Below are 72089 nucleotides of genomic sequence, written 5' to 3' on the forward strand. Positions count from 1 at the left end.
TTCCACGAGTTTCCCCGTCATTTCTGTTTATGTAATTTAAATTGAAGTTGATATTGCTCAGATACAAGGGTAACATCAAACCCTAATACTGGCTCTGATATCATAATGTAGATGTAAACTCTGTTAGTATCAACCTGTTATGCAATTGTTTAACTTTGGTGTAGGCTTACTTGAGCTGCATGTCTTTCTGTAGGTTTGACTAAGCTCCAAGAGGGGTAACGGATATATACAATGCTTCCCATACTTCCAGGTCATTATGCATATGTCAAGATCCATGCATGACCTTGGTTAATATAAATTTTCCTAGGATTGACCATTTTTGCTGTATGAGGCAACCTCATACTTGCTATCCACTTATTAGTGCTCATGATTGGATGCCAATGATGAGTACTAGTAAGGTCCAGGAATCCCGACCTGTTTAAGGATTCTGAATACCTACAACAGCCTGCAATCTGAATACTAATCACATATTTGTTGAGCCCATAACAATGCTTAATCAAAACCACTGTTCCTTCCGAGGACCACTGAGATAGATACATTAGATTATCTCCCCATGTACTATGCAACAGATACAATAGAAGTCATAGCAAGACCTGAAAGTGTTTATTAGTATGATCCACCTGAAATTGCTATTACCCGCATACCTATACTTCATGGGATTTTGTAGATGAACTCATGGTTTTGTTCCAATCATAAAACCTCTCTCACTACAGGTTTGAGTACGCCTCAAGAGGGGTAACATCAAGATTAAGCCCAAGGGTTTGGGTAATATAAAGGAAATTCCATATGCCCAAAAATATACCACCTACGAATGAAGTTTTCTGTCTGGCATAATATCTGCTAGCAATGCATAAGAGCAAAACTCCCCCTCTCGTTTGATAGCTTGCCACCTTCTGGAATGGATGATGACGAGCTTGACGAGCTTTGTGTCACCCCTCTCCAGAGGGGGTGACAAGTGGGGAATGTATAATTATACTACAGCAAGAGGCCCTCACTGGATGCCCACCGGAAGGGTGGAAGGCCAGATTTTAGGACTCAGGCTGTAAAAATACCAGCTAGGTTTAAAAATCTATGACTGGCTGAGCAAGGACTTGCATTTCCTGTAAGTTAATATGTGTCCCCGCTTGGGATCCATCCACTGGAATAGTGGTGGGTCAATTTACATACCTTAAACAGCCTAAACTGCAAAAAAGTACTGAAATGATTTAATATTTGAGAATCTGCAAAAAGCAGGTCTGAACAATGAGTCCTGATACAAACTTGGTACAATTTTTAAATCAAATATAGCATCTGTAATGAAAGATCAGATGAATAAAATGGAGCTTATTAGTTTTGGTATACAATGATACAGAGGTAATACAGAGTTCATGAGAAAGGTATGAAAAGTATTGCAGCCGGAAGATGTGAAACTGTTATCTCAACGCTTCCCAAAACATGTTGATAATTAGCAGTAGCTGAGAACGGAAGGAGGTGGGCACATCCGACAGCAGATCGCATGGGAAAGTATGATCTCAGAAAGTGAGAAAGATTAGGAGCAAGGTTTCTCACCATTCACTTCTATGGAGAGGATAGAGTATAAAAGATGGCAGATTTTGGCTTAGTTTGAGAGTCCTCTCCAAAGCTTCTGTCAGACGGCGAAGCCCTGTGCGGCTGAAACCAGAATCTGATGTCTGTATTTGTATCAACTTGAAGACCTGTGTTTGGGTAAGAAATAAAATGTATCTACCTATCTAAACCTATCTCTGTCTTTATTTTTATTGATTCTATCTTCTCTTTACCTAACATTTAGCCTACAAGGTAGATCATATACAAGTGACACTCAGTCTTTGCAGAAACTTAGACAGATGTTTAATAAGATTTATGTGGGAATATAAATGGCCCAGAGTATATCTAGATCCAGAAAACAAACAGAAAGCAGTAATTATGGGAATTAGTTTTCAATTACGGCTCCTAATGCCACCCCAGAATAGACCTTGTGATTGGGTGACAATGGAGGTTAGAGAAACTATACAGAACCTGATATATGAAATAAGTACCTTTAGTCCCCCGTGTGACGGAGTCAGAAAGAGGTCTATAAGAGGAGGGAATTAAAAACAACACTGTGGCCTGAGTCATGAGGCTAGCTGATATTTTAACTGTCCTTTTTTTTTTTTTTTTTTGCATACAGTTTTGTTAAAGTTCCCAGAAGTCCTTGTTTGAGGGAATGTTGATCAATAGAAATCAAACAAAATAAAACATGGAAAAGAAAATAAGATGATACCCTTTTTATTGGACATAACTTAATACATTTCTTGATTAGCTTTCGAAGGTTGCCCTTCTTCGTCAGATCGGAAATAAGCAAATGTGGTAGCTGATAGTATATATAAGAGAAACATCAAAGCATTACTTTGACAGAGTGGGAGGGTGGGGGTATGCATGGGGACATCAAAGCATTTCATTGATATTCTAACAGGATGGGTGTTGGTAGGTGAGAGGAGGGTGATAAACAGAGAAATACAACTTTATGGTTTATAATGGGCTAGAAAACCCATATCCTTATAAAGTCCTGTCTGTTGGGTGTCAAAATATTCAATCATTCTTACTTCAAAGGTCTTACGTTCCTGTATTGTTTTAAAATTACCTTTCAGTATTCTTACTGTGAAATCACTGGTGCAGTGTTCTGGTCTTGTAAAGTGTTGGCCCACAGGGGTGGGGGCCTGACTGGCACCGGCTATTTGCATGTGATGTCTGTGCAGATTGAATCTTGTCTTAAGCATCTGGCCTGTTTCTCCAATATAGCATCCTTCGTTACATTTTTTACACTGAATGATATATACCACATTGGAAGATGAGCATGTAAAAGATTCCTTTATGTTGAATATTTTTCCCTTGTGAATGACTGTGGGGTCCTGTGAAATGTTTTGGCATAGCTTGCAGCTGGATATGTTACAGGGAAATGTGCCCTTTTCTTTTTCCGTCTGTGTTGGGAGTTTACTTCTGATCAGCTTGTGTTTTAAGTTTGGTGGCTGTCGGAAGGCCAGCACTGGTGGGGATGGGAATATCTCTTTCAATAATTCATCTTCCTGGAGTAGGGGCTGTAGGTCTCTTATGATTTTCCTCAGTTTCTCCAGCTCTGGGTTGTATGTCACTACAAGGGGAATTCTGTCTGTGGCTTTTTTTTCTTTGTACTGTAGCAGATTTTCCCTGGGTGTTTTGAGGGAGGAGGCAATATTCTTGGAGATTATTTTGGGGTTGTAGCCTTTCTGTTTGAAGGATGCAGTCAGGCTTTTAAGGTGTCTGTCTCTGTCCCCTGGATCAGAGCAGATACGGTGATATCTTGTGGCTTGGCTGTAAATAATGGATCTTTTTGTATGTGAAGGGTGTGGAAGCTGGAGTGTGGAGGTAGCTGCATCTAGATGTCTGTGGGTTTCTTGTATATAGATGTTTGTATACAGCCATCACTGATTGAGACCGTGGTGTCCAAAAAAGGGAATGTTGATGAAAGCATACTTTTCCAGAAAGCATTTGGAAAGTTGAGCTTATAGTGCCACAAAGAAAAATATGTTCTGTTCTATATAATTTCTTGTTTTCAAGGTATAGGTATTGCTGGTAAGTTTTGTCATGGTTTAGGTCCTTCTTGAAAGATGTAAAGCAGTGGTTCCCAATCCTGATTTCCTCCAGTGGTCATCTGGTCATTTAGGGCACCTTTTTGTGCCTTATTAGTTAGGTCTAGCGCAAAACATCTTATTTTTAATTTTGTTTTGTTCCATTATGGCTGAAAAAAAATCTCTTAGGAATGCCCAAATCCTGCCCTTAACGCGCCCCCTTGAGATATAGATGCACTGCAGGCAAACAGTATAGAAAAACATCTGAAAAATAGGTTTCAAAAAAATACTGGTTTGGATGTTTTTGTGAGAAAAATGCCCAAATGCTGCTTTATGCCACTTTTTAGATGTTTTTCTCTTTTGAACATGAGCCCCATAGGCATTTGCTGCTATTTTGAAATATAATTTTCGGTTGCTTATTAATGGAGTTTCTGTCTGGAATTGTAAGAGCGTCCTGCATGTTGTATCAAGTAGTTTGGTTTTCGTGTTAGTGTACTTGAACGTGTGGGAACAAAGGCCAACAACAACAAAAAAGGCAATACTACATTTCTCATCTAGTTTGTGGGAGTAAATGCGTCTTTTTTCCGGTCCATACAAAGTGAGGAAAAGGTGACATTGCCTAAAGATTTACTTGTGATTTCTGCCAATGTCATCTTTTATTTGTTCTGTTTGAACCAGAAAAAGGGTAACTCCTGAAAGCTAGTCAAGAAATATATTGTTAGCCCACTAAAATGGTATCACCTTCTGTGCTTGGGTTTTGTTTTTGTTTAGCCTTTATTTTCATGCAAATATTGTATAGAAGTGGAGGGCAGTGGCGTACCAAGGTGGGGGCGGTCCGCCCCGGGTGCATGCCGCTGGGGGGTGCCGCGGTGCGCGCCTGTCGGCTGCGAGTTCGAATCGCTATGCTAAATTCTCTCGTTCGCTGCAGCTCCCTCCCTCTGCCCCGGAACAGGTTACTTCCTGTTCCGGGGCAGAGGGAGGGAGCTGCAGCGAACTAGAGAATTTAGCATAGCGATTCGAACTCGCAGCCGACAGGCGCGCGCTGCGGCACCCCCCCCCCCTAGCGGTGTGCACCCAGGGGGGGGTGTCATTTCGCCGGGGGGGGGGGGGGCGCATCGGTGATCCGCCCCGGGTGTCGTTGAGGCTAGGAATGCCACTGGTAGAGGGAAAGGCTTGGTTTCTATACTCATTATTTCAGTGTCCCCCTCAGGACCTTTTGAATGGGCTGACTACCTACTAACGTAACAGAAAATATAATAATACCATATAGTACTCTCTCAACCCCACCCAGCTGGCAAAAAATTCTGGGGAGAACATTTGTTTCACATCTATTTACCAACTCCATTTCTGACTATGTGAAGCTGGTGTTAACCAAAAGTTATTTGAGAGCACTATCTTTGAATGTATATTTAAATTACTTCCTGGGAAACCCCTTCTCAGAAGCAGTAACCAGACTTGAGCAGAGCCTGTCTCCCTTCACTGGCCTGGAGAATCATTGTATAGTAAAATCTCCCAGAATCGAGCTATAAACAAGCCAGTATGTGTCACTAGACATATTTTGACTTAAATGGGGAAGTAGCAGTCATATTGGTTTTCAGCCTGCTGCTGCTTTACTAATCTTGCTTAAACTAGGGAAATAACCAAATTCAGCATGAAAGGTAAATAAATGTAAAATGCCAGTCCTGTTTTGATATGTATATACGTTGCTATAACTCAAAATTATCATCCTTAATTTTATTTGTCCGAAGACCTGCTGAAGTTTCAGAGATTGTTTGCAGACTCTGATCTTGATTTTCTGCCAGACTGGAATCTTGTTGGTCTGGTGCAATGTGCTCGCTTTTGTGAGGCCAGACTGTTATGCAGGGAGAAAGCCTTGCAGTATATTATGGGGATATGGGCATTGCTTAGTTTACTAACAGGAAAGCCCACAGGAGAAAAGACACGGGGAAAATCCCAGAGAGAAACTTCTCAAAAGAGAACCAAGCCAAGAAATGGAGGTTGACTCATAGCAGAGATTCCACGTTGTAGAGCTTGGCTTCAGTATTACCCATTTGCTCTAATCTCCCGCGGGAGGTGGTGGAGATGAAAACGGTAACGGAATTCAAACATGCGTGGGATAAACATAAAGGAATCCTGTTCAGAAGGAATGGATTCTCAGGAGCTTAACTGAGATTGGATAGCAGAGCCGGTAGTGGGAGGCGGGGCTGGAGGTTGGGAGGCGGGGATAGTGCGGGGCAGACTTATACGGTCTGTGCCAGAGCCAGTGGTGGGAGGCGGGACTGGAGGTTGGGAGGCAGGGATAGTGCTGGGCAGACTTATACAGTCTGTGCCAGAGCTGGTGGTGGGAGGCGGGGATAGTGCTGGGCAGACTTATACGGTCTGTGCCAGAGCCAGTGGTTGGGAGGCGGGGCTGGTGGTTGGGAGGCGGGGATAGTGCTGGGCAGACTTATACGGTCTGTGCCCTGAAGAGCATAGGTACAAATCAAAGTAGGGTATACACAAAAAGTAGCACACATGAGTTGTCTTGTTGGGCAGACTGGATGGACCGTGCAGGTCTTTTTCTGTCGTCATCTACTATGTTACTATCAAGCTCATTTTCAAAGCACTTAGCCTCCCAAAGTTCCATAGAAACCTATGGAACTTAGCCTCCCAAAGTGCTTTGAAAATATGCCTCTATGTCTTCAGTGGTTATTTCCCCTGACCTTTCTTAACTATTTTGGGCGTGTTGAAAGAAGAATGTATGCCAGTAAGCATATATGCTATATGGTACTTCAACTCTTTTTTGTTTTTTTTCCTTCAATTTTTAATCATTACAGCTGTCACCACAAAACTATAATTTTTGTGTGCCTGCACTTTTTTCTTTTTTTGTCTGTTTCAGTTCCTTTTACTCTGATTGCAGGCCATCACTTGCTGTGTTAGCCTGCCTGGAGTAATACAAGATAATAAACTGACAAAAGGCGCAAGGGAGATTTTGGGGATCCCAGGATCTAGATGGAACTTTGTAAGTCTAAGGGCCCCTTTTACAAAGGTACATAAGGCCCTACACACGTGAAGCGCGTGCCAAATCGGCATTACCGCCCAATTACCATGTGCCCTGGACAGTAATTCTGAATTTGGCACGTGTCGAAAACACACTGTAGAAGTGTACACGCACTGCACACCTACCGTCCAGGTAGCTCGTGAGATCTTGCTGCTAAGTCAGTGGGTGCCGGTAAGGTCTTGGGCCAAAAATGGACATTCGCTTGTTTTTCCGGCCCCTTAAAAAAATGGCCCTTTTTCCAGATTGTGGCAGAAACTGGCCTGATGCTTGCCCAAAAGATGTGCTCACACTACCGCAGGCCACTTTTTGCCATGGTTTAGTAAAAGAGCCCCTTAGTGCTTTGAAAATATGCCTCTAACTTTGAAAGCCTAAGTGCTCGGAAAATACGCCTCCAAGTAACTTTGTAAGTCTAAGTGTTTTGAAAATACACCTCTTTGTGTCTCATCTCCCACTGAATACTCACCTGGAATGTCTCTTTAAAATGCCAGTAATAGCTAGGTTTAAAAAAATATATCTGCTTTTCTATTTTAAAAATCTGAAGCCTTAGTTTTATTGCTGGGTTTTGTTTCGCCCTATAATACATTTTATATCGTAGGTTTGCACATTTAGCAGAAACTCTGAATAATTTTTTTTCATTATAAATTTGATTTGATTTTTTTTAAAGCCAATAATATCACATCATAATCAAACAAACTAAACAAATATTCCAGCATAAAATTGTTTTTATCCTTCCCCATTATCCCTCTAAAACAAACCACATCTGACCTCCCCTCCCCCCCCCCCCCAATTTAATTAAAACTAAAAAGAACTATCGGAAATCACCCTTGTTGACTCTTAATGGCAATTCCCAATTAAAATGAAAAAGTCTAAACCCCCACCCCAGTCACTTGGATTACAAGTTCAACAGATACTACAAATTCAACAGAAAGAGCCTATCCCAGACAGGGGACCATGTTGGGACCATGTCTGCAAAAACAATCTCCATTAATGGGGAGAATCCCACCCTGCATCCAGGCGCTCCATTTTCAAAAGATTATTGATAGAGTTCTTTTTTTCCAAGCAGTCACTGAAAAACATAACCTCAATTTCCTCATGCCAGCTGTTTGGTTTTGCAAGCCGTCTTTACTGCCTGCCTTGACGATTGCAGCATCTTACTGGCTGGTTTATCCAGTTTTGCTCTCTGCTCCTTCCAGTTTTTTTTTTAAATTCCAGATGCTTGTTTTCTCAACTAACTACAGAGTAGCCAAGTCCTGCATTTCCAGTGGGGAGGGGGGAGATCAGTTTTGCAAGAATAATGAAATATTCTCTCTTGATCATGTATGAGTTTCAAGTGACAGCTGGACATCCAAGCAGCCAGATCAGACAAGTAGGTTGAGAGTTGTGTGGCTTCCGGGTGAGAGTTACTGAAAAGTGAATATGGTAGTCATTAATATAAAGACAGTACTGGAAGCTATGAAAGGAGATACGCTCAATAAGGGATGAGAGAATAGACCAGCTAGTAGTGGTGAAGGCACCGCCAGAGAGAACTGAAAATGTGGAGCAGAGATATGAAAAATAAATAAGGCATACAAGAGAATTTTACAGGCAACCTATAAATCTTCCAGGAAGGTTCAAGGTTCAATTTATTCAATATACAGCAAACTTTCAAAAGGAAATCTAAATGGTCTACAGGCTCAAAAGTTTTGTAAGGGGGGAAGGGAAAAATAAAATAGGGTACATCTATATAAATAAATCCACCTTGAACATTCTGAAGCTCACTGCAAGGCAGTGAAGCACTCAACTCCTGTAGTCTTCTTAGGCTAGGCTATCAGGACCACTCACCCTAACTCATAGACCCGCCCTCAGCCACGCCCCATCTGGACATAAAACGCAACCTCAACGTTCTGAAGACAGCCTGCTGAAGTCATCCCTAAACAGTTCGTTAGTTCGTGGTGGTGAAGCCTTCCAAATCACCGTCTCTATGCCCCGCCCTCGCATCAAACGTCATGACGTCGAGGGCAGAACACAGAGAGTGAAGGGACTGCAACCCCCTCCAACAAACAACGAACCAGGCAGGGGGAGGACTCCTCCCCCTGACTAGGAATCGCTACACACCCTCCATTGCCCCAGGTAAAAATAAGTACCAGCCTGCCATGAGTGGGACACCGCGGGGTACAAGTGTAACAAAAATAAAAAAAAAAACCTTCCATAATGAAGGGCGGGGGGGGGGGGTGCCTGCGAGAGACCTGTAACTGCCCGCCCCTTCACCTGAACAACCCCCGCGCGACACAACATCACATATCACAAAGCCCCGCCCCTACCCCTTCCCTCCTCGCCGCATCACCCGACCCCTCCCCCGCCACATCACCAAGCCCCTCCCCCCCAGTCGACTGCCTCGCCACCCGCAACTGCTAATAGAAACTCTATCTTGCCGCTCCTCCTCTTCTACCCTCAACGTCACTGCCCCTGCAGGGAGACCCCGGAGGAACACACAGAGGTCAGAGGGGAGTGGAGGAGCGCCTGCAGAGATGTCTGCCAATCTGAGATGGTTCTCTACGGAGGTGCGTTTTGCGACAGAGGTTTTTTTTTTTCTTCTCTTTATCTACCGGCTCCTGCTGCTCAAAAGGAGAAGCAGCAGGGGCTAGCCACTGTTAGGATTCGCGGTTGCGGGTGGCGAGGGGTCCATGAAGGAACGGAGGGAGGGGCTTGGTGATGGTCAAGGGTAGGGGGGCCAGGTGATGGGCAAAGGGGGAGGGGAACCTTGCTAGCGCCCGTTTCATTTGTAACAGAAACGGGCTTTTTTTTACTAGTTATATATAAGGATATATATATAAGGATGTCTTGTTGGGCAGACTGGATGGACCGTGCAGGTCTTTTTCTGCCGTCATCTACTATGTTACTATGTTACTATGATAATGGAGAGAGGAAAGTTTACAATTTAAAACAAAGGTTAATAAAGGGAGGGGGAAATATAAACAGGGAGCTTGGTTAACTGTCTCATTTCTGTGCTAAGATCAGAAAGCATTTGGTGGGAAAACCAGAGAGAGATAATAGACTTTAACTATGCATTAAAGTACATGCTGCCAACGCATAGTGCATAGTTTAACATGGTTTACACACAGCCATTCCCAGGGGCAGAGTTGCAAGAAACACGTGTATGTTATAAAATACGCAAGTGTTGTTGCAAACGTTAGAAGAAAAGATACACCTGCCCCAGAGCAGATATAAATGTCTATGCCTGTTTCCTGTTGAAGTAATTTTATACAGACAGATGTGTATGTGTTGCTATTATAAAATGGAAGTGGCATATGTGTCTGCTCGTCTTCATAGCCTGTGCACCCCGTTTGTGAAATGACCCTTCGTGTGTCTGGGAATAAATGATGTTCAGTAGAGCCAAAGATAGGTTGAGAAGGATAAAGATTTAGCCTTGGCCATGAAGAGGTGAGAAGGGTAAAGATATCATATCAATATATATAAATGGCGAGTGTCGTACTCACTCGCAAATGCGCAGTAGAGACCCTCTCTGCCCCGCCCCCGCGTCAATACGTGATGACGGGGGCGGAACAGAGAGGGTCTGTACTGTGCATTTGCGAGGGACACCGCCGTCGCTAACGCTCCCCCCACCCGGAGTTGCCTCCGCCACCCACCTTCCACCCTGTCGGGCCTTCGCTCCGCTATTGACACAGCGAGGGCACGCAGCACACAGCTCTGCTGAGCTGCCGTCGGCCTTCCTTCTTCTTCTCTGCCTGTGTCCCGCCCTCGACGATGTTACGTCACACGAGGGCGGGACACAGGCAGAGAAGAAGAAGGAAGGCCACGGCAGCTCACCAGCAGAGCTGTGTGCTGCGTGCCCTCGCTGTTTCAATAGCGGAGCAAGGGCCCGACCGGGTGGAAGGTGGGTGGCGACGGCTCCGGGGGAGGGGAAGCGGCAGCGGTGAACTCGGCGGCAGAGGGGCCTTTCAACCCCCCCCCCCCCCCTTCCTATACTAGCCCGTTTTTACGGGCTCAACGGCTAGTTTGATATAAAGTTTGTGAAGTGTTCTGGCCAGGCTGCTTTCCTTTTTTTTTGTCCTTTTTTTTTTGTTGTTGTTGTTGTTGCTTAAATAGCTCTTCTTATGAGTTCACTTGGTCACTCCAGTTGCTTATCTAGTATTGATTCATCTGGATGTATCGTGGTGATACAAGATCTGTTGAATGAATAAAGAATAATTTCCCATCCTCGCATGCTTAGGTCCAAAACAGTGAGAGTGACAATGGGAGGAGCTATCAAAAATATAAACACTTGTGTTGTCCCAGGAATGAAACTGAAACAGCATGAAACAGTGAAATCCAGATGATTTTGTTCCTTAAAGTATTCTTATGCAATTGTAAAATAAAATCGTCAAATAACAACCCTGTGCTTATAAATCACTTCAGTCACACTTGTAAGGAGTAGGAAAATCCAATTAAATCGAAGCCTCAGCAGCAACTCGCCTCACACAGGAACACGTCCTGTGACTTGCCTGTGGGAATGAACGTAATGGAAGGAGAAATTAGGACTTACCTGATAATTTTCTTTCCATTAGTTCTTCACACTATTCCAGGAGCCCTCCCGTGGTTCAACACCCTGATTGGTGGCTCTATACATGGTCTTTGTATCCTGTTTTCCAGGGACCTTGTCTTCGGATGGTTCTTGGGGCTGGATGTGTTGGTTGCTGACCATGCTCCTGATTGGGCGTTCTTTCTTCCTTAATGGAGGACTGATACTGAGGAGCTGAGCTGCTAGCAGGGAGCTTATGTAGTGGTGTTCAGTTCTGCATTTTCTATCTCCACCTGCTGGTCGATGGACTGGCCTGGAATAGTGTGAAGAACTAATGGAAAGAAAATGATCAGGTAAGTCCTAATTTCTCCTTCTGATATTTACTTGTGACCTGGATTGGCCACTGCTGGAAGCAGGATACTGAGCTAGATGGACCATTGGCCTGACCCAGTATGGCTATTCTTATTTTCTTATGTACTTGTAGACTATATTTCATATGAACGTTTCTATGAAATATAGACAACAAGTAAAGTATTGTTATATGGAAGCTGATGATGATGACGCAGGCAAGTCATAAGATGTGTTCCTGTGTGAAACGAGTTGCTGCTGAGGCTTCTATTTAATTGGATTTGCCTACTCCTTACAAGTGTGATTGAAGTGATTTATAAGCATAGGGTTGTTATGTGCACTGTTGGACCATTTAACAGTGATTTATCATATTGGGGGGAAAAAAAGGTGCTTCTGCAAAATGGTAGAAAATGTTGTTTGTTTACTAATAATTGTTCAGGAATCTACTGGTGAAATCGGTCCGTGCTGATTTGTAAGAACATGCTGTTAAGAAATAATTGATCTCTTGTCTCTCTGATTACAGATCCTCTGCCAAAGCTGCCTGCTCCACAGAATGTAAAAATCCACTCCTACAACCTAAATAGGGTGTTGTCCTGGGACCCTGTCCTGGTGGAGAATGGCACGGGCAAAGTGACATACGAGGTGGAGTTTCAAGGGTAAGTTAACGTGAATCATTTACTGCATCTGGTACGCTCCAGTTTGAAGACCATTGGAACAACCTAATGAAATGCAATTCATGGCAAAGGCAGTGGCTAATCAAGTGGTGTCAACCTTGACCTTGTGGGTATTATCCAGCCAATGGGAGGGTGGTGGGGGGCAGGAGTACTGAAAGACAATTCTAGTCACAAGAAGAAAGGGAGTAAACCAGGGTGCTGTTCTGTGCAGGAGAAGCTTCTGCATGATGTGGGGGGACTGAACTCTGCAAGGGGCATTGGGCTGCTATTGGAGAGAACCAACAAATGTCCTGGGGGTGGTAAGAATGGGTGAGGGATGGAAGGGAAAATACGAGGGGGCTGCTGCTGGGCATACCTGGTTGGAGTGACCACTTAACGTGGTAAGCACAGGAGCATCAGGCAGCAGCACATACCAAAAGAGGGAGAGTGTGTATGTATGTTCCTGTCCTGAAGAGCGAGAGACAACTGGCCATAATCACTGGCTCCTTGTCCGCTTCCGCATTCAGTTTAAACTTCTCGTACTGACCTTTAAATGCATCCACTCTGCAGCCCCCATTACCTCTCCGCTGTCATCTCTCCCTACATTCCTCCCCGTGAACTCCGCTCCTGGACCTATACGTCTAGCTCCATCTCTATCTGTTTTCAAATCTATGCTGAAAACCCACCTTTTCACTGCTGCTTTTAGCTCCTAGCCACAATTGCCCTCCCCTTGTCCCTTCCTCCCTTCTTACCCATTACTTCCCTCACCCGTAACTGTCTTGTCTGTCTGTATTATTTAGATTGTAAGCTCTTTTGAGCAGGGACTGTCTCTTTGTATCAGGTGTTCAGCGCTGCGTGCATCTGGTAGCGCTATACAAATGCTAATAATAATAATAATCCAAAATGTTTTTGAGGCATGCATGATGTGTCATCAGGCCAGACCCTCAATTGTCCTGGTCCCCACTCCATTTGCTTTGATTGTGGCATCACATTCTTGGAAAAACTTTGTGGTGACTAGTTCACTCTCATGTTAAGATTCAATATATAGTGAGGTTTAGATACAACAGGACTGTCTACGTTCAATCAGCTGACTCTATTAATTAAATTTGGTCAGTTGGTTGATTAACTAAGGGGCAGTTACTTTTTCACATTTTGTTTAGAGATCAGAAACCATTCAGTGTGATATAGGTGCAATAATAGGGGAAATCATGAGCAGGGAAAAAGCTTTTTTTTTTTTTCACATTACTGTATATGGTGAACCTAAGTTAAAATTTGGAACCTATGGATTCAGCTTTATGGAAGATGCAATATTTTCCTTGAGAGTTCCGTTCCTTCAGTCTGGTTCTTCCTCCAGGGGTCAGAACTTGTACCTCTTATAGGTAATCGTCCAGGATGACTCATTTCCCAGCTAATTTACCACCACCACTGCCTCAGAGAATGAAACATCAGAGGAATAGACGGGTCACAGTAGGCTCTGGTAGACTAAGATCTGTGACACAGAAACACTCGCCCTTCCAAGCTTTGCCCCTGTCAAATTCTTTTGCAGCGTTGCATCATTATGATGGTGAAAAAAGAAGTACTGTGGTAGAACCAGAGGCAATGAAAATAGCACAACCCAAGAAGCATCCCCCCAAATAATGACAGATTGGTGAAAAGCAGATAATTCTTACTGCTTGGAGACTCCATTATCAGAGGCATTAACTTAGGAGCACAGTTTAGGGGTTCCAACGTCGTGAAATGGCTTCCAGGATCTTCAGCTACAAGATGTACAGACCAAATATTTATTTATTTATTGCATTTGTATCCCACATTTTCCCACCTATTTGCAGGCTTAATGTGGCTTACAATACATCATGGATAGTGGAAATATAATAGAAAATAGACATTTAGTGTTACAGAAAATTTTTGGCAACATGATAATGATAAGACATGATAGTATAACAAGCAAATATTATAAGACATTTCTAACTATGTGTGGAGGAGTTATGTATATTCACATTGATTGATCTTTGTGGTAAGCCTTGTTAAAGAGATGGGTCTGAAAGTGATCCGAGAAGAGAGCGAGGCTTCCAACGCTGATGATGTAATTCACCTGGGGACAAATGACCTGGCCAACAATGGCAAGTTTACAGCACAGAGAGCGTTCCAGAAGTTTGGGGAGGGACTGAAATCTTTGGTTTGGACTGTGGCTTTTTCTGAAGTAATTCCTACGTTGGGGAGGGGAGAGGAATTCAATAAGTGGCTTGAGTCTTGGTGTAAAGAAGAAGGTTTTAGATACATAGGATATCAATAGAAATCAAACAAAATTAAAACATGGAAAAGAAAATAAGATGATACCTTTTTTATTGGATATAACTTAATACATTTCTTGATTAGCTTTCGAAGGTTGCCCTTCTTCCTCAGATCGGAAATAAGCAAATGTGCTAGCTGACAGTGTATATAAGTGAAAACATTCAAGCATTACTATGACAGTAAAATAGATACCATTGGAGATTCTATATGGAATGTTGCTACTATTGGAGATTCTACATGGAATGTTGCTATTCCACTAGCAACATTCCATGTAGAAGGCTGCGCAGGCTTCTGTTTCTGTGAGTCTGACGTCCTGCACGTATGTGCAGGACGTCAGACTCACAGAAGCAGAAGCCTGCGCGGCCACATTGGTGATCTGCAAGGGCCGACTTCTACATGGAATGTTGCTAGTGGAATAGCAACATTCCATGTAGAATCTATAGAAATCAAACAAAATAAAACATGGAAAAGAAAATAAGATGATCCCTTTTTTATTGGACATAACTTAATACATTTCTTGATTAGCTTTCGAAGGTTGCCCTTCTTCGTCAGATCAGAAATAAGCAAATGTGGTAGCTGACAGTGTATATAACAGTCTCTCATAGACAGTCTAGCAGGGTGGAGAATGGGGTAATACGTGGAAAAATAACAGGCTGTACTGTAATGATGGGCTACATCTTTCTGTGATGGGAAAAAGGATCCCTGGTGAGAAATTCAGACAGTATGTTTCTAGACATTTAAACTAGAGGGTGGGGGTGACAAAAGGAAACAGGGGATTTCAGAAAGTCACCCCTAGAATAAACATGATGGCAGAGGAAAAGGTCATGTAAATATAAAAAAAACACCCAAACTCAATAAGCACATGGAAAGCTACGTGCACAAATGCTTGTAGTCTAAGTAAAAGGTTCAAGACTTGCAAGCCCTGATGTTTGAAGAAAATTTGGGTATTGTTGCTATTACGGAGACATGCAGCATGTTTCGCTTGCACTTCTTCAAGGAAAACACCTTCTCAACAAGCCTGACCCGTCTTGCCAGCCATCTTGACAATAGTAATACTATGGTTGGCAAGACAGGTCAGGCTTTTTGAGAGAGGGTTTTCCTTGAAGAAGCACAAGCGAAACATCCTGCATGTCAGAAGAGTATCCCCCAAGCCAACATTATTGCTAAACCTCTAAGATGAGTACAAGAATTAAAGTTTTATAAGATATATCATACAAAATTAAGATAAAAAGCACAAAATTGTTATTTGTTGAAGAGCCAATGACAAGATTGGTGAATTAAAGCCCGATGACATTTATTTATCTACTGAAAACTGACTTATTCAAGAAGGCATACAACAAACAACCGTCCTAATTACCAAACAATAAGAATGAAGATTAAGATTGGCCCGACCCAATCATGCGACCGAGCAAACTCAATGACCTTAATGAACAAATAGTACCACTTCTAATCTAATATCGTCTACTATGCAACCACAAAAGGCCGACTAACCTCACCGCCATACATTAATACTCTCACCCTAATGTCCTCACCTGAGCAATTACATAATGCTGACACCTACACAAGATCACAATGTATTCTTCTACCATGTATGTATGCACTTGATTGTAAAACCATGTACTAATATGTACGCAAGATCACAATGTATTCTTTCACCATGTTTGTACGCACTTGATTGCAAAACCATGTGCATATTTGTAGTCCGGAATGGTAATTGCCATTACGGCAAATGTAAACCACATTGAGCCTGCAAATAGGTGGGAAAATGTGGGATACAAATGCTACAAAATAAATCAAATAAATTGAGAGTCTCAAGTATCGCCACAAGTTCTGTTAAACAGCTTATTTAATTATTTTAATTTATATAGTGGTTACTTTGAGAATGATACATATCTGGTATAGCAAACTATTATGCTTCCATATTGACTACATTATCAGTCACATAGATGAGATTAATTCGGTGGAGATTATACTCTGCCAAAATGCTTGAAATAAATCAACAAATATTCTCACCAGTTTATCGGTGTTCTCTGTTGCCAAAATTACTGAACACATGCATCAGCTTTCATCAAAGTGAGCTCCTCTTTCAAAAAAAAATTTTTTTTTTAAGCTGAGGTGTTTGTGTCGAGTTTCCGAGTCAAGGTGTGCACGGGGACATAATCTTTCCCTCCCAGCCCCCATCCATTTCTAATCCATCCCCTCCTGTCCCCATGGTAGTAATGACTTTTTTTTGTCCCCATCCCTACGGATGTTTCGGATTTCTGCAGTTTTCTGTTGTCTCCGTCCCTTTGCGCACCTCTGTTCTGGAGGAGTCAAGAAGGTGATTCCCTCAGTGCATGTGATCAAGAGCCTGTAGGTCCATTCCATCTTAGATCTGAGTGTATTAGTTGTTATGTTTTGTCTGGCCTTACTTTTAAGGATATGTTGACAGGCGTACAGCAACAGCGTTGAAATTCACAAACTTTCTATCTTGTTTTGCAGGTGCAATTCAACAGACTGGACTCAAATAAACTGCTTAAAGATCACAGAAACGCAATGTGATTTTACAAACGCATTTCTTGAATTTTGGAGAGTTTTTCTGCGTGTTCGGACAGTAAACAACCAAAGTGAATCTGCTTGGGTGAGCACAACGGAGTTTCAAGCAACCCGAGACAGTAAGAACTCCTGCATTTTGTCCTTATCCTTTCTTTTCTTTTTGTTTGCTCTGTATCGCTTCACCTCCCACTCCTCATGCTTACAGTTGTACATGATGAAGTAAATGGAAGCCGCAGGAGAGGAAGCTTCACCTGGGTTAATGTGTGATAACTCAAGGTGATCAACTTTGGGCTGCACTAACACTTTTCCAAAGCATAATTAAGATAGAGGAAATAATATTGTATAAGTCAAGTTTTTGTAGACCACCTCCAGGAGAAGCTCGGGGCGGTTTACAAAAGTAAAAGTACAATAATAAACTTACTTTCTAGTCTTAATTCTAGAAGGAGAGAGTTCCAGCAGCCAGGAACAGTTTACGAATAGAAAGTTTAATGAAAACAGTAGCTGAAGGAGTTTGATTGTAAATAAGAAGACAAATTTCTATTTCAACGGTTTTTATTGATGATGTACCGCGTCAAACGAAACCAATAAAGTCAAACATTTTGTAAACATTCAGTCATGTCATAATTGTACATGTGCATCTAGTCTAACATCATCATCATTATTTTACATCCTTTCCTCCCCCTTCCCCCCCCCACCTTTATTTTACTCCTTTACCTTTATCTACTTATTTCATGGTAAGAAGACAAATTTAATATACAGGGCCAAGCTCGTGAAGAATTTCTAAACAAAAACCAGAGCAGTTTGAACTCAATCCTAGTGGAAACTGGGAGCCAATGCAGTACTAAAATAATAGTGTAGCTCTTTGAAATGTACTTTTAAGTAAATGTTTTGGCCAGTGCATTTTGAAGTTCCTGTAGTCTAGGGGTTATCTTTTTAGAGAGACCTAAGTAAAGAATATTATTATAATGTAATCCTAAGGATATAATAGCATGAACTGTTTTCTGAAGATCATTTAATTAAAAATCTTGAACCTGTTGTAGTTTAAATAACTGGTAAAACATAGATTTCAGAATTTATTTAAGACTAGTAAAAGAGGCCCGTTTCAGAGCAAATGAAACGGGCGCTAGCAAGGTGTTCGTCGCCCACACCCCTCCCTCCCTGGCCAACCCCTTCGTTGTTCTTCCATTGCTCCGCCCCCAACGTCATGACGTTTGATGCGAGGGCGGGGACTGGAGCGATTTCCCCCCCCCCCCCCCACCTCCCTGCCTCCCTCCCTGCCAACCCCTTCGTTGTTGTGCCATTGCTCCGCCTTTGAGGGCAGGGCCCGGAGCGATTTCCCACCTCCCCACGCCTCCCTGCCTCCCTCCCTGCCAACCCCTTCGTTGTTCTGCCATTGCTCCGCCCTCGAGGGCGGGGCCCGGAGCGATTCACCACCACGAACCTTCGAACCTTTTTGAAGGAAGTCAGGGCTTGGCTTCACTGACGTCAGTGTCCTCAGAACGTTGAGGGTGAGTTTTATTATAGTAGATGAGGTTCTGTCTCAAGAGAAGAATTGATAAATACTCCCAGACTCCTAATAATACTGCTCAAATGAGAAACCATTCCATCCATAACAAGCTGTTCAGAATGCATGGGGCAATTTTTGTCACTGGTTCAACCTTATTTGCTTATAATTTCAGTGAATAAGAGTTCATCTATAATGAGATTTTTGGCAGACTCTCAAAATAGTCATAGGGTGTGGTGGTATTACATGGCAAAATGATCTGGATATCATTCACATAAAGATATATGATAATCCTAGGTCCCTTATCTTACCCAGGGTACTTAGGTAAATATTAAAAAGAACAGAGGACAGCGGGGACCCCTGGGGCACCCCACAACCTGGTTCCCAAAACTTGATTAGGATCTGTTTCTCAGAAAAAGGGAGAATCATGTCCAAACATTTTTATAACTTATCACGGCAAACTAAATTAAATGCAGATAATAGATCTAATTGTATTAATAGTGTGCTACCATCTTTGTAAATTATCCCTCCTCATTGAACGAGGCTAGTAAGCAGCAATCTGTACTAATGGTTTTTTGTAAACCATGACTGCATAGGATCTCAGTGTTTCCCAAACCTGACCTGGGGGAAACCCCAGCTATCCAGGTTTTCAGAATATTCATAAATTGATTTGCATACACTACCTTGGAGGATGTGATAAAAGCAATTTGCTTAACTGAATTTAAAAAAAAAGAAAGGTTTGGACAAATTTTTGGAGGCAAAGCCCATAAATTATTCCTGGGAATAGGTACCGTCTTCCTACTTTTTGAGATCCTGACTTGGCCACTGTTGGAAACAAGATGCTGGGCTTGATGGAGCTTTGGTCTAACCCAATATGGCAATTCTTATGTTCTTATACCCCCTATTGTATGATTTTTTTTTCTTATAAATCACTTTATTTTAAAAATAATTTGTTTTTTTCACATATATTTATAGTGTGATAACTTTTATTTGAACAACAAAAAATGGCTTTTACTAGTCTGTATTACAGATTGTCGGCTTTTTCAATGAAATGTATTTGAAAACTTAAAAAAACAAACTAAAAATCAGTATAACCCTGGAAGGTAATTCAGAAACAAACTATTCTTTCACCTTTGTTCCAGGTGTATAATATTTTTATACATTTAATTATTCAAATCCATATATAATCTGCGAGGCTATGTACAATCTGCTCACATTGATACCTACACTTATTTCATGGAACTATGCTTGCAAAATCAATAGGATAAGCCTGATGGATTTTGTAGATGAACCCATAGGTCTGTCCCATTCATAAAACCTTTCTTACCACAGGTTTGAGCAAGTCTCAAGAGGGGTGACATCATGATTGAGGCCCAAGGGATTGGGTAATATAAAGGGAATTCCATACGCCCCAAATAATATATCACCTGAGAATGAAGTTTCCTATCTTGCACCATACCTTCTAGCAATTTGTAAGACCAAAACTCGCCCTCTCGTTTGATAGCTTGCCACCTTCTGGAATGGATGATGACAAGCTTGACGAGCTTTGTGTCACCCCCTCCCAGATGGGGTGACAAATGGGGAATGTATAATTATGGTACAGCCAGAGACCCCCTCCCCCCCCCCCCCCCCCCCACACTGGAATGGTGGCGGGCCCAGTCATAGAGCTCAGGCTATTACAGACCTTGGCTGAGTCAGAAATCTGATGGCTGACATAACTGGGAGCTTACTGGAAAAGTATGGCCTAGTTTGTAGCCCGGATTGAGGCCTAAATAAGCTAAATTAGGAAAAGTTAGGTCAATAGATATGGAAACAAAATGGAGGATTTCAGCACAAGATGGAAGCCGTATCTGTTACAAAGTGGAATTTTCTCTAATGTATGTTAGAAAAACAAGTTGAGAAATGAGTGAGTCATGCCAGGTGCAAAGAAAATAGGGAACTAGCTGTCCAAGAGGGGAGGGAGACTTTCCTGTGAGCAGGATTGTGGTCAGCCAGTTTGGAATTTACATTAGAGTCAATGGAATGCATTGGTTTTCTATGTACTCGAAATTGTATATATGAGAGGGCAAAAACTGAGCATTTTAGAAGACCTGATTGTTTTCCTTGCAAAAAAGTAGAATATGGTCTTTCCTGATTGACTTTGATTTTTTGCTGTGTTCATTTCTAGCAATTGTGGGACCTCCGACTTCAGTAAAAGTCACTTCAGATTATGGATTACTTACTGTCACTTTCTCTCCTCCCTTTGAGAAGATTTCTGAGCTAAAGTATTATGTGTATTACTGGAAAAACAATGCAGAAAAAAAGGTATGTATTGTAGGTCTAGCTATGGGAGACTGGCTTTGCTTTGTTTTGGGATGAGATTATTGTTGCCTGGGGTGACTTATTTCATCACATGTACACAGAAATGGAACCAGATTTCAAATACATCTCTATATATAAAAGGCACCACCAACGTTCTAAATGAAGCCTCCAGCCGGAAGTGTGAAGTGACAGAGATATCCGGTTTCCCCATGAATGTCTGCCCCGCCCTCACTCTCTCTGTAACACAAACAGTGAAGGAAAACACAGCACAGCACAAAATCGCTCTCTCTGTAACAGTGAAGGGGGGAGGGGAGAGAGAGCAGAGGCCCTCACTCTCTCTGTAACACAAACACAGCACAGCAGGAAACTTAACACTGAAGGACTCGACTGGGAGGGGGGAGGGGACAGACAGCACAGGGGAAGGGAGTGAGGGCAGAGGGCAGGGTCACACACACTCCCACATGCACACTCTGAAGAAAACCTTGCTAGCCCCCGTTTCATTTGCATCAGAAACGGGCTTTTTTTTACTAGTCTTAGTATAAATCCAAAAATAGTTCTGTATCAGCTTGTTGTAGAAACCACCCAAATGGATCTGATTTGTGTTGGATTTCCTTATATTTTCTTCTCCTTCAGCATAATTGTTGGATATGGCCACTAGCAGTCTGCCATGTTTATTTGGCCTGTAACATAGTAACATAGTAGATGACGGCAGAAAAAGACCTGCACGGTCCATCCGGTCTGCCCAACAAGATAACTCGTATGTCCTACTTTTTGTGTATACCTTACCTCGATTTGTATCTGTCTTTTTCAGGGCACAGACCGTATACTGTGTGCTATGAAAAGAGTCATGAAGCAAAAAGTGGTGGAATGTAATTGTGACAGTTTTTTTTTCTCTAATTTTTTTTTTTGTTTTGTTTTTAAGGTGAAAGGAACACAGTCCACATCCGTAACTCTTCGTGACCTGTATTCTTGGACGGAATACTGTCTGCAGGTGTTTGCAGAATACAGTGAAAGAAATGGGACACTTAGTGAACCTGTGTGTAACAAAACTACAGCCACAGGTGATGCTCTGTTCTTTGTAAAGTTTCTGAAAGCATGCTAACAGTTCAGAGAAGGCCTACCGTGACAATCAGTTATTTGCTTTTCTGGGCCACGACTACTAGGAGGCATGGGATAGGTTTAACCAATGCCTCGATAGCAGTATCAAAATAGATGCCAGTTAGTAAGCTTAAATCAAATCCCATAAGGGAGGAATATAAGCTTGTAATACCAGAACTGGACTCTATGTCCGGAGGACCCAGTCAGGGGGCTTGAGATTGATGCATATTTTAAAATTGGATTCATAGATTGTGAAAATAGTGCACAGCGGTCATTTCCTTCTCTGTCCCTTCTTTGATTAAAAAAAAAGAGCTTTGTAGCTATTGCTTGTGTAACCTTGGCATCCTAGTTGGACTGTTGCAGTCTGCTTTACCTGAGGAGACAACAGGTGATCCAGAACGCAGCAGTTTGGTTGCTCAGAGAGTATAGAACAGAAAAGGACAGGTACAAATCAAGGTAAGGTATACACAAAAAGTAGCACATGTGAGTTTATCTTGTTGGGCAGACTGGATGGACCGCGCATGTCTTTTTCTGCCGTCATCTACTATGTTACTATCAAATATATTTTCAAAGCACTTAGCCTTCCAAAGTTCCATAGGTTTCTATGGAACTTTGGAAGGCTAAGTGCTTTGAAAATATGCCTCATAGGTTACTATTTGTTTACAGAGGCTCATAAAATTTAAGATTTCAACCCAGCCAGGTAGGGAATTTTAGTGAATATACCCCGTGCTGATCATTACCTTCTCGATCTCCATCAAAGAGCGTGAGGACAGCTAAGAACTTTAAATTTGTTCTTTTTTTCTTGTGCCTATACCAAAGCTATAGAATATGATGCCAAATGATGTTTGTGCAGTGGACAACTTGTAAGGTTTTACGTGGATGTTGAAAAATTTAGCAGCTCTTGAGGGGAGTTTTCATTGCTCTTAACCACATGTGTAGCTAGTAATCTCTCAGGCTCGTGAACCCCAAAAGTTAATATCTGTTGATAACTCTAATCAGGATGACTTACCAAGCTAAGTTGATATTAGCAACTATTCTGTTGTCATATTGGGGCGAGAGTCCATTTGGCCCATTTTTTTAGAGGTGTAATCTGGAAACAAGAACCAGTCTACTACTACTACTTAACATTTCTAAAGCGCTACTAGGGTTACGTAGCGCTGTACAGTTTTAACATGGAAGGACAGTCCCTTGTCAAGGAGCTTACAATCTAAAAGACAGGTGTACAATCTAAAAGACAAGTGTACAATCTAAAAGACAGGTGTAGAGTCGATCTGATAGGGCATACTATATTTCTCGAAAGGTTAGGTGCCGAAAGCAGCATTGAAGAGGTGAGTTTTAAGCAGAGATTTAAAGATGGGTAGGGAGGGGGCTTGGCGTAGGGGTTGAGGAAGATTGTTCCAGGCATAGGGTGAGGCAAGGCACAATGAGCGGAGCCTGGAGTTGGCAGTGGTGGAGAAGGGAACTGGAAGGAGGGATTTGTCCTGTGAGCGGAGGTTACGGGCGGGAACATAGGGGGAGATGAGGGTAGAGAGGTAGTGAGGAGCCGCAGACCGGGTGCATTTGTAGGTAAGGAGGAGAAGCTTGAATTGTATGCGGTAACTGATCGGAAGCCAGTGAAGTGACTTGAGAAGAGGGGTGATATGAGTCTATTAAAGGCCCTGGATTATTATATCAGTAGGAAGAACAATATTCTCATAACTTAGTTTTATGTGGTCATTGAGGTTCACATACAATTGGGTCCTCTAATAAGGTTGAATGAGACAAAACATTGGCAGTTTAAATGAGTTAGTTATTTGGGGGGGGGGGGGGGGCTTAAACATTTTCGATTATCGTAATATAATTTGGAGTGAGAGGTTATTTTAGTAGGATGTATAACTCCGGCCTAATACTTGGGATCCTTAAGACCTGCTTTTTTCGTGGTCCAGGATTTTTATGTATTTGTAATTTTTGTGTTGCTGTTCGCTGTGTAACCTTGTAAGTGTCTTGGGTGTGAGTGAGACTAAAGAAAAGAATAAAGATAGTACAAACCCTGCACAGGCAGGATTGAGGAGCTTGAAGTGTGTAAGACTGTAGCAGAAAGACGGAAGGCATTCATATGTCTAGTGTTTTCCACAGAACAAGATGCTCGTGGGTAAGGGATCATGCTGTGAAGCTGGGAGGGAAGCTTGGAAGTGCGATCAGATCTCTCTTCAGTGACGGGGTTATGCATATCTGCACTTGCCTACCAGCAGAGGTAGTTAGCTGGCAAAATCACAGTACAATTCGAGCATGCTTTGGACTAGATTAGAGGACTGATGTCCGAGCAAGGGAGGGAGAAAACACAGCCAATCCTGAGTATATAGCAGTATCTTGAAAAAAAAAACAAACACACAAACAGAAAAAACCATGTAATGAAAGACTGAGGGAAACTACCAATTGTTGCCGTGTTCTTGGATATTGACTGATACTCGTGTGCAGTGCTAGGTAAAACAGTGGGTATTACTCAGATGCTGGCTATCTCAAAAAAGATATAGTAGAATTGGAAAAGGTACAGCGAAGGGCGACGAAAATGATAGTGGGGATGGGACGACTTTCCTATGAAGAGAGGCTGAGAAGGCTAGGGCTTTTTAGCTTGGAGAAGAGACGGCTGAGGGGAGATATGATAGAAGTGTATAAAATAATGAGTGGAATGGATCGGGTGGATGTGAAGCGACTGTTCACGCTATCCAAAAATACTAGGACTAGAGGGCATGAGTTGAAGCTACAGTGTGGTAAATTTAAAACGAATCGGAGAAAATTTTTCTTCACCCAACGTGTAATTAGACTCTGGAATTCGTTGCCGGAGAACGTGGTATGGGCGGTTAGCTTGACGGAGTTTAAAAAGGGGTTAGATAGATTCCTAAAGGACAAGTCCATAGACCCCTATTAAATGGACTTGGAAAAATTCCGCATTTTTAGGTATAACTTGTCTGGAATGTTTTTACGTTTGAGGAGCGTGCCAGGTGCCCTTGACCTGGATTGGCCACTGTCGGTGACAGGATGCTGGGCTAGATGGACCTTTGGTCTTTCCCAGTATGGCACTACTTATGTACTTATGTACTTATGTACCCAATACCCTTCTCCGCTGCACAGCTCAGTCATGACATTCATGACATGAGAAAAGCACCAGGGACAAGTACAGTAGGCTGAGAGAAAATAGGACTGATGCAAGGATATTAGGCACTCTAGGAAAACCTTCAGCCTTATGCTCTCCCTCCCAGCATAATACGAGTAAATGAATAGTAAAAAAAAAAAAAAAAAGCACCCTCTGTTATTTCTTTGATTTTTATATAGTTGTTAGAACCTTTTTGTTTTGCTCTGACTGTAGCAGCTGTTTAGTACATCTCCCCTTCCCCTTCCTGCCCAAAGCTGCTGCCTTACACAACTGTTTATTTCTTCCCGATGGCTAGGCTGGCCCTGAGAGAGAGAGGGTGCTTTTTTTAGATTTAAGAAACTTTATTGGCATGACAAATTTTGTATGTGTTGTCAAGCAAAATGGTTTAAAGGAGAAAAAAAATACATAATAAAACCAACAGTAATTCAAGTTACAGGGTAGAGAACTGTTAATAGTATGCACAATTATCAGGTTTTTAAACTAATCTTTGTTTTAAAAATGGAAAGGAAAGGGACAGAGATGGAGAAATCTGTTACTTTAAGCCTGTCGCAAGAAGTAGCCTACACTGATTTTTAATAAAATTTCTAGGCTTTTTTTTAAGGTGGGTAAAATGGGACTGGTTGATGTTTGTTTATAGCCAGGGCATAATAGCCAAACATGTTTAAATTGGAGGAACAGGCTTGGCTGCAACTTCTTGGAAATTGATTCTACAGGACAAAGTCATCCTGTTTTTGTAGTTTCTTTGCTGCTCAACCACAAAGTGAAGATTCCAGCAGAAACAACATGCATTCAAATTTAACACATTTGTGTAATTCAGAGTTTTGCAGTGATTCGTTTACTTTTGCAACGGTTTTCTATTCATCTTCTCTGTGATGGCAGCAGTAGTGATGTGCTGATTGATCTGTTCTTTATGAGCCAATCGACATTCTAAAAATGTAAACAGATGCCAGCTTATGCTACGTGACTCACACAGGCTGTAACACCTCTTGATTTGTATTCAAGATTATTGACAAACATGGCAAAAAGCTATATAAAAAAAACCCACATTTGTCAAGGTGGAATACAATGTGGTGTTCTAACACATTTAACACTGCAGGACCTGATATAATGCAGTGATCCATTAAACTTATACCACATAGGGTAGCGTTCCATCATGCCTGTGGATAATAAAGCAGTGTTCTATCATGTTTAGACAATAGGGCCTGTGGATAATGCATGATCTCTCATGTTTACGCTGTGGGGCTTGTGTATAAAGTGGTGTTCCTTTATGTTTAGGTGATGTCTTGTATCCGTCAGAGCTTCTCCCTAAAGTGATGATGCTTGTTCTCTTTTTCAGCTAGAGCTGCGGCAATCTATAAAGCAGCAAAAATTTTCACAGTACCAATCATTGTATTTATCTTGGTAGTCGGCTATTTCACATTGAAACAGAAGTTTTTTGAAGTTATTAAACGCTGGATTTCCCCTCCTTTTAGGATACCGTCACACATTGAGGAAGTAAGTAGCCGCTTGACCAATTCATGTTTATCATACAATTTCTTTTTCTAAAGGGTCTGTTTACTAAGCCGCACTAGCGGTTGTCCCGGCGCTAATGCTGGCAGAGCCCATTCTCTTTGAATGGGCTCTGTCGTCATTAGCGCTGGGACAGCCACTAGCACGGCTTAGTAAACAGGAGCACAAGTGTTTATATTATGAAAAGTTTTTATGGATCCCATTTGTCCATATTTATGATGTCATATTAGGGACATTGTTCTAAACATGGCTGCTCTTAAGTGCTTAGACAAACTTTCAGGAGAGCAGTTAAAAGAAGTTTAAAATAATGGTTAACCAATGTGGGTTCAGTATTCTACCAGCTGTGTGTGCTTTTGTAATACCATGCAGTGTAGAGCTTGCTGTTGTGATAAAATGAGCTCTTCATGCTTTGCATAGAAACATATTTTGTGGCAGATTTGAGGATTTATTTTGCTGAGAACATCAGTAATAGCAGGCACATGGGGTGGAGGCAGGGAGGAATTAATTCAGAAACCAAGGAAGGTTTCCTTATGACAACGGCTTATTCATATGTACTTTTTGAGAAGTACAGTTGTGGGGATTAGAGCCTGCTTTCATTCTTCACCTTTCTATAACCTGAATCAGTGACTTTGTTCCTGAGATTTCTTTATTGTGAATTTGTGATTCGTTTTTACTTGACGAAAAATCTGACAGTTTCCTGCACGATTTCTTGACGGCACCTTATACTGAAGGGTCACAAGCTGGATCCAAATTTGACCTGCAAAAGGAAGTTTCAGGCAGCCAGAACTCAGTTTCATTATATTACATGGATGAATCTCTTCATAAAGGCATTAAATGATCAAACATGAGTTGAAATCATCAATACCAGTTTTTATCCGTGACCAAGAATACATATAATCTGCAAAGAATCTTGTTCTCAGGATCAATGTAGGTACTAGAACTCTATATTGAGAAGGGTAATAATTAGCCACAGTTCAACCCTGTGACTGGACTTCTGCACCTCCATTCATCCTTAATCAACTTCTATTGCATAACACTTAGTGGATCCTCCCATTCAGCTTTACCCATAATGTCCATCAAAATATTTTGAAAAAAATTTAAAGGAGAGGTTTCATACGCTGTAAAGTATACATTACAACCCCCCCCCCCCCTCCTTTATCCCTTGGTGGTTTCTTCCAGGTCATGCCAGCCTGGAATCATTTTGAACTTGTTTCCTTCTCCTCAGTGCAGGTAGAGCTGTCAGCAGCACTCTATTTTTTTCTAGAAAATTATCCCTGCCCTTCTTTCCTGTTTTTTGAGCCTTCATATTTTTTATCATTTTTTAATACCTTTTTTTTTTTTCAAAACTATGAATTCTTTTATCCGAGGAATGAAAACGAGATTGAAGTGTGCCAGTGCTGGGGGAACCGTCTTAGTTATCAAGAATCTTGCATCAGACGTCACATAGCATGGTGTTGGAAAATTGAGAGTCTGCAAAGCTAGAAAATACTGTGATATTTCACAGATTCCTCTTTATATGTGGAGTAGTGGTTAGAGTGGTGGACTTTGGTCCTGGGGAACTGGGTTCAATTCCCACTGCAGGCACAGGCAGCTCCTTGTGACCCTGGGCAAGTCACTTAACCCTCCATTGCCCCAGGTACAAATAAGTACCTGTATATAATATGTAAGCCCCACAGAAAGTCCCATTCCCTTTTCCCTATTTGAGATTCTACATAGAATGTTGCTACTATTGGAGATTCTAGATGGAATGTTGCTACTATTGAGATTCTGTTGCTACTATTTGAGATTCTACATGGAATGTTAATGTTGCTATTCCACTAGCAACACTCCATGTAGAAGCCTGCCCTTGCAGCTCCGCAGGCTTCTGTTTCTGTGAGTCTGACGTCCTGCACATACGTGCAGGACGTCAGACTCACAGAAACAGAAGCCTGCGCGGCTGCAAGGGCAGGCTTCTACACGGAATGTTGCTAGTGGAGGAGTGGCCTAGTGGTTAGTGTGGTGGACTTTGGTCCTGGGGAACTGGGTTAGATTCCCATTGCAGGCACAGGCAGCTCCTTGCAACTCTGGGCAAGTCACTTAACCCTCCATTGCCCCTGGTACAAATAAGTACCTGTATATAATATGTAAGCCGCACTGAGCCTGCTATGAGTGGGAAAGCACGGGGTACAAATGTAATATATTTCTGTCAGTGATAGGAATGATTATAAGCTTTCTAGTTGTACGTCACCGTCAAACTGATCAAATTACTCTTGATGACCAAAGCATAAGAGTTCTGTCTGAAGTTGCGTTGTGTGTAATTTAGGAGACAAGCCAAATAGACTAAAATACGGCAGCAGTATGCAGGTTATGCAGTGATGGTTTTAGATATCACATAGTTCTAAAGTGTAAAATTGAGGAAAAATAAGTGAAAACTCCCTTTTCAGTATGGAAGAAGTGCTGAAGAGAACAGTGCTGTAATCTGTAACGGGTATATTTATTTATGTATTATTTTTATTTATTTGTACCCCGCGCTTTCCCACTCATGGCAGGCTCAATGCTGCCTTTCTGTGGGGTTTACATAGTATAAACAGAATTCAAACATGCGTGGGATATGCATAAAGGAATCCTGTGCAGTAGGAATGGATCCTCAGAAGCTTAGCCGAAATTGGGTGGCGGAGCAGGTGGGGGAAGAGGGGTTGGTGGTTGGGAGGTGAGGATAGTGGAGGGCAGACTTATACGGTCTGTGCCACAGCCAGTGATGGGAGGCGGGACTGGTGGTTGGGAGGCGGTAAATACTGCTGGGCAGACTTGTATGGTCTGTGCCCTGAAAAAGGCAGGTACAAATCAAGGTAAGGTATACACATATGAGTTTATCTTGTTGGGCAGACTGGATGGACCATGCAGGTCTTTTTCTGCCGTCATCTACTATGTTACAGGTACTTATTTGTACCTGGGGCAATGGAGAGTTAAGTGACTTGCCCAGAGTCACAAGGAGCTACCTGTGCCTGCAGTGGGAATCGAACCCAGTTCCCCAGGACCAAAGTCCACCACACTACCCACTAGGCCACTCCTCCACTAGCAGTATTCAATGTAGAAGCCTGCCCTTGCAGCCGCGCAGGCTTCTGTTTCTGTGAGTCTGACGTGCAGGACGTCAGACTCACAGAAACAGAAGCCTGCGCAGCTGCAAGGGCAGGCTTCTACATGGAATGTTGCTAGTGGAATAGCAACATTAACATTCCATGTAGAATCTCAAATAGTAGCAACAGAATCTCAATAGTAGCAACATTCCATCTAGAATCTCCAATAGTAGCAACATTCCATGTAGAATCTCAAATAGGGAAAAGGGAATGGGACTTGATATGCTGCCTTTCTGTGGGGTTTACATAGTATATACAGGTACTTATTTGTACCTGGGGCAATGGAGGGTTAAGTGACTTGCCCAGAGTCACAAGGAGCTGCCTGTGCCTGAAGTGGGAATCAAACTCAGTTCCCCAGGACCAAAGTCCACCACCCTAACCACTAGGCCACTCCTCCTCCACTGTTGCTACTATTTGAGATTCTACATGGAATGTTGCTATTCCACCAATGTGGCCGCGCAGGCTTCTGCTTCTGTGAGTCTGACGTCCTGCACGTACGTGCAGGACGTCAGACTCACAGAAACAGAAGCCTGCGCAGCCTTCTACATGGAATGTTGCTAGTGGAATAGCAACATTCCATGTAGAATCTCCAATAGTAGCAACATTCCATGTAGAATCTCCAATAGTAGCAACATTCCACGTAGAATCTCAAATAGTAGCAACAGAATCTCAATAGTAGCAACATTCCATCTAGAATCTCCAATAGTAGCAACATTCCATGTAGAATCTCAAATAGGGAAAAGGGAATGGGACTTGATATGCTGCCTTTCTGTGGGGTTTACATAGTATATACAGGTACTTATTTGTACCTGGGGCAATGGAGGGTTAAGTGACTTGCCCAGAGTCACAAGGAGCTGCCTGTGCCTGAAGTGGGAATCAAACTCAGTTCCCCAGGACCAAAGTCCACCACCCTAACCACTAGGCCGCTATGATGTAGTACTAGTATTATGAGTGCTGATGTCCACATTGACCTTCTCTTTTGCCTTTCATTTTTTTTTTTTTTTTGCAGTATTTAAATGAACCCAAAGAACATGTCCTTCTTGCAGTTCAGGAAAAGGGTAGTTTCACCGAAGATCACTATGACACGTTGTCAGTTGTTTCCAGGGATTGAGGCAGTGATAAAAAGAGGATTCTTCCGTCTCCGAGGCCATGGTGTCTGGCTCATGGAAACTTACTCCTGGAAGTTGCAAATGATCAGTGAAACACAGACATCAGTTTACAAAAGTGGTGACACCAACGGTAGTTTGAAGTATCTATTGGATCATTGAAGGAAGCAAATGGTTATGTTCAGGAAAAACTGAAAGACGTTACACTAATCCCCACCCCCCTCAAAAAAAAAAAAAGGTAGGTCTGGCACCTTTTCTCTTTGCTATTTATTCCTCTCTATTTTTATGGAGGGAGGGATATGGTTTGGTAGAGACAGTTCCTCCCACGGCTGTGCTAGGAGAGCTATTAATCCCATGCATATGAGCAAAGGAAACTGTTTTCTTCTGCAATAAAACCCCCAAGACCAATCCTGCAAATTTGCACATGGAGCAGAACAACAGCTGTGGTGGGAGATGGAAAGTGACCCCCCATGCTAAGCACTTTCTTCGTCAAGTATGTTAAATTCAGGAAGCAACGGTCTTGAACTGTGTATACACAAGCTCAGATGTTTTACCAAATAGCCTGAATATGAAAGAGCGTTTGAAATGTTTCTCTAGTTCATTAACAGCTGATTGTGCTCTTCTGGGAGATGACGATATGGAGGAATCATTATATCTGGAATGGGCTCTTGATGCGAGATGCTGTTTTTGAATACTGCGTTCCTTTCCACTGCTTGACAAGGCAAACTATAGAGTGTAATACCGGAAGACTGGAGGGTAGCCAATGTTACTCCGATTTTTAAGAAAGGTTCCAGAGGAGATCCGGGAAATTATAGACCGGTGAGTCTGACGTCGGTGCCGGGCAAGATGGTGGAGGCTATTATTAAGAATAAAATTGCAGAGCATATACAAAAACATGGACTGATGAGACAAAGTCAGCACGGATTTAGTGAAGGGAAGTCTTGCCTCACCAATCTAATGCATTTTTTTGAGGGGGTAAGCAAACATGTGGACAATGGGGAGCCGGTTGATATTGTATATCTGGATTTTCAGAAGGCGTTTGACAAAGTGCCGCACGAAAGACTCCTGAAGAAATTGCAGAGTCATGGAATCGGAGGTAGGGTATTATTATGGATTAAGAACTGGTTGAAAGATAGGAAGCAGAGAGTAGGATTGCGTGGCCAGTATTCTCAGTGGAGGAGGGTAGTTAGTGGGGTCCCGCAGGGGTCTGTGCTGGGTCCGTTGCTTTTTAATGTATTTATAAATGACCTAGAGATGGGAATAACTAGTGAGGTAATTAAATTCGCCGATGACACAAAATTATTCAGGGTCGTCAAGTCGCAGGAGGAATGTGAACGATTACAGGAGGACCTTGCGAGACTGGGAGAATGGGCGTGCAAGTGGCAGATGAAGTTCAATGTTGACAAGTGCAAAGTGATGCATGTGGGTAAGAGGAACCCGAATTATAGCTACGTCTTGCAAGGTTCCGCGTTAGGAGTTACGGATCAAGAAAGGGATCTGGGTGTCGTCGTCGATGATACGCTGAAACCTTCTGCTCAGTGTGCTGCTGCGGCTAGGAAAGCGAATAGAATGTTGGGTGTTATTAGGAAGGGTATGGAGTCCAGGTGTGCGGATGTTATAATGCCGTTGTATCGCTCCATGGTGCGACCGCACCTGGAGTATTGTGTTCAGTACTGGTCTCCGTATCTCAAAAAAGATATAGTAGAATTGGAAAAGGTACAGCGAAGGGCGACGAAAATGATAGTGGGGATGGGACAACTTTCCTATGAAGAGAGGCTGAGAAGGCTAGGGCTTTTCAGCTTGGAGAAGAGACGGCTGAGGGGAGATATGATAGAAGTGTATAAAATAATGAGTGGAATGGATCGGGTGGATGTGAAGCGACTGTTCACGCTATCCAAAAATACTAGGACTAGAGGGCATGAGTTGAAGCTACAGTGTGGTAAATTTAAAACGAATCGGAGAAAATTTTTCTTCACCCAACGTGTAATTAGACTCTGGAATTCATTGCCGGAGAACGTGGTACGGGCGGTTAGCTTGACGGAGTTTAAAAAGGGGTTAGATAGATTCCTAAAGGACAAGTCCATAGACCGCTATTAAATGGACTTGGAAAAATTCCGCATTTTTAGGTATAACTTGTCTGGAATGTTTTTACGTTTGGGGAGCGTGCCAGGTGCCCTTGACCTGGATTGGCCACTGTCGGTGACAGGATGCTGGGCTAGATGGACCTTTGGTCTTTCCCAGTATGGCACTACTTATGTACTTATGTACATATGTGAAACATTTTTAGGATTTCCTTCAGGAGCTTTTCTTTCATCTTTAATCATTGTTGCATTAAAAAAGATGTGGGTGCTTTGATTAAGTGGTTGAATAAGTTGTGGAATATCTGTGAAATGGAAAGATTGAGGGCTATTCGTTGTAAAACTTTATCTAAATGGGAGGTGGTTTGGGAGCCTTTTATTTCACATTGTTCGTTTTGAGTACAGAAACTTAAAGGGAGATGTGATGGTGTTTTTTTTTTTTTTTTTTTAAATAGGGTTGGGGTCTTGTTTCATAAAACTTGTTATAAATTATGGAAGTTACTAGTTTGTGTTATTTCAAGTATTTAAGAGACTTTTGAATTATTTTCTTGCTGTTTATTAATGCTTGCATATGTTGATGTAATTGTTTTACTCTCTGTTTATGTATTGTCTCTAATTGTTTAATAAAGACTTCTTTAAATTTCAAAAAAAAGTTGTGGGGGCTTGTTTGTTTTGGAGTATGATGGGGGAGGCGGGGATAGTGCTGGGCAGACTTATACTGTCTGTGCCAGAGCCGGTGGTTGGGAGGCGGGGATAGTGCTGGGCAGACTTATACTGTCTATGCCAGAGCCGGTGGTGGGAGGCGGGACTGGTGGTTGGGAGGCGGGGATAGTGCTGGGCAGACTTATACAGTCTGTGCCGGGGCTGGTGGTTGGGAGGCTGGGATAGTGCTGGGCAGACTTACACGGTCTGTGCCCTGAAAAGGACAGGTACAAATCAAGGTAAGGTATACACAAAAAGTGGCACATATGAGTTTATCTTGTTGGGCAGACTGGATGGACCGTGCAGGTCTTTTTCTGCCGTCATCTACTATGTTACTATGATACTGTATGACAAATAAGATGGACAATGCTGAGCCTAATCATAAATAATACAGTTGGTAGCCCCAGAGCTCAATAACTGTCCTCTTTTACAAATGATTTTAGTATGTAACAAAGTTATAAGAATTAAAAAAAAAAAACTTCTGTTCAGTGTAGAAAATAAAGAAGAGGAAAGGCTAAAGCGGCTAGGGCTCTTCAGCTTGGAGAAAAGGCGGCTGAGGGGAGATATGATAGAGGTCTATAAAATAATGAGTGGAGTTGAACGGGTAGATGTGAAGTGTCTCTGTTTACACTTTTCCAAAAATACTAGGACTAGGGGGCATTCGATGAAGCTACAATGTAGTAAATTTAAAACGAATCGGAGAAGATTTTTCTTCACTCAACGTGTAATTAAACTCTAGAATTTGTTGCCAGAGAATGTGGTAAAAGCGGTTAGCTTAGCGGAGTTTAAAAAAGGTTCGGACGGCTTCCTAAAGGAAAAGTCCATAGACCATTATTAAATGGACTTGGGGGAAAATCCACTATTTCTTGGATAAGCAGTATAAAATGTTTTGTATTTTTTGGGGATCTTGCCAGGTATTTGTGGCCTAGATTGGCCACTGTTGGAAACAGGATGCTAGGCTTGATGGAACTTTGGTCTTTCCCAGTATGGCAATACTTTTGTACTTACGAAGTTTGCTGTTATCATTCATGCTTCTTCTTTTAAATTGACAAGAGGCAGGTGCCACCTCATAAACTAACCAATTTATTGAGGCATGAACTTTCAAGGACCAGAGTACACTTTGTCATATTCAGTGAAGTGGAGTCTGGTCCTCATGCCTCAGTAAATTAGTTAGGCTGGAAGATGCCACACCAGACTAACACAATATCTTATTTAAATATATAGGGGGAAATATTCAGCTGGCGGCAGTGAATATTTTGCTGACCACTGCCAGTGTTATTCCTGGATATTTAAAACTAGACCATGTCTGGGCTTTGGCACAGAACCTTCAGTTTATGCGGTGCCAGCTAATACACAGCCGGTTAAGTCTATGTTTATAGGACTGAATAACTAGCCAAGTGGTGACTCCGCTCCCAGAAGACCCTCCAAATAACCAGTTTTCAGGTAGCCGCTAACTGCTAAGTTTTTGCGGCAATAACCGGTGAAGTGCTGCTGAAAATTAGCAGATAGGCCCAAAAAGGGAAATGAGACTTGATATACCGCCTTTCTGTGGTTTTTTGCAACTACATTCAAAGCGGTTTACATATATTCAGATACTTATTTTGTACCAGGGGCAATGGAGGGTTAAGTGACTTGCCCAGAGTCACAAGGAGCTGCAGTGGGAATCGAGCTTAGTTCCCCAGGATCAAAGTCCACTGCACTAACCACTAGGCCACTCCTCCACTAGTTAAAGCAATTTAACTAGTTTCTGGCCAGTTAAATCAATTTGAATATCGACCAGATCATTTCATCCCCAGGGTGAATGCCGCCTCTAGCTTAACCCCATCCCAGAAATGCATGCAGAAAATATGAATAGAGTTTTTTGTGGTGGAATTTTTACTTGCAGAGTTTGTTTTCAGTCAGCTTATTCACCCATAGAAGTAGCCAGTTCCATGGGTAAATGACAGTTGAAAATTGTCTACGTAGAGTTTATTTTTATGCATTAGGTAGATTTTGCTTGCAGATTGAAGCAGCAGATGACATCCCTGAACTTTGTGATGGGGGTAGTCTCGCTACATCCCATACTGCTTATAAGCTTTGTGAAATTAACAAATCTAAATGCTAACATTATTTGCTTGTTAAACTACTATCATGTTTCATTATTATAATGTTACCCAAGATCCTTCTATAGTACTAAATGTATATCTTCTTAAATATTTCCACTATTCATGATGTATTGTAAGCCACATTGAGCCTGCAAAGAGGTGGGAAAATGTGGGATACAAATGCAATAAATAGATAAACATTTTTCCAGCATTTCAAGGACATGGTTACTGAAAACGTGCTAATGTTGGTCAAGTCTGTCTGTTTTTAATTATTTGCTATTGTCATTTGAATGCATGAACCACACGAGCAGCATAGAATCCTAGTGCTTGTGTTTCTATCACGCTATAACTTGTTATAATTCAAAATGGTTGTCCACAGTTCTACTAAAAATCTATCAACTGTACCAATATATATTTCAAAGGTGTGAGACCTAGTGGCTTGCTCCAGGACCTATTTATTAAGGTGTATGGCCACCAATTGAAGGAATGTCACTACAGTAACCAAAATTTGTATATTGGGGGATTATAAAATTGGGGAAATATCCCAGGTTTTTTTTTTTTTTAACGTTTGTACCCCGCGCTTTCCCACTCATGGCAGGCTCAATGCGGCAGGCAATGGAGGGTTAAGTGACTTGCCCAGAGTCACAAGGAGCTGCCTGTGCTGAGAATCAAACTCAGTTCCCCAGGACCAAAGTCCACCACCCTAACCACTAGGCCACTCCTCCATTGTGAATGAAGGTTCATAGTACCAGCACCAATTTGAGCTAGAGGTTTACATACACAGGAGGAAAGTGCCAGGTAAGAAAAAAACACAACAGGTGCTCATAGATCTGCATAGTTAGGAAGAGAACCTTTCCCCTTATGTTGGTGGAGATGAAAACAGCAACGGAATTCAAACGTGTGGGATAAACATAAAGGAATCCTGCTCGGAAGAAAGGGATCCCCAGAAGCTTAGCCAAGATTGGGAGGCAGAGCCGGTGGTTGGGAGGCGGGGCTAGTGCTGGTCAGACTTATACGGTCTGTGCCCTGACAATGGCAGATAAAGGTCAAGGTAAGGTATACACAAAAAGTAGCACACGTGAAATTATCTTGTTGGGCAGACTGGATGGACCCTGCAGATCTTTTTCTGCCGTCATCTACTATGTTACTATGTATTAAATCCGCCCCTTTCTTTCCGAGCACTCTACCAAAACCCTCATCCACACCCTTGTCACCTCTCGTTTAGACTACTGCAATCTGCTTCTTGCTGGCCTCCCACTTAGTCACCTCTCCCCTCTCCAGTCGGTTCAAAACTCTGCTGCCCGTCTCGTCTTCCGCCAGGGTCGCTTTACTCATACTACCCCTCTCCTCAAGACCCTTCACTGGCTTCCTATCCGTTTTCGCATCCTGTTCAAACTTCTTCTACTAACCTACAAATGTACTCGCTCTGCTGCTCCCCAGTATCTCTCCACACTCGTCCTTCCCTACACCCCTTCCAGTGCACTCCGCTCCATGGATAAATCCTTCTTATCTGTTCCATTCTCCACTACTGCCAACTCCAGACTTCGCGCCTTCTGTCTCGCTGCACCCTACGCCTGGAATAAACTTCCTGAGCCCCTACGTCTTGCCCCATCCTTGGCCACCTTTAAATCTAGACTGAAAGCCCACCTCGTTAACATTGCTTTTGACTCGTAACCACTCGCCTCCACCTACCCTCCTCTCTTCCTTCCCGTTCACATTAATTGATTTGATTTGCTTACTTTATTTATTTTTTGTCTATTAGATTGTAAGCTCTTTGAGCAGGGACTGTCTTTCTTCTATGTTTGTGCAGCGCTGCGTACGCCTTGTAGCGCTTATAGAAATGCTAAATAGTAGTAGTAGTATTACAGGATACCGATTAACAGAAAAGTACATGACCTGCTTTGATGGCATGCATTTGAGTGGAATGTACAGGTACAAATTTCTACAGAATAATTTCTACACATTCATATAGGTACAGGCATTTAGACCAGCTCTAGGGCTACAGGAAATAGTTATGCTTAGATACATGTCCATTCTTTGGTATTTGCACTAATAATCTACCATATCCTCCTCTTAGACCAGCCCATAGGCATAGGATGTACCAAACCTCTAAAGATCCTGGGTTATATGAAAACCAGGCCTCAAAATCACATTGTTCTCTTGTCAAAATCATCATTATCACCCCTATTGTAACAACAGAACCATGGGCTTACTGCTTCTGCCCCCCATGTACTACCAGCACAGGACACCTAGAAGAAATATGCTCCACACCAGCAAGGGAAGCCCATAACTACTGAGACAGCTCACTTCACACCTAGCAAAGCAACCTGTACTGTCTGCATAATGCAAACAGGAACAACCCTATCCGCTGGGGGATCTTATTCTTGTCTATTGCACTACTCCAAGGAAGACAAACAGCTCGAAGCCCAAATCAATGTATACACCATAAAACTGGCACAGAAATAGAAGCAAAGAAAATGTAAAAGAATTAGTAGCCAATGTCCAAGAAAACATGAAATTCCCCAGATCAGCAAAGACTGAAAACTGTAGCCAACAATATAATTACCCTATATTTTTTTACAACGTCCCTGCCAATGATCGTTAAAAATCAGGTTTGAGATTTGCTCCCAGGCATGACAAATGAAGTCTTTGATGTTAGATGAAGGGTGAGATCACTAGGGTAGGGCGGTTTATGCAAGAGGACAAAACTATGACACCCTTTCATGAGTTTTTGCAATATTTTGAGGTGAGATGCACTGATGTGTTTGGCTGTAAAGCAACCCACCATGTTAGGTCATTGAAAAAGGGACACTTCATAGGAAGATGTCTACAGCATATTTACATAAAGCAGTGGGGGGGCATAATACCATCCAAATCACATGACATACTTACCAATAAATGGAGGGAGCTGGAATCAATCTCCTGTGTGGTGAATGTTATTTCCATACTTTAACCAGAGCTTACTTTTCTCAAGTGGAGGCTACACCGTTTCATGCATAGATGGTACCATGGTCTTGTTCCCAGGTGCAATGAGTTTGGTCCACAGTTATACAGTACTTGAGTAGACTTTCAGGCAAAACTATCCAGCCCTCTTCCTTCCTATCTTATTTGGACAAATGAACAGCTGTGGGAGGTTCATGTTATTTACTAAAGCAGGTGTGGTGGGAAAAAATGTTTAATGCAGTACTGGATAAAATACCAACTTATTGGCACTGGAGAAATGCATCTCGCATCCTTATGCTGCTAGAGGCTGGTCTTACATTGCAAAGGGAAAAATGAGTTCTAAGACTATGGGATGCCTATCTTCAGAGATTTTCACCTACAGTATGTAGTATGGTCCTCTCACCTTTAACTTCACCTGGACCACGTTTGACCATCACTCATTGGTTTGGGGGGTGGGGGGAGCGCAGTCATTTCCTTAGACTGGTGGGTCATATGAAATAAGACCTGCATTTGCAATTAGTTGCTCTGTCTTTGCTCAAGGTGGCTTGACGGGGTGGGCCAGAGTTTTGTTTTGTATTTCAAATATCTTGTGTATGAACATACGCTTTGCTACTATCATGTGTTTTATGCCCTTCTTTTTGCACAATAAAAAGATTTGAAACATAAAAATCAGGGTTCATTTTACCATACAGACTAACCATGTCAACTGTGGGACTTTACTAAGATTAGATGTGTAAATCTGTAAGACATGGTACTGCCACCTTTCAAAAGCACTTTTGGTTCAAAGAGCTGGTCCAATGGTTGCCAAGTTTGGCATGAATTTTGATGCCAAACATGAGCTCCACCAACACAAATTTGATCACGTCTACAGTAGCAGATCTCTTAACCTACGTTCACCTGCATAAACTGGCAAAGGGATGCATTTGGGCTTAGCTGAGAAAAGGGCTGATGATTCTACTTAATGTACCTTGTAATACAGAAAGGTGTAACTTTATGAATGCTTGGAAAGTTGTAACTTCAAGAGGTACTGCCTCTTCATCTATATATAGAGACCCACGTAATCACCACAGTCCTAGCAAGACACATGTGCCGTATGGAACTCAGCTATTGCCCCCCCCCCTCCCAAAGAAGAAACCCTCCAACACACCCACCTCCTTCATGAAGACCTACCTGATGGATGCTCTTGTCTACAGTAGGGCATGCAACAGTGATCCCAGTCACTGCTCCCTGTGCTGGCTTAGGGTTCAAAATGGCAGCTGTGATTTCTATTGCTAGAGGTTGCACCTGCCATTTTAAACTGGGAGCCGGCACTGGGGATTGCTGGTGCCTGTCCTACCCTAGACCACCATGGTATCTACCAGGTATGTCCAGAGGGTTTACAGGAAGGTGAGTGGGTTGGGGGGGGGGGGGCAAAGGTAGGGAGAGAAGAAGGAGATGCTGGCAGGGGAGGTAATGGACAAGGCGCAATTTTGGTGCCCCTGCCCCCCTTCCACCTACACCAGCTGCAAATACCATGCTATAGAACTGGTAATCACCAGAACAGAGGACACAATATGAAACTAGTTTCAGCTGCACGCTTTTGTCAATATCACATTCATTTTGAAATGCTTCTTCTTGTGAGGTTTTTTCATATGGAAACCCCCTTTTATCTTGCAGCATCAGCCAGTCCCTATGTGCCACCATGCACCTACAGTTTTTGATGGATCATTTGCACGTTCCTTTTGATATAACAGGCTAGACTCTATTCAGTTCAACACAGCAGCTTTTAGTGTACTGCCTCGGTCTTAGATTCTTTTCCAAAATTTAAGACTGTTCTGAAGATCTGCTTATTTTTGGAGGCCTCTGGTAACGGGCTAGGGACATGAGGACTACCGGGGTTTAGATGATTAATGTCTGTGTCTGTATGAGGGACTGACTTATCTGTCGTTTGATTATGTGCATTTATTGTATTGACTTGGACCTGGAATTATACTATTTGTTTCTTACAATTTTTTTCGGTCTACTTTTTAGCTTTAGTATTGTACACCACTTTGTTATGCCTATAGGAAAGGCTGTATATTAAATATACCGCACTCTGGGCCCCTTATACAAAAGCTTAGTGCGTGTTAACAGAATCAGTGTGTGCTAAATGTTGAGTGTCCTATTTTGTACTTACGGGTCACTTGGCACTTAGTGCATTCTAAGCTTTAGTAAAAGGGACTCTGTTTGCTGTTCTTATATTTGATCTATTTTTCTATTGCTGCTACCAGTTCTATGGACTTTACTACACCAGTTTAGTTCACATTATGTTGTTTTGCATTTCTTTACAGTAAATAGTTTATTTGTAGGACAGATCTGTTAAAAGAAGCACATAAAGGGGGAAATTCTATATAAGGCAGGGCCGCCGAGAGGGGGGGGGTGGGGGGACAAAATTCCCTGGGCCCGGGCCTCCAAGGGGGGCCCGGCGCCAGGGTCAGGCCACCGGCGCTGCAGTTCCCAGTCTCACCTGCCTGCCTCCTCGGCTACGGGCCCCCTGCATTCGAAGCGGCAGTCACAGATCGCCTCCCTTCCAGCTTTCTCTCCCTGTGTCCCGACCTTGCGGAAACTGGAAGTTACATCAGACGAGGGCGGGACACAGGGAGGGAAGGCCAGAAAAGAGGCGATCTGTGACTGCCGCCTTGAATGCAGGGGGCCCGGAGCCATGGAGGCAGGCAGGTGTGACCGCGGACTGCAGCGGCAGGGGGGGTGGAGGCGGGGCGGCCTGGCCGAGTCTCTCGGCGGCCCTGATATAAAGCAACTAAAAAATCCACGTGGAAAACATATCCGACTAAGCATATTCTATAAGCAGCACCTAGATTTAGGCACAGTATATAGAATAACACCTAAAACTATGTGCCTCCATTTACGCCAATGAAAACATGGTGTAAATGCCAGCGTGTAGATTTATGAGCACTGGGCCATATTCTGTAACTACACATGTAAATTTCAGAACACCCACTTCCCCACCCATAACTATGCCCCTCTTTTCCTGCACGCATTAGAAGTTAAGTGGACTGCGTTACAGAATCTGCTTAGTGAGTTGTGTGCATAAATTCTAATTATTGCTTGTTAAATGCTGTTAATGCTAATTAGCTCATTAAGCCAATTAAGTTACACATATCGTTCTAGAATACGCCTGTATTTCAGCACAAATCTCTAGGTGACCTATAAGTAATTTTATAGGTGACGAGTGTATAGAACAGCATTTTACACTCAAATGTAAAATTATCCCACCATATATACACGAAACTATAGATGCTCAGAAAACTCAGGACTCCGTTTACAAAGTGGCGCTACCGATTAGCAGTGCCCTGAATGTGAAGAAGTCCATTCAGTTCCCCTGGGCATTGTATTCAGCGCATGCCAATCGGTTGTGAAAGGAGCCCTTAGCGCCAACTCTTATTCAATGCGTAGGCAATCCTAGGGATTGAGAATAGATGGAATAGGCAGGGCCGGTCTTAGGCAGAGGCGACCGCATAGGGCCCCACTCTCAAGGGGGGCCCGCGGCACTAGTCTCCCCTCCCCTTACCTGCGTCTGCCCTGGTGGTCTAGTGACCTCTTTGGGGCAGGAAAGAGCCCCCTCTTTCCTGCCCGGAGCGCTGCCCTTGCCCTGCATCCTCCTGTTGCTGTGACGCACGATTTCAAAATGGCCACCGAGATTTGAAGCAGCCTCACGAGACTTCAACTCTCGGCGGCCATTTTGAAATCACGCGTCACAGCAACAGGAGGATGCAGGGCAAGGGCAGCGCTCCGGGCAGGAAAGAGGGGGCTGTTTCCTGCTCCAAAGAGGTCACTAGACCACCAGGGCAGATGCAGGGGAGGGGAGGCTAGCGCCGCGGGGACCCCTGCAGACGCAGTAGAGTAAGGTAAGGGGGGGGGGGGTGACGGGGGAAATATGTGACATGGGCGGGGTGTGGGCGTGGCTAGGGCAGGGTATGGGCAGGGCCCACCAAATTGGTATGCACAGGGCCCCGCACTTGCTAAGACCGGCCCTGGGAATAGGGACAGCTCTTTGTGTGTATTTTTAAAAATTGGAACGTGGTCTCTTCTTATCCCCAGAGTTCTTCAGTTCTTCCAAATTTGTAGACCAGAGTGCTGTATGAAAAAAAAAAAATTCAGAATTGGAGGTAACTTATAAGAAAAGGCTATAACAATGTGGATTGAGTAGGCTTGACCTTTCATGCGATCTATATTGAAATTTGTGCTTGCTTTCTTGACCGTGCTTGCTCAGACACCCTTGCTATCCACATACCCATATCTCTGTCTCCTTCCCCAGCACGGAAGGTGCTGAGTGAGATGTAGAGAAGGAATCTGGTGCAAATATGAAGATGGGGCCTCCTATTTAGCTGGTACAATGGCTAAGGTACAGTATTATGACAGATGTGGGAACTTCCAATATTTCTTCACTAGCAAGGTGTGAACAGTGGCATGTTAAAAAATAAATCTTCACACCTTTATTTTTCATAAGCTGCTGTCTAAAAATATAACTCAAAATGCATAAATGCATCTATACAATATACACGATACCAGGCCTTCTCAATCCAGTCCTCGAGGCACATCAAGTCCAGTTTGTTTTTCTGGCTATCCACAATGAGTAAGCATGAGATTGGCATGCATGCCTTCTTTGGTATGCAAATTTAGCCACCTCATGCATATTCATTGTGGATATCCTGAAAACCCGATGGGACTTGGTGTGCCCCCTGAGGACTGGGTTGAGAAGCTCTGCTCTACACTTTCAGTGTGAACAAGTATAGAAATATTTTCAAAAGTAAATCAAGATAATATGGTATTTAAGGATAAAAAAAACAAAATGTCTTGATTGTATAAAAGGCTTCACAATTCTTACTTAAATACTTTGTGGAAGCCCTGTTTGCAGCAATGAGTTGTTTAGGACAAGAGTCTACCAACTTTGTACAGCAGGATGGGGCAATTTCTGTCCGTGCTTCACAGCAGAGTATCTCGCGCTCTTTCAAGTTGATGGTAGACTGTCTGTGGACTTCAGTCTTCAAGTCTTGCCACCTGTGGCACAAATTTCACCCAAGCAGAGCCTGCGATGTAATGGGACCCAGGATGGGAGGGTTAGAGCTAATCCCATATCTTCTGAGGTGGATGGCCCTTGTTCTGGCCCTTAATTTATTTATGTATTTGTTGCATTTGTATCCCACATTTTCCCACCAATTTGCAGGCTCAATGTAGCTTACATTATGCCGTAATGGTGATCGCCATTTCCGGATCGAGAATTACAAGCGATGTTGCATTAAGGCGCATAAATGGTAGAGTAGAATAATACAGTGGTGTTGCATTGAAGTTTCTGAGTGATAGAGTGAATTATAAAATTAGTCAGATAATCAGCTATAGAAAGTTCGTTTCGGCATGAGAAATAAAGTGGTAGTGCGTATTGCGTAATTTTCAGTAGTAGCAACGAAGGTTATCAGTCTAATGTAACGAGTTCAGTTTTGGATTTAAACTTCTGCCACTGCTTGGATTTTCTATTGTATTCAGGTCTGGGTTTTGATTGGGCCATTCAGGGCCATTCACTTTCTTCTTGCTGGGCCACACCATTGTTGCTTTTGTTTTCTGTTTAGGATCATTATATATATATTTATTTTATTTGTACCCCGCGCTTTCCCACTCATGGCAGGCTCAATGTGGCTTACATGGGGCAATGGAGGGTTAAGTGACTTGCCCAGAGTCTCAAGGAGCTGCCTGTGCCTGAAGTGGGAATCAAACTCAGTTCCTCAGGACCAAAGTCCACCTCCCTAACCACTAGGCCACTCCTCCACTGTTGCTTCTATTTGAGATTCTACATGGAATGTTGCCATTCCACTCGCAACATTCCATGTAGAAGTCGGCCGGCCCTTGCAGATCACCAATGTGGCCGCGCAGGCTTCTGCTTCTGTGAGTCTGACGTCCTGCACATATGTGCAGGACGTCAGACTCACAGAAACAGAAGCCTGCGCAGCCTTCTACATGGAATGGAATGTTGCTAGTGGAACATTCCATGTAGAATCTCCAATAGTAGCAACATTCCATGTAGAATCTCCAATAGTATCTATTTTATTTTTGTTACATTTGTACCCTGCGCTTTCCCACTCATGGCAGGCTCAGTGCGGCTTACATGGGGCAATGGAGGGTTAAGTGACTTGCCCAGAGTCACAAGGAGCTGCCTGTGCCTGAAGTAGGAATCGAACTCAGTTCCTCAGGACCAAAGTCTACCACCCTAACCACTAGGCCACTCCTCCACTGTTGCTACTATTTGAGATTCTACATGGAATGTTGCTATTCCACCAATGTGGCTGCGCAGGACGTCAGACTCACAGAAACAGAAGCCTGCGCAGCCTTCTACATGGAATGTTGCTAGTGGAATAGCAACATTCCATGTAGAACCTCCAATAGTAGCAACATTCCATGTAGAATCTCCAATAGTATCTATTTTATTTTTGTTACCTTTGTACCCTGCGCTTTCCCACTCATGGCAGGCTCAATGCAGCTTACATAGGGCAATGGAGGGTTAAGTGACTTGCCCAGAGTCATCACAAGGAGCTGCCTGTGCCTGAAGTGGGAATCAAACTCAGTTCCTCAGTTCCCCAGGACCAAAGTCCACCACCCTAACCACTAGGCCACTCCTCCACACTGCTGAAAGGTGAATCTTCTCCCCTGTTCTAGGTGTATGAAAGACTGGAACACGTTTTCTTTCAAGTTTTGCCTGTGCTTTCACCACCCATCTTGCCTTTGGAACCATTTGGGATTTCTATGACAAAGGAGGTGAAGGTTTGTATAACCAAGATTTTTAGGGTTTTACTTTTTGAATATTTCTTTAATTGTTCTTTCACACTGAAAATGTTTCACTGATTTATATAATATAATGTACAAACTCCTCCTATGTTTAATACATTTTGAACTGTAATTTTAAGCAGAATGTGAACAACATGCAGCGGCATAAAAACTTTGAACAGCCTTATACAGTGCCTTGCAAATTACTGGAAAAATAAAATGTATGGATCACATTATAAATCCTCAGGTGGTTATTTCCAGGGGCAGCAAAAATGATAAGGGACTTTTTTTTTTTTTAACTGATACCCACTTCTGCCATCTCACAAAAATTATGTCACAGATTATAATCCACAAAATATGCACTTAAAAGATGGAGTCTGCGCCATAAAACATGTAAACTTTTAGTCCCACTCGTTGTAAGGTTAATTTCTAGAATGATCCCAATCTCCAGTTTTGCATGAATCATTTGCATCCACCCAGGCACATACTCCACCTACCCACAGAAATTGTAATGCAGATAAAGCACCAATAGCTGGGCATCAGTCAATACAGTCATCGTGCAAGAGCAACAACTAGTGCCCAGACTTAGCTTTAGGTCCACGTTAGCTGGGTTCTGGAGGAAGTTGCAAAAATGTGGTCCCTAGCTAAGAACTGTTGTTGCATTCTCTGGGTAAATATATAACACTAGTAAAAAAGGCCCGTTTCTGACAGAAATGAAACGGGCACTAACAAGGTTTTCCTCGGAGTGTGTATGTTTGACAGAGTGTGTTTGACAGTGACTGTGTGTGAGAGAGAGTGAATGTGCGAGAGAGAGAGAGTGAGTGTGAGAGTGTGTGTGTGTGTGTGACAGAGAGTGCAACTGTCTCATCTGTCCCCTGCCCCCCCTCCAGCCACTCAGTGATGCTTCTCTCTCCCCTGCTCCCCCTGCAGGCACCCAGCAATTCTCCTCTGTCCCCTGCCCCCCCTGTAGCCACCCAGTGATTCTCCTCTCTCCCCTGCCCCCCCTCCAGCCACCCACCGATTCTCCTCTCTCCCCTGCCCCCCCCCTCTCCAGCCATCTGGCGAGTCTTCTCTTTCCCCTGCCCCCCCTTCAGGCACCCAGCGATTCTCCTTTGTCCCCTGCCCCCCCTGAAGCCACCCAGCGATTTTCCTCTCCCCCTGCCCCCCCTCTCCAGCCACCCAGTGATTCTCCTCTCTCCCCTGCCCCCCTTCCAGGCACCCAGTGATTCTCCTCTGTCCCCTGCCCCCCCCTGTAGCCACCGAGCAATTCTCCTCTCATCCCTGCCCCCCCCCCTCCAGGCACCCAGTGATTCTCCTCTGTCCCCTGCCCTCCTGTAGCCACCCAGTGATACTCCTCTCTCCCCTGCCCCCCTCCAGGCACCCACCGATTCTCCGTTGCTCCTTTGAAAGCCCTGCCCGCCTGTAGCCTTCCCTTCGAGTTCATTCCCTGTGAGTCCCGCCTTCTGACGTCATTTCCTCTTTCCGCGAGGGCATGATTCTGAGGGAACGAACTGGAAGGGAAGGCTACAGATGGGCAGGGCTTTCAAAAGAGTGACGGAGAATCGGTGGGTGCCTAGAGGGGGGGGGGGGGGGCAGGGGAGAGAGGAGAATCGCCACCATGGGTTTCTGTTGTGTGGCAATGACAGTCCGGGCAGGCAGGCAGGCATTTTTTTCAGACCGTTCATCGGTTCCCCGTTCTTGTGACGTTGCAGACTGTGAGCCAATGAAATGCTGAGTTACAGACTTACGAACCCTACACTGCCACAGTGCCACGGAGTCAGCTTCAGAACGTTGGAGGTACTTATTATATAGGATTGGTGGTAAAACCTCGATAAGCTGAAAATTAAGTTTCATAGTGCCACTAACCAATAGAAACTGGTTCTGGTTGAGCTGGAAGCTCAAAAAGAGCAGGGAGTAAAAGTTTGTTGCTCTCTATCTCCATCATCTGCCTAGCCAATGAGCATACTACATATCAGATTTCAGAAGCAGTGGCGTAGCCACAGGTGGGCTTAGGTGGGCCAGGGCCCACCCATTTATGGCTCAGGCCCACCCAACAGTAGCACACGTTTCGTGGTAACTGGTGGAAATCCCAAGCTCCGCCAGCGGAAGATTTTCCCCTGATGGTAACAAAAACGCTACTCTCCATGACACCTGCGCATGCTCAGTTTTCAGTGCATTCCTGCTGCCAAGATGGAAATAAATGTTTTCCCATCAGCTGAGATTTTTTTTTTAAGGGAGGAAGAACACTTGGTGCCCACCCAATTCTTGCCTAGGCCCACCCAAACTCTGTTGTCTGGCTACGCCCCTGTTCAGAAGAAAAGAAATAGTGACAATTGTTAAAAAAAAAAACTATTGGTCAATTCTATTACTTACCTAAAGAATATCAATACATTCTGAAAAAACACAGCCAATCCTGGGTATGCAGCAGTATCTTGAAAAACACACACAAACAGAAAACCATCTAATTAAAGACTGAGAGAAACTAGCAATTGTTGCTGTATGCTTTGATATTGACTGACACTCGTGTGCAGTGCTAGGTAAAACGTTGGCATTAGTCAGATGTTGGCTATGGTATGATGGTTACCGCCGTGCACAGGGAAATAAAAAATTATTTTCCGGTAAGCAGAGCGGACGCGCGTATAAAACAAAATTACTGCCCGGGCCATGCGGTAGCAGGACGGTATCTCCAAATTGACGTGCGTAGGACGTACGTACATGCCTACACAGCTTAGTAAAAGGGCCCCTTTGTAACTGTTGATTATAATTGAAAAAAATATTGTTGACTAAATTTGTAATGCATAGCTCTTTGAAACTGTCATCCTAATCCATAGATGCAATTATAACCTAAACCTTAAGCTGTGAATTTGTGTAGCCTAGTCTCTGAACTTTAGAATATTATTATTATTAACATTTGTATAGCGCTACCAGACGCATGCAGCGCTGAACACCTGACACAAAGATACAGTCCCTGCTCGATAGAGCTTACAATCTAAAAATACAGACAGACAAGACAATTAAGGGCGAGGGAAGTACTGGGTGAGAAGGAACAAGGATAGGGGAATTGAGTAGTGGTTAGGAGCCAAAAGCAGTGGTGAAAAGGTGGGTTTCCAGCATAGATTTGAAAACAGGTAGAGATGGAGCTAGGCGTACAGGCTCAGGAAGTCCATTCCAGGCATAAGGTGCCGCGAGGGAAAAGGAACGAAGCCTGGAATTAGCCTTATATTAAGAGTTTTATACATTTATACTGCTTATTTTTAAGTGCCCCACTGGATGTAGTTTTATGATTTGCTGTAACACACATTGGGCTATTATCAGTGTATCCCTGCTGTTATCCTATGTGCTTTACTTTGATGTACTAGTTGTAACATGCTTTGAGAGCTGCTGCCTTATTGTTGCTATACAATAAAAATCCATTCTTACTTTGTGCAACATATGCTCCAAAGAAGATCCACATGGAACCGATAAGTGATCCAAACATTAGCATGAAACCAATTAAAAGCCAGACTCCAGCACCTGCCAGGAATATACTGAATGTTAACATTTCCTTTCACATGGCAAATATTAAAGCATTAAGAGACACGTTACCCTAAAATAACATAGCAAAACATTTGGTAGAATATACATTGAAAGTCAGCTTCCAGTATATCACCGTGGGACCATTGAAATTTTGATGATCTTCGTCAAGGACAATGTATTTTCAGAGCAGTCTTTTTCTCAGCCCAGGCATTCCCTCCCACAGTTATCATATACCATAAACTAGAAATGTATTTCTAGATAAACCTGCTATGGATTATTGTAGATGAATCCACCACAATCCACAGCAATTTCAGAATTCCCTGGTATGCAAGGTGAAATGTACTCTTACCTGATAATTTCTTTTCCTTGAGTCCAGCCAGACCAATCCAGATGATTGGGTTATGTCCCTTTGCCAGCAGATGAGATCAGAGCTGACTCCACTCCCTTTATAGGGGGCTGATGCTACTTTCAGCTCCTCAGTATCTTATCTCAAAGCTAAGACAACTAAAGGTAGAGAATTATGATCAACAATATCAAGAATTAAATAAGCAGATGGACACAAACTGACAACAAATTAAGATGCAGAAAATACAGAAATTTCGTTAGGATGAAATCAGCAGTGTGGTAGTAAATTTTTAATAATGGGCTCTCTCCAGCCCTGGAATTTAGGAAGGGGCCCAGGGGTGGACTGGGGGGCAATGAATTCCTCTCTCTCCCCTCCCCCTGTGTGGGTGCACTAGGTATACCTTTGCTGGCAGGGAAGCCAAGCCCCGCCAGCCAAATGAATGGACTGCCACCATTCCCCACTGCTTGTTTCTGGCTCTGAGCAATATGCCAGGACTTCTCACAAGCTGTTCTCTCCATTGCTCCCCTAGCTGGGAGGGAGACAAGGAGGAAGAGCTCCAACATTCCTGTCAGGTTGCCTGCTGAAATATTAACTCAGTAGAGAACTAGAACTGTATAGGCTCTGCCATACCTGAGGGTAGATCTGTAGTATCCATAAATTTCCCCGTCTACCAGAGGCTAAGAGGGAGATCAAGAGCCTGCATGCTTCAGTTATGTATTTTTGGTGGAAAGCAGCAGTAAAGTGGCTGCAGATCCCATTAAAATACAAGCATTGGCCAGACTTTATTCCGTGTGCACCATAGGGTCACCACTCAATCTGGGGAACCCCTCAAGCTTTGCTTCTGGCTGGATGCTAAACCTCTACAGATTGCACCCTCCTACCTGGTGCCTGCTCCCAAGTCAAGCCAAATGTACCAGATGACAAGCCAGTGGTGGAGCCAAAAGGCAATTTTTGGGTGGGCTAACATGTTGGATGGGTGGGCACTATAGAAACACCTGCCACCTAATACACCCATTCCCTACCCAAGCCCCTACCCCTACCACACACCTACCCCACTCCCAATAATTTCAATGGGAGTAGCAGTGATGGTCTCGGTGGCAGCAGGCCACATTGAATGCTAGGGGAAATACAAAAGGGTGCACTCTTCATCCTCCACTGAGCCACGGTCCTCCAACACACATATGCTTCCCCCAAATATACCCTAAATATTACAGTGGGGCCCTAAAATACTACTACTACTTGACATTTCTAAAGCGCTACTAGGGTTACGCAGCGCTGTACAATTTAACATAGCAGGACAGTCCCTGCTCAAAGGAGCTTACAATCTAAAGGTATCAATACATCTATCAAGAAGACTGAACAAGCCAAATTACTATAGAATACTACATAGAAAATTCATGCTAACAGAATACTTTGGTCACACACACAAAACACAAATGCCAAATACAGAATAAGTGACCACAAACCATAAACAAATTAAATCGAAATCTCAAGAAGCCAGACCTTGCATGTAGAACAGCACAGAGAAATACAAAGAGATGCATTTTCTCCTATACTGTGCAAAATATAATGATAGCACATGCAAGAGATGGTGTGGGGGGGGGGGGGGGTACAACTAGGGCAACTGCGTTTGGCCCCTTAGCCAGAGAGAACCTCAGGCCAGCCGGAAGCTGAAGAAGTCTGTTAGTAAACTTTGGGATCCCCTCCTACATTTCTGCCTTGGGCCCCAGCCATATCTAACACCAGCTCTGGCAGGATGTACATTTCAAATCTGACATATTCTAATCACAAAATAGACAAAATAAATTTATTTTTTCTACCTTTTGTTTTCTGGTCATTTTATTTTTCACGATCCTAGACTCTGGTTTCTACATTCTTCTGTCTTCTCTTAACTCACTCACCAAAGTCTCTTGTCCATTTGATATTTCTACTCTCTCCATGTCCACTATCCATCTTCTTCCATCTCCGTATCTTTATCTTCCTCCATGTTCAGTATCTCCTTTTCTCTGTTCCTATATTTCCCTGTCCAGCTTCTTCCCTCTTTTCATTCCCACTGCCAATATATGTCTATCCTCTCTGACCCTACCCCATCCAGCTTCTCTCCCTTTCACTCCCTCTCCTTTCCAGCATCTGGTTTGCTTGCTTGATTCTCTGCCTGCCTGCCAACCCACCCTCCGCTCCTCCCTCCCACTGTAGGTTCAGTATTTGATCCCCTTTTCCTTCATTGCCTTGGTCTGGTATCTCTGTTTCCCTTCCCTCCCTCCTTGTGCTGTTCCAGCAGTTCTCTCCCTTCCCTCAAGCTCCCCTCCTCCTCTTCCTCCCACAAGTCCAGCAGCTCTCCCCCTTCTCTCCAGCCTCCTCTTCCTCCCACATCCAGCAGCTCTCTCCCTTCCATCCAGTCCCCTCCTCCACTTCCTCCCATGTCCAGCAGCTCTCTCCCTTCCATCCAGTCCCCTCCTCCTCTTTCTCCCACATCCAGCAGCTCTTTCCCTTCCCTCCAGCCTCCTCTTCTTCCCAAGTCCAGCAGCAGCTCTCTTCAGCCCCCTCTTCCTCCCATGTCCAGCAGCTTTCTCCCTTCCATCCAGATCCCCTCCTCCTCTTCCTCCCACATCCAGCAGCTCTCTCCCTTCCCTCCAGTCCAGTCCCCTTCCTCCCACAAATCCAGCAGCACTGTCCCTTCCCTCTAGCCCCCTCCTCCCCCTACAAGTTCAGCACTTCTGCCTTTCCCCAATCCAACCTCCCTCACTGCCATTCCTCCCACCGGTCTGGCCGTCCGGGAGCATTGCCTGCCTCTTTCTGCTCCTCCCCGCTGCAGCTTTCTTTTTTGGGCCGTTGTGGCAGTGATTCACACAGGCATTTCCCTATGCCCCTGGGACAAGCTGAACTGCCATGTCTTAACCTGCAGCAAAATCACCTCCCCTCCCCCCCCAAACACAGTGGAAGCAAGTTGAGGAACAGAGTGTGAAGTATAAACACTTCAGACCTCCTGACGAAGTCCAAATCTGATACAGCACCATAGCAGACCTAGAGGCAGTCTGAGAACAAACTGCAAAAGACGCCTATTTTTGTAACTTTTACTGCCTCCCTGTTGTTTTCAAAGGACAGAGGTAGAAGTGTGCTGTAAGTAGCTCCTTCTGTCTGACCCACTGAGAGTGAATGGTCACCAGGCACCACCTGATACTGAACTACTGGTGTGGAAACCCAGACCCCAACGGAGCCTGTTACCAAGAGAGGAGGGAAAATTCAGCTACAAAGGACTGTTGCGCATCCTCCAGATTTTATTTATGCTCTGCTGGAAATCTGGCCTACAACTTTCCTGGGAGCAACCAGGTCACATGTCTGTACCATCTGCTGGAGCCAGAGAAATACTGAGAAGCTGAAGGTAGCATCAGCCTGGGGAGCAAGGCCAGCTCAGGGATTTTTTCTGCCTTCGTCTGTTGGCAGGGTGACATAACCTACTCTTCAGGGCTGGCATGAACAAAAAGAAAACCCACATTACCATGATGAAAAGTTCCTGGAATTTTTAACCTGCGCTTTTGGCTTTAAAGGCAGTATATCAAATATATGCAAATAAATGTTTACCTGTCCTTCCAAGAACTCCATCACTATAGCCGTCACCTCGCACCTGTGCATTTGACACTGCATTTATCCTAGAACAAAAAATGATTAGATCCAACAACATTTTCCCCTAAACTCTATTTCAGAAATACTGATTGTTAAACATGTCATGACTTTTTAAAATGCCACAATTATAGTTTGTTGTAACTATGCAGGCTTTCTAATGTGAAATGTGCCATTGTCAAGGAAGTAAACTAATCAGTGTTTGTTTTTAGATACCATCCAGCTCTTAATACTTTGTTTGATCTCCCTCCTTGCCCCAAGAATAAAAGAGGTCATCACAGAAATGAAATCATCAACTCAAAAATTAGTTACTACCAGTATCTCTCTATATAAAAGGCAACACCAACGTTCTATGAAGCCTCCAGCCGGAAGTGTGAAGGGGGAGAGATATCCGGTTTCCCCATGAGTGTCTGCCCCGCCCTCTCTGTAACACAAACAGTCAGTGAAGGAAAACAGCAGAGCACGAAATCAAATCGCTGGCTCTGTAACAGAGAGGGGGGAGGGGAGAGAGGCCAGAGGGCAGGGACACACACACTCCCACATGCACACAAAACCTTGCTAGCCCCCATTTCATTTGCATGAGAAACGGGGCTTTTTTTACTAGTTGTATAATAATGAAGTAATAGTAACTAGTAATAGTAACATAAGTAAACGTTTCAGTACTTTTACTTGCAACCAAGTACTGTAAAACAGTAAATACTTTTGCTTGCAACAAAGTAATATTTTAACCATTTTTGGTACTTTTACTTCATTACGTAATGATCCTTACAAGTAAAAGTAAAACTGAACTAATACATTTTTCAAGCCAAGTTTAAATAACCTGCACAGGTTTGGAATTGTCCATATTGCATGCATATAGGCATGTCAATTTCTTTTTCAAATTTCTGTTTTATTAGCCATAGCAAACTATGCCAAAATATTTCACAGGACCCCACGGTCACTCACAAAGGAAAAATATTCAACATTAAGGAATCTTTCACGTGCTCATCTTCCAATGTGGTATATATCATTCAGTGTAAAAAATGCAACGAAGGCTGCTACATTGGAGAAACAAGTCAGATGCTAAAGAAGAGATTTAATTTACATAGATATCATATGAAAAATGCCAGTACCAATAAAGATGTCACACCTGTGGGACAGCACTTTACAAAACCTGAACACTGTACCAGTGATTTTATGGTAAGAATCCTGAAAGGGAACTGTAAAACAATACAGGAATGTAAGACCTTTGAAATAAGAATGATTAAATATTTTGACACCAACCAGACAGGACTTAACAAGGATCTGGGTTTTCTAGCCCATTACAAAGCATACAATTGTATTGCTTTGAAAATTGTATTGCTCTGGCACCCCCTCCTGTCTCCATGCATATCTCCCTGTCTCTCACCTATCCATCCCCATCCTGTTAGACTGTCACTGAAATGCCCTGATGTTTCACTCATATATACTGTCATTGCTTTGAAAATTGTCACCCTCCTGTCTCCATGCATATCTCCCGGTCTCTCACCTATCCACCCCATCCTGTTAGACTGTCACTGAAATGCTTTGATGTTTCACTCATATATACTGTCATCTACCAACATTTGCTTATTTCCGATCTGACGAAGAAGGGCAACCTTCGAAAGCTAATCAAGAAATGTATTAAGTTATGTCCAATAAAAAAGGTATCTTATTTTCTTTTCCACGTTTTATTTTGTTTTATTTCTATTGATTACCTTTAAAAGTGGACTAACAAGGCTACCACACATCTCTACATTAGCCATGTGGAAATAATTTTATCATCTGACCCCAGCATCTGCCCTCTTTTCGCAGTCCCAATCCCAGCATCTTTCAATATCAGCTTCCTTCTTCCATCCCTATCCTGAGAATGGTGAAGATTGATTTGATCAAAGTTTAATCAAATCCCAGTGCATTCACCACATTTAAATTCTCACTATAGAGTTACAAAACCCCTTTACTAATATATATGGTTTCACTCATATATACTGTCATCTACCCAACATTTGCTTATTTCCGATCTGACGAAGAACCACAAATCCACAAGTATAAAATGTATTGTACGGTTTTGGGATCTTGCCAGGTACTTGTAACCTGGATTGGCCACTGTTGGAAACAAGATGCTGGGCTTGTATGTCAACACTTATGTACTTATGCACTTTATCTTTCTATAGTAGGGAATCCTTGAATGCTATGCTTTCTTCCAAAACGAACAACCCCTAGGTGTGCTATCATCTTATCTTTCTCTTCCTTGGGAAGGGAATAGAAATTCCTCATCATCCTGGCCACTTTAAGGTTAAAGTCAGGTGTCTCGCCCATCTCCAATAATTAGACACAAAGGGAAGCATTCGGGAATATATGATCCTCCTACAGAGTACTCTCTCCCATTGCTCATTCGAGAGCTACCAAGTGATCACACTCTAGGGAATAAGGGTCACTATCTCCTCTTTCCTGAACAGCCTCCTCATGGAGGCATTACCCTTTTCTTGAGAGGCAATCTCCTCAAGCCCAATGAACTGGCTATCTGCTCCTCCTCTTGCCAAGCCAGCTCCCTTGACTGCCAAACCAGTGGAGTGCTCTGTCACCTCAAACACTGCAAAGGCTAACCTGAGGTGCCTTACATACAAGGGAGGATATTGATCAAGGCTGGTAAGGGCTTGAGAAGAGAAGGAACCCAAAGGCACTGTCCAAGCATTAGAACCCTAGGACTGATTTTCATTCTCAGGTTGCAGCAATTTTCTTGCAAGAACTTTAATTGACTTTTCTTTGGTGATGCCTATTTTATATAGAAATAGTAAGTGGTAATAGGCCACCTTCTCGGAAAAGGACACAAGGGCGCCAAAAATGTAACTTAAAATCTATTGTTCTTTCTTCTTATAAGTTTTTGTCTGAATCAGTGCTACCTATTCCCTGTTGCTATTTTAATGCCAGGTATGTATGTAACAAAATATGATTTATTGAGATACTAGTAAAAAAAGGCCCGTTTCTGGAGCAAATGAAACGGGCGCTAGCAAGGCTTTCCTCTGGCCCCCCCCCACCCAACGCACCTTCATTGTTAGTGACAGCATTGCGGCGCCATGGCCGCCCTCGATGTGTGAATCTGGCCCCCCCAGCCAACGCAGTGGGTGGCCCATTGCGCCGCCCTGGCCGCCGTCGATGTGAGTGAATTGCTCCGCCCTCAACGTCATAACGTTTGACGCGAGGGCGGGGCCCCGAGACTGTGATTTTCATGGCTTCAGAGCTTCGAACTTATGAACCTTGGCTTCAGTGACGTCAGACAATAGAACGTTGAGGGTGAGTTTTATATATATAGATTGTTGGGGAGGCAGGCCTATGTTTGGCTTTTATTACTGAAACCTGGTTGGTTGATTTTTCTGTGCCTGTAATTAAGAATTTATGCCCTCCGGGTTATTCTATGATTCATTCTTTTCATGAGTTAAAATGGAGGGGGGAGGCTTAGCAGTTATTTATAAAGATTTTTTAAATCTATGTTTGTAGTTCAAACCTGTGTGTCTTCAGATTTAGAGACCATGCTTTGTCAAATGCCCACTTCTAACACTGTGAACTATTTAGGTTTTTTACTTGTTTACAAAACACCAGGAACTTGGTCTTCAACATCATCTATTTTATATGAACAGATTATTGATGCTAGTACTAGATTTTTGACTCAACCTAAACTGACTTGCAGACCAATGTTTGTATAAACCACAGTGCTCAACTCTGTCTGCTAGTTGTTTGCACTGAATATGCTTTCAGGTGGAGGAAAGACTTCAGTATAAACAGTGTTACTGTTATAGCATAGCTACTGTTTACGACATCACTAGTTAGAAAACCTCCCTTCAAAAATGACATCACCGACATCTCAGAGAAAATCAAAAGAGGCCTAACCATATTAGAAAACCGGGCCACTGCATTCAAGTTCAAACTCAACAAAGACCAGACCCAGTTCCTGGCAATAACAGCACCCCACAACCAAGCCTCCATACACAACATAACCATAAACAGAACTACATACTCCCTCACAAACAACCTAAAACTCTTGGGAGTAATCATAGATTAAAAACTGACATTCGAACCCCAAGTCACAAAGGTAGTAACGACCTCATTCCACACTATGTGGAAATTAAGAAGAATCAGAAACAACTTCTCCTCACAAATATTCTCCGACTCATAGTATAGTCAACAGTTCTTACACACCTTGGCTACTGCAACGCAAGTTATGCCAGATGCAAAGAGCATATTACCAAGAGACTACAAACAACTCAAAACACTGCAGCCAGACTCATCCTCAGAAAGCCTTGATACGAAAAGGCCTCCCCCCTATTACAAGCTCTCCATTGGCTCCCAATGAAAGCACACATAACCTTCAAGCTCTGTACCATGATCTGGCTTATAATACATGGTGAAGCACCTGCATACCTATCGGACATGATCATCTTACCCCTTAAGAACACATTGAAAGAAGCGAGGAATTACCTGACCCTGCATTACCCCAGATGTCACAAGCTCATCTACAAGACTGCTCACTCAACGAACTTCCCATATCAAAGCACCAAGACGTGGAACACCCTCCCCAAATCACTAAAGTCCATAACGCCCTACACTAACTTTCGAAAACACCTCAAGATCTACCTGTTCAAAAAGTTCTTACCCATAGAAAACTAAACAAAAACATTTGCACACATACGAAATGATGCAGACTACCCCCTCATCCGAACCTCTCACATCCCCATTCTCTATCCCCCCACCCTGCCTATTAAAACGTAATACTCCTTCTCTCCTACTAGCTTTGTAAGCCACATCAAACCTAACCTCTTTGGAGAATGTGGGATATAAATGCTGCTATCTATCTATCTATATAAATAAATAACCTCTAACTCTGCCCTTAATTCACCCATTGTCACCCCACTTTTTATGCTCCTAAATATAACAGTTTAGTGGAATTTTGAGTATAAATTAGGCACCTAGCCCTAGAAAATGTTCAATTTAAGAGCATAACTGTCAAGTTAGGAGCATAAATCCATTGAATATCAGGCCCTACATTTTAATACAATCTGATGGCTTACTTCATTGAGCGTTTTTTTTTTTTACAAAGGCGCACTGGTGTTTCTAGCACGCGCTAATGATTAGCAGGCGCTAAACGCTACAGACACTCATAGGACTATATGGGCGTCTCTAGTATTTAGCTCTCGCTTATTTTTTGTACGCCTTTGTAAAAGGGGCCCTGTCTAAAATACCAACACCACTATAAATAGTTTTTTTTAAACTTCCTATTCCTCCGACTACTTACATAAAGAAGGAAACTGTGGAAAATACCCCGCAGATATGGAAAACATGCTTCAAAGATTTTTGATCAGGATAAACTACTGCAGCATCAATCATTATCCACCAACCTGTAAAAAACTGAAACAGAATATCATCATCATTGGATCTGGTGCTGAAAGTATGCACACAAAGATTTCTGTATACGCAAAAGAGATGCTAGTGTTTGTGCAAGATCCTAATGATTTTCTGTTCAGAATTACTGAACAGCTGCAGTGTTTTAGAGATATCTTGGATCTAAAAATAAATAAGGAAAAATGATATCGTACTTGCTAATTTTCTTTCCTTTAGTCCCACCAGACCAATCTAGAACCTGTGGGTGTTCATCAACCAGCAGATGAAGACAGAATAGAAAGTAGTTCCATTTGATTCGCTCCGAATGGGCACCGCGCAGGCACAGATATTCAGTATTTCTTCTGACAAAGCAATATTTTATCCTTTCCAGATGAGTTGTCATCACATATAATAAAATTAAGCAAACATTTTATAGTGAAGGGACTGCAAAAGGTCATCCACCACTGTAGAGAAGGACACATCCACAGCTGAACTCATCAGGAAGTCATACAGATTAGACTTTGGAGAAGTAGTATATTTATCGTCAAAAGACGAATGAAACAGACACCGGACTATGGAACCTAGCTGATTCCACAGGAAAAAAAGGAACATAGAGGGGCATAATCGAACGGGGCACCCAAGTTTTCCTGGGACCATCCTCGTAGGATGGCTCTGTGAAGGGGCGGGGAAACCCGTATTATCGAAACAAGATAGGCGTCCATCTTTCGTTTTGATAATACGGTCGAGGATGCCCAAATCTCAACATTTAGGTCGACCTTAGAGATGGTCGTCCTTAGAGATGGCCGTCCCCGATTTTCAGCGATAATGGAAACCGAGGACGCCCATCTCAGAAACAACCAAATCCAACCCATTTGCTCATGGGAGGAGCCAGCAGTCGTACTGCACTGGTCCCCCTCGCATGCCAGGACACCAACTGGGCATCCTAGGGGGCGCTGCAGTGGACTGCAGAAATTGCTCCCAGGTGCATAGCTCCCTTACCTTGTGTGCTGAGCCCCCCAACCCCTCCCCCCCAAAAAAAAACCCACTACCCACAACTGTACACCACTACCATAGCCCTAAGGGGTGAAGGGTGGGCACCTACATGTGGGTACAGTGGGTTTGTGGTGGGTTTTGAAGGGCTCATATTTACTACCACAAGTGTAACAGGCAGGGGGGGATGGGCCTGGGTCCGCCTGCCTGAAGTGCACTGCACCCACTAAAACTGCTCCAGGGACCTGCATACTGCTGTCATGGAGCTGGGTATGACATTTGAGGCTGGCAAAAAAAAAAAAATTAAGTTTTTTTTGAGGGTGGGAGGGGGTTGGTGACCACTGGGGGAGTAAGGGGAGGTCATCCCTGATTCCCTCTGGTGGTCATCTGGTCAGTTCGGGGCACCTTTTGAGGCTTGGTCGCAAGAAAAAATGGACCAAGTAAAGTCGGCCAAGTGCTCGTCAGGGACGCCATTCTTTTTTCCATTATCGGCCGAGGACGCCCATCTCTTAAGCACGCCCCAGTCCCGCCTTCGCTACGCTGCTGACACGCCCCCGTGAACTTTGATCGTCCCCACGACGGAAAGCAGTTGAGAGCGCCCAAAATCGGCTTTCGATTATGCCGATTTGGGCGACCCTGAGAGAAGGACGCCCATCTCCCGATTTGTGTCGGAAGATGGGCGCCCTTCTCTTTCAAAAATAAGCCTGATAGTCTCCCTTTCCATGTGGGAAAGAGGAACCCGAATTATAGCTATGTAATGCAAGGTTTCACATTAGGAGTCACCGACTGGGAAAGGGATCTAGGCGTCTTCGTTGATGATACGTAGAAACCCTCTGCTCAATGTGTGGTGGCGGCTAAGAAAGCAAATAGAATGTTAGGTATTATTAGGAAAGGAATGGAAAACAAAATGAAGACGTTATAATGCCTTTGTATCATTCCATGGTGCAACTGCACCTCAATATTCTGTTCAATTCTGGTCACCACATCTCAAAAAAGATATAGTGAAATTAGAAAGGGTACAGAGAAGGGTGATGAAAATGATAAAGGGGGTGGGACGACTTCCCTATGAGGAAAGGCTAACGCAGCTAGGGCTCTTCAGCTTGGAGAAATGACAGCTAAGGGAGATATGATAGAGGTCTATAAAATAATGAGTGGAGTGAAACGGTTAGATGTGAATCGCTTGTTTACTCTTTCCAAAAGTACTAGGACTAGAGGGCATGCGATGAAGCTACAAAGTAGTAAATTTAATACGAATCAGAGAAAATGTTTCTTCACTCAACGTGTAATTAAACTCTGGAATTCATTGCCAGAGAATGTAGTAAAAAGCAGTTAGCTTAGTGGGGTTTAAAAAAGGTTTGGATGGCAAGTCCATAAACCATTATTAAAATGGACTTGGGGAAAATCCACTGCTTATTTCTAGGATAAGCAGTATAAAATGTATTGTACCTTTTGGGGATCTTACCAGGTACTTGTGACCTGGATTGGCCACTGTTGGAAACAGGATGCTGGGCTTGATGGACCAGTATGGCAATACTTACTGTATGTACTAACTCTGGTGCATGCTGCAAAGTGCTCGGGTGCAAGGGCACCATTTGGACCTCTGGGTCTTTTGCTGCCAACAGCAAAAGCTGACGGTATTTGGGCAAAGGAGTTGGCCACACCAGACCCTACTGGAACTTGAAAGTCTTTTAACGTGGTTTCCTGCAACAGACGTATCGGACTGGGCGCCGAGAATGCTGCCCTCACCTTTTCCTTTATCTTGCCCAAAACTTCAGGCAAGCCCACTCTAGCCACAAAGACACGTGACAACCTCAAGAGGCAGAAGGTACATCATACTCGCTCCTCCAGCGCCATCTTGGATGGGGACCTTTTGTACTAAGCTGACTGGCTAGCCTAAAAATGTTTCTTTTAAAAATTTGAAAATGAGTTTTTCTCCTTCAAAACACTAGAATGAAAAAACTTCAGGAAGAATTCTCTGAATTAAGGAATTCATAGAGTTTCACTATATAACAGTTAAAATTCAAATGCAAAGACTTACCAAAATGCCTGCTATAACAGACACAATTACATTTCTTCTTTCTCCCCAGTCAATACATTCATACTCTGGCCAGCGGAAGTTATCTAGGAAACCTGCCATTTGACTACCTGCTTCTCTTTCACCCTTCTTCTTCCACAGGCATTTCAATGAATGGAATCTGAAACACAAAAAAAAAAAGAAAAGAAAAAAAATACCTTAATAAAGCCTGTATAAGGGGAAAGCTCTTCTTCCCCTGGAATTCCTGCATTGAGTCCTAGGCAAATGTGTATTTCTGGACCCCTATCGCACTTGTGCTTTTTATCAATCCATCCTGAGCCATCTGGCTCCACAAGGATCTTCTCCCCACATGTCACCTCTCCAGAAGCAGCATACAAAAAAACCTGCAGGTTCTGGTTCTGGGTGTGGTGTCAGTAGCATGGTTGACTATGAAAGCACATGTTTTTAGTGGAGCGGCCTAGTGATTAGAACAGTGAACTGAGAACAAGGGAAGCTGGGCAAGTTATTTTCACCGTCCATTGCCTCTAGTACAAACTAGAGATGCCAGGGGTCGACTGCCCCAAAGAGTGAGCTTTACAAGTGCTGTGTCTGGGCATGACTTTGCATATTATTGTATGCAAAAAAAAAAAAAAAAAAAGCTTCACAGATGGTAGAAACAAAAGATATTGATATTTCGCTTACTTTGGTGCTTGTGACGGCAGTATTAGGACAGTTTTCAAAGGAATTTGCCCAGGTAGCTTAATAGTTAGCTAGGTAAATTCCATGGCTGAGAATGTCTTCACTTAGGGCCTTGTTTCCTAAGGTGCGCTAGCATTTTTAGCATGATAGAGACATCCATAGGAATATATGGGTGTCTCTAGCATTAGCAGACGCTAAAAACGCTAGCGAGCCTTCAGCGAGGCTCAGTAAACAGGGCCCTTAATATGTGCACAGCAGTGGTGTTCCTAGGTTGGTTGCCACTCGGGGCGGATTGCCGCTGCGCACCCCTCCCCCCGGGTGCAGTGGCGTCTGTCCACCAAGGGTGCAGCACGACCCCCCCTGGCGCAATGATGATACCCCCCCCCCCCCCCCGGGTGCATTCATGGCTGCTGGAAACAGCCGCGCGGCTGTCGGCTCTGCTGGCTCCATCTGCCCCGGAACAAGAAGTAACCTGTTCCGGGGCAGAGGGAGCAGGGAACCAGCGGAGCCCACAGGCGCACGACTGCTCTCTGCACCCCTCCAGCAGCGTGCACCCGGGACAGACCGCCCCCACCGCCCTGCCCTTGCTACGCCACTGGTGCATAGAAACAGTGGAATGCTCCACTCCAGCTCACATTTTCAAAGGGAAACTATTCATATTAGACTGTCCCCACCAAAGACAGAAACACACACACATATGCACTAACTCATTTTTGATCATCTTCAAACAGACACACACACAAAAGCTAGACCTGACTGTTATTTTTGTGACATCGGACTACTACTGCTACAAAGTGCTATGAGTCCTTTTGTTAAAGAATGGCTCTTTGTATGAATGTGCCTTTCCTATGCAATTTTGCAGATCTTTTTCCTTAAAAGTAGATTTTATTTTATATGAACTGCCTTGGCTTGTATTGCAAATTAGGTGGTATACTAAAGTTTTAGAATAAATATAGGACATACATAAGTACATAAGTATTGCCATACTGGGACAGACCAAAAGTCCATCAAGCCCAGCATCCTGTTTCCAGGGAGGTTTTTGGAGGGCTCAGCACACAAGGTAAGGGAGCTATGTTCCTGGGAGCAATTTATGAAGTCCACTGCAGTGCCCCCTAGGGTGCCCGATGCTGTCCTGGCATGTCAAGGGGGCCAGTGCACTACAAATGCTAGCTCCTCCCATGATCAAATGGCTTGCATTTGGCCGTTTTTGACATGGACGTCTTTGGTTTCGAAAATCGCTGAAAGTCAGAAACGTCCATGTCTAGAGACGACCAAATCTAGGGACGTCCAAATTTAAGGATTTGGACGTCTCTGACGGTATTTTCGAAACAAAGATGGACCTCCATCTTGTTTTGAAAATAAGGGTTTCCCTACCCTGGATTTTGCCATTTTGCAAGAACGTCCAAATTGCAACTTGGACGTCCTTCAAAAATGCCCCTCTTTGTCTCATTAATCATGCTTTTGAATATACTCTGTAATTTTGTTCATATAATAGTCTTTACCATTTTGCCTGGCACAGTCGTCAGACTCACCGGCCTATAATTTCCCGGATCTCCTCCGGAACCTTTTTAAAAAAATCGGTGTTAAAATCGAGCATCGGTACCGGAAGATTGGAGGGTGGCGAATGTAAGGATAAATTACATATTACTAACAATAACTCCGCAAACTAATTTTTCACTTCTATCAGTATTCTCGGATGAATACCAACCGGTCCAGGAGATTTGCTACTCTTCAGTTTGTATAATTGCTCCATTACAACCTCCAGGTTTATAGAGAATTCATTCGAGTTTTTCCGACTCCTCAACTTCGAATACCATTTCTGGCACCGGTGTCTCTCCCAAATCTTCCTCGGTGAAGACCGAAGCAAAGAATTATTTAATCTCTCTGCTATGGCCTTGTCTTCCCTGATCGCCCCTTTTACCCCATCGTGGTCCAACCGATTCTTTTGCCAGCTTCCTGCTTTTAATATACCTAAAAAAAATTTTTACTATGTGTTTTTGCTTCCAAAGCAATCTTTTTTTTGAAGTCCCATTTAGCATTCCTTATCAGCACTTTGCATTTGACTTGACATTCCTTATGCTGTTTCTTATTATTTTCAGTCAGTTCCTTCTTCCATTTTCTGAAGGATTTTCTTTTAGCTCTAATAGCTTCCTTTACCTCATTTTTTAACCATGCCGTGTGTCGTTTGGTCTTCCGTCCTCATTTTTTAATATGTGGAATATATTTGGCCTGGGCTTCCAGGATGGTGTTTTTGAACAGCATCCACGCCTGACGTAAATGTTTGACCCTCGCAGCCGCTCCTCTAAGTTTTTTTTTTTTCAACGTTCTTCTCATTTTCATATTCCCTTTTTTAAAGTTAAACTAACATATTTCATTTCCTATGTATACTTACTTCAAAGCTAATATCAAATCCGATCACATTATGATCACTGTTATCAAGCGGCCCCAGCACCATTACCTCCGCACCAGATCATGCGCTCCACTAAGGATTAGGTCTAGAATTTTTCCTTCTCTCGTCGGCTCCTGTACCAGCTGCTCCATAAAGCTGTCCTTGATTTCATCAAGGAATTTTACCTCCCTAGCATGCCCCCATGTTACATTTACCCAGTCAATATCGGGGTAATTGAAATCACCCATTATTATTGTGTTACCCATTTGTTTGCATCCCTAATTTCCTTTAACATTTCTGCATCCGTCTGTTCATCCTGGCCAGGCGGACGGTAGTACACTCCTATCACTATCCTTTTCCCCTTTACACATGGAATTTCAATCCACAGTGATTCCAAGAAGTGTTTTGTTTCCTGCAGAATGTTCAATCTATTTGATTCAAGGCTCTTGTTAATATACAATGCTACCCCTCCACCAATTCGATCCACCTTATCACTACGATATAATTTGTACCCCGGTATAACAGTGTCCCACTGGTTATCCTCCTTCTACTAGGTCTCAGAGATGCCTATTATATCTCATTTTTCATTTACTGCAATATATTCTAATTCTCCAATCTTAGTTATTTATTTATTGCATTTGTATCCCACATTTTCCCACCTCTTTGCAGGCTCAATGTGGCTTACAATACGTCATGAATAGTGGAAATATATGATAAGTATGCATTTAGTGTTACAGAAGGTTCTTGGGTAATATGGTGATGATAGGACATTATAATGGTCTAACAAGCAAATATTATAAGACAATTCTAGATTTATGTATAGGAGTTCATATTTCTTAGGCTCCTGGCGTTCGCATACAGACATTTCAAACTATGTTTGTTGTTCCTATTTGTATCATGCTCAGTACTTGACAGTATTAATTTGAAATCTTTTGTCTGATTTTTTTATTTTTATTTAAGGACACCTGCATCTACTATGGTCTTTTTGCAACCTCACTAGCAGGATACCCTATCTTCCCTGTTTTGGTGATATCTTTGAAAAATACCTTATCCCGAACCATTCGCTTTTGAGCAATTGTCGGCCTTTCCCCAGTTTCTAGTTTAAAAGCTGCTCCATCTCCTTTTTAAATGCCGATGCCAGCAGCCTGGCCCCACCCTGTTTAAGGTGGAGCCCATCCTTTTGGAATAGGCTCCCCCTTCCCCAGAATGTTGCCCAGTTCCTAACAAATCTAAAAACCTCCTCCCTGCACAATCGTCTCATCCCTGCCTGTCTCTTGGGCCCTGTGCGTGAAACGGGTAGCACTTCAGAAAATGCTACCCTAGAGGTTTTGGATTTAAGCTTTCTACCTAAGAGCCTAAATTTGGCTTCCAGAACCTCTCTCCCACATTTTCTTATGTCATTGGTATCCACATGTACCAAGACAGCCGGCTCCTCCCCAGCACTATCTAAAATCCTATCTAGGTGACGCGTGAGGCCCGCCACCTTCCCACCAGGCAGGCAAATCACCAGGTGATCCTCACATCCACCCAGCTATCTATATGCCTAATGATGAATCACCAACTACAACAGCTGTCCTAACCCTTCGCTCCTGGGCAGAACTTCTTAGAGACTTATCCTTGGTGCGAGAGGATAGTATATCCCCTGGTGGGTAAGTCCTGGCTACAGGAGTACTTCCTACTTCACCAGGGTGATGCTCTCCTTCTAGGAGGCCTCCCTCCTCCAAGGTAGCACAGGGGCTACCAGACTGGAGGTGGGACTTCTTTACAATATCCCTGTTGATCTCCTCTATGTACCTCTCTGTCTCCCTCAGCTCCACTAAGTCTGCTATTCTAGCCTCAAGAGAACGGACCTGTTCTCTGACAGCTAGGAGCTCTTTGCATCGGGGACACACATATAACCGCTCACCAACTGGAAGATAATCATACATGTGACACTCAATGCAAAAGACTGGATAGTACCCCTCTCACTGCTGCACTGCTGACTCCATCTTAGTATTTCTGAGTTTTTACAAAAATTTAAAACTTGCTAAAGTATTAAGGATATTAGCCTAATATAAAATGTCTTTTAGTTTTATTATGGTATTTTATGTGATTTATTTAGTGTTTCCTTCTTAGATGGTAATGAAATGTATTTAAAATTACAATAACTGACTATAAATGAAGAGTTGTCCTAGGGGTGGGTGGGAAGACTAAACTAGATCCTCTAGTCAGTGCAGTGCCTGCTAGTCTATCTGTTAATTCTATGGTACAAAGTTCAAGTTTTAAAACTAAGGGAAAATACTATGGAGATTAGTTGATAAAATTTGCTTTTTATATTTTTATTTTGCCTATCACTAACCTACAATTCCTCCCTTAAACCCCAATCTTTAAGTTCCCAAAGCACAAAGCAAAATAGTGTTCACCTACCAGAGAAATGTCCTCTTCTCTCAGAACTTCTCACAAAGAAAGTTCAGTGGGACCTTTCTCTTTATATAGTTTTGAATCTAAGGGCCCTTTTTTTAAACTGGCTCTTTGAAGCCATAAAGAGGGCTCTTCTGCATGTGGGCTTGCCTAGGGAAGCTGGACCCTGCTGGTGCAGCATCATGAACAGAACACCGTCCCAACAGAGGGCCCAGATGCACCATGCACTCAGCCCGCCCCCACAGAATTGCTGCAGGAGGCCCAGGGAGGTGAGTCAGTGAGGACCCAGACTCCGATGCCCCCCTGGCATCAGGAGGTAAGTTGGGGTGCAGGGCACGGCAGAGCCATGACATATTTTTACCATACCATCATCACCTGAGTTTTGTCACACAATTATACCATAGTTTTGCTCTTCGTAAATTATATCCTGTGGAAAATACAGCTAGTAAATGTTATCAACGTTCCCAGAAAGAACACAAAGCAAATAAAGTCAACAGCCTTACTTCATAACAGATAAGAAGGAAGAAGGAAACAAAAATCTCAAAGCAAGATCAGAATGACAGTGGTACTTAGCAAACCACACTAACACAAAACACCACTGCTACTACAGTTCACGAACTCTGACTGGAAATTAAATTGCTCACTAGTCGATTACCAAACATACCACAATTTTAATGACCTTTATAAATACCAAATGCTCTATACCTGGTAATGAGAAAAAGGCCAGGACTGTGTCTCATAATCTCAAGGTAGCAATAGTATGAAAAGGCAGTAGCTAAAGCAACAAATACAAAGACATGTGAAGAAAGCCCACATAACACATAACTATAACTAGTAAATGCATGGTCTCAAGTCTACCCGTCAAGGTGGCCAAAGTCGAATCTGGAACTGCACAGGCTCCACTTCATGATTAAATACTGATATATTTTCTCCGTCTCTCCCTGCCAATTTTGGGGTACAGATCATAGAAGTCTGTCTGGCACCAGTCCTACTTCTCAATATGGCTTGAAATTTTTCAAAGCCATCTGCATGTAAATGGTTATGTGTGGGTTTGGGGGGGGGGAGGTTGGTGAGTGCATGTGTATATGTTTTTGTGCGTTTGTGCATGTGTTTCTGTGCTGGAATGTGTATGTGTTCCTATGACAGTACTGCCTGATAGAAACTCCATCAGGTCTCCTTCCCCGCCTTGCATACCTGCTCAGGCCTTAAATCCATTTGATCCACTATATGCAACGGCCCCACAAATACCAGGATGGTCAGTATAAACTATAGTTTATAGTTATCCCCCAACTTTTGACGTGCTTTCTAAATCATGTTAAGCTGAAGGCAAGAGGGCAATCCATGAATCCACTGTTATGCACAAGGCTAAGTGACCAGATGGTAAAATAACAGGCATGGTTTAATCATAAGAGAGTCAGAGAAAGAAGATAATAAAAGCAGCAAGGCCTTCTATCTGGAATAAATGAAATTAATTTTCAAAAATAATCAAAATGGGGAAAACTAGTCTATCTAATAAAATCGGGGATCTGGTTACAGAATTAATGCCACCTAATTGATCTCAGCGGCTCCTACTCCTTCTCATCTTAGCTTAGAATGTTACGATAATTAGGAGAAAGCTATCAGTTCAGTGACGTAGCCACAGGTGGGCCTGGGTGGGCCAGGGCTCACCAACTTAGGGCTCAGGCCCACCCAACAGTAGCACACATTTGGTGGTAGCTGGTGGGGATCCCAAGCTCAGCCAGCTGAAGACTTCCCCTTGATGGTAATGAAAACAGTACTCTCCATGATACCAGCACCTGCTCATGCTCTGTTTTCTGCACATGCCTTTTGCAGACTGAAAAGGTGGAAAGAAGCGTTTTCCCACCTGCTGAGATTTTTTTTGGGGGGGGGGAGGGAACACTTAGTGCCCACCCACTTCTTGCCTAGGCCCACCCAAAATCTGTAGTCTGGCTACGCCCCTGTAATCAGTTCCTCCTTAGTCACATAGTACAGGCTGAGCTGAGAGGGAAGGCAGGCAAGATGTCCTGGCCCATTGCTTGGCGTTTTGTTGGATCTGTGTTAGTGAATTAACTGGAGTGATGAACTGAACATTGCTGGGCCATTTAATCATTTTTACTAAAATGGACCCAGAGAAATTAATTCTCACCACCCTTCCCAAAATGTAAGTGTTGTAACAAGCAGCAAATAGACAGAAAAAAATTATATAACTACATTTTCAGTTTTGCCTGGAGAAAGCAGAGCTAGGTAATGCTGCATCAACAGGACCCAGGACCACCAGTTTTAATAGTATTCGTGCCTCATGGCACCAACCATTCTTAGGATTCTGCAAATGGATATCAGCAAGTACAATAAACTTACTCCTTTGTGAGCTGAGAAGCATTTCATAGTAGTTAAAAAATAAAAATAAATAGATGGAAAGTAATAACTGGAATCAGATAAGCCATTTCCAAACCACATATTCCTTTAAGGTTAACTAATATTTATCCAAATGCTTTATTAGTTTATGATTTATACATAGTTTCTTTAATCGGGTGATATTTTATTAGAAAACATTTGAAAGAATCCATGTGCTATGTGAATAGCTAAAATGTTTTGCCCTATACTGATATTTGAGCATAACTATATGGATCCAAACAATCTAAAAGAAATTAAAAGAAATCCATTTATAAATCACATCACACTTCTGGACCCCATACCCCACCCCAGGAGCAGCTGGACAAGCCTCAGGAGGGGTATTGGTGGCTCTGCTGAAGAGGGCAGTGGTCTCCTGCAATATCCTCCCTGCCAATACAGAGAGTTGAGGCATGAGTTGAAGCTACAGTGTGGTAAATTTAAAACGAATCGGAGAAAATTTTTCTTCACCCAACGTGTAATTAGACTCTGGAATTCGTTGCCGGAGAACATGGTACGGGCGGTTAGTTTGACGGAGTTTAAAAAGGGGTTAGATAGATTCCTAAAGGACAAGTCCATAGACCGCTATTAAATGGACTTGGAAAAATTCCGCATTTTTAGGTATAACTTGTCTGGAATGTTTTTACGTTTGGGGAGCGTGCCAGGTGCCCTTGACCTGGATTGGCCACTGTCGGTGACAGGATGCTGGGCTAGATGGACCTTTGGTCTTTCCCAGTATGGCACTACTTATGTACTTATGAAGGGCGACGAAAATGATAGTGGGATGGGACGACTTTCCTATGAAGAGAGGCTGAGAAGGCTAGGGCTTTTCAGCTTGGAGAAGAGACGGCTGAGGGGAGATATGATAGAAGTGTATAAAATAGTGGAATGGATCGGGTGGATGTGAAGCGACTGTTCACGCTATCCAAAAATACTAGGACTAGAGGGCATGAGTTGAAGCTACAGTGTGGTAAATTTAAAACGAATCGGAGAAAATTTTTCTTCACCCAACGTGTAATTAGACTCTGGAATTCGTTGCCGGAGAACGTGGTACGGGCGGTTAGCTTGACGGAGTTTAAAAAGGGGTTAGATAGATTCCTAAAGGACAAGTCCATAGACCGCTATTAAATGGACTTGGAAAAATTCCGCATTTTTAGGTATAACTTGTCTGGAATGTTTTTACGTTTGGGGAGCGTGCCAGGTGCCCTTGACCTGGATTGGCCACTGTCGGTGACAGGATGCTGGGCTAGATGGACCTTTGGTCTTTCCCAGTATGGCACTACTTATGTACTTATGAAGGGCGACGAAAATGATAGTGGGATGGGACGACTTTCCTATGAAGAGAGGCTGAGAAGGCTAGGGCTTTTCAGCTTGGAGAAAGACGGCTGAGGGGGATATATGATAGAAGTGTATAAATAATGAGTGGAATGGATCGGGTGGATGTGAAGCGACTGTTCACGCTATCCAAAAATACTAGGACTAGAGGGCATGAGTTGAAGCTACAGTGTGGTAAATTTAAAACGAATCGGAGAAAATTTTTCTTCACCCAACGTGTAATTAGACTCTGGAATTCGTTGCCGGAGAACGTGGTACGGGCGGTTAGCTTGACGGAGTTTAAAAAGGGGTTAGATAGATTCCTAAAGGACAAGTCCATAGACCGCTATTAAATGGACTTGGAAAAATTCCGCAATTTTAGGTATAACTTGTCTGGAATGTTTTTACGTTTGGGGAGCGTGCCAGGTGCCCTTGACCTGGATTGGCCACTGTCGGTGACAGGATGCTGGCTAGATGGACCTTTGGTCCTTTCCCAGTATGGCACTACTTATGTACTTATGAGGCTCAGGTGCTTCCAGGGGCAGGTGCAGCTGCAGATACAGCTGTACCTTGCCATGCGATTCCCCTGTCCCTGGAAGTTAGGCTGCTGTATTGTGGAGGATGGAGGCCAATGCCCAGTGACTAAGGCAAATCAAGCACACTCAAGGGTGCATCTTATCTGCCCTTGAGCATGCTGGTCTTCTCAGCCCAGACCCCTCCAAGGACCCTTTATCTGTCCACCTCCTGAGGCAGCTCCAGCAGCTCTTGGGTGAGGTCTCCCTCCCTGCCCACAGTGATCCTTTTCCCTTCTCTCACCGTTTTGATTCCTATTCATTGTTTTCATTCCCCCTTTGTAAATATGTCATTCTCCCTGTGTTTTTAATTATCACTGTTTTTTCATATGTGTTATTTTTATCAAAATATTTTATTTATATTCAAAATAATTTATTGTATAAAGTTTATAGTTGAAGTTTATATGGGTATCCTGTATTTTATCGTGATGCCTATGGCTGTCCAATCTGATGTCAAGGTTCTGAGGCTAATACGCAGGTTTCCTGAGCACCGTGAAGAGTGGGATAAGGCATGATGATACAATGTCTTGTTAGGGATGGTATAAACTTGTGTCATCTATAAGCTGCAGTACCTTATCTCAATGGGCCCAGGCCTTCCAATAATATATAATGGAATGATAATGAGTAAGAGATTATGAGGTTTTTATTGGCCTCCCACAATCACTATTTGTACGATTACACTGGTTGACATGATTTCAACAATTTTAAGTGTTTCTTTGGTTTGATTACCCTTACCATTTGTTGAATCTAACGATTTCTTACAGACAGATACTTGACTCCTGAGGCAGGCAATTTCTTGCTGAAACACGGATCGTGTCAAATCTGTAGTATCTGGTTTCTTAATAAATACATCTTACTACAATCAGCCTGTGGATATCTGTTTGATTTCGTTTGGCCTACATCCCTTCCCTACTACTGTTTTAGCTCTACTGTAGAGAATTTTTCCTTGTTTCATCAGGCGTCAGAGATAAGATGTAACCATAAATGACATGGGTAAGAATTTGTATTTTGTCATGTTGCGTTATTAGCAGTGCCGGTATGCGTCGGTACAGCGTAACGGCACTTTTTTTTCCCATGGCCAGCTCACCTACCTGCCCTCAGCCCGATAGCCCTCCTTTCCGTTCCTGCCGCCGACCTACATTTAAATC

General features: G+C 43.1%; 2 protein-coding genes across 2 annotated transcripts; one reads left to right on the forward strand and one right to left on the reverse strand.

Annotated features, from left to right (window-relative positions):
- Positions 1-11983: 11983 nt before the first annotated feature.
- On the forward strand, positions 11984-31445 carry IFNGR2 (interferon gamma receptor 2; the record flags this gene model as incomplete). The annotated part of the gene is made up of 6 exons (XM_030202525.1): positions 11984-12126; positions 16897-17069; positions 20622-20758; positions 21678-21816; positions 26323-26480; positions 30621-31445. Coding segments are annotated over 6 exons (852 nt in total), but the record flags the coding sequence as incomplete, so codon positions are not given.
- Positions 31446-42550: 11105 nt separating this feature from the next.
- Positions 42551-61299, reverse strand: TMEM50B (transmembrane protein 50B). Its single transcript, XM_030199667.1, has 6 exons — positions 61201-61299; positions 58087-58199; positions 52761-52828; positions 48737-48829; positions 47690-47747; positions 42551-42637 (listed from the first exon to the last, which is right to left on the reverse strand). The coding sequence occupies exons 1-6, from the start codon at positions 61297-61299 to the stop codon at positions 42592-42594; spliced, it is 477 nt and encodes a 158-aa protein (XP_030055527.1). The 3' UTR covers positions 42551-42591.
- Between the last annotated feature and the right edge of the window lie 10790 nt (positions 61300-72089).

Source organism: Microcaecilia unicolor, chromosome 4 (genome assembly GCF_901765095.1).
Source record: "Microcaecilia unicolor chromosome 4, aMicUni1.1, whole genome shotgun sequence".
In the NCBI taxonomy this organism is placed as follows: Eukaryota; Metazoa; Chordata; class Amphibia; order Gymnophiona; family Siphonopidae; genus Microcaecilia; species Microcaecilia unicolor.

Bases quoted from the DNA above. Each gene is read 5' to 3' on its own strand.
- TMEM50B (XM_030199667.1), bottom strand. From the start codon at position 61,299: ATGGCAGGTTTCCTAGATAACTTCCGCTGGCCAGAGTATGAATGTATT. The intron at 58,200-61,200 runs GTAAGTCTTTGC...ATTCTGTTTCAG, and splicing joins CTGTTATAGCAGGCATTTTG to TTTTTTACAGGTTGGTGGAT. The intron at 42,638-47,689 runs GTAAGTAATAGA...TTTTTCATACAG, and splicing joins AATGTATTGATATTCTTTAG to CACTCTGGTCTACAAATTTG.